Genomic DNA, 72,089 nt, shown 5'->3' on the forward strand with positions numbered 1-72,089 from the left:
CCACTTAATTGAATCATCAACTTGCAAAGCCTCATCATAACTTTCAGTTTCACCTCCATCAGACAACAACAAATAATGTAAAGATGGAGACCAACGTTGTGTAGGTTTAGACTCTCTTTCTAACCGTCTCAACTTAGGAGTAGGCGTATGTGGCTCAGTTTGTGGAATAAGTTTTTCAGGATTACTCTGAATCCTACTATTCAAATCACTCTCACTAATCGCTTCTAACTCAACAAGCTGATGATAAGTAACAGATTCAGATTCAGATTTACATGCAGACTTATCCCTATCTTTATACATTACTTTCTCATTAAATATGAAATCTCTACTTTTGATTATTTTCCGATTTTTATCATCCCAAAATCGATAACCAAATTGAACAATGTCATACCCAATAAAAGTACATTTAGGCTCCGTTTGGTAGAGCTGTGGGAAAGTGATTATAACTTATAGTCTAACAACTTATAGCTTATAGCTGTGAACTTAAGTTGATTTTTGACTTATAAATTAAGTTTTTCCTCCCCCACTCAAAGAATAAGTTGATTTTTGATTTACAAAAAGCTATAAGCTGTATTGTTAAGCTGAACCAAACACATCAAAATGGCTTAAATTAAGCTAAAAGCTGAAATAAGCTGGAAATAAGCCCTACTAAACAGGGCCTTAATAGATTTCGGATCAAGTTTACTCCTCTCAGCAGAAAAATAGAATCCAAAATTTATTTTGATGATTTATTTAATTATATTTAATCAAACTTTATTTTGATGATTTATTTGAAAGAGAAAAATAGAATCAAAATTTATTTTGTCCAATTATTTCTCATATAAACCTTTATCCTAAATATTATTAGAATGTATTTAATATTTGATTAAATCAGGAGTTCAAACAGTACAAAACAAAGGTTCAAACAGCCTAGCACAGCAACAGGCCAAAAGCTTCAAAAGGTTCAAGTGGAAGAAATTTAAATTAGTAATGATGGAAGTACAACGGCTATAAACGGCTATAAAAGTTCAAAAGCCAAAAGGTTCAAAATGTTCAAGTGGAAGATATTCAAATTTGTAATGATGGAGTGGAAAATATTCAAATTAGTAATGATAGAAGTACAACGACTATAAATTCAAATGACTATAACGGCTATAAATTCAAATGAATACAACGGCTATAAACGGCTATAATTTTCATTATATATACCAAAGCCTCTAATGTGAACAAGTTACAAAAAACTTGAAAATATTCTTTGATTTATAATCACTCATATCTATTCTCAGAAATTATACACTGAGCCTTATGGCATTGATCTCATCTTTCCTGTGTGAGATTTACAGAAAAATCAAAGCTTCATTTTATATATCTATCTTTGAGAGATATTTATTGTAAGCTTTCTTTGAAAACAAAAATACCATTTTATCTTGTAAAAGTGTTGCAAACATTGTGTTCTTGAAATCTTGAGAGCGATTATGAATCACCTAAGATTTGCAAGGGTTTGGACTTGTGAAGTCTGTGTAAAATCTGTGGAGGATTGCTCCATTTGTGAAGAGGTTGCTAGCATCCCTGTGAAGCTAGAAGATAGTGGAAAATCTCAAGTGAAGCTTGAGGGGTGGACGTAGGCCGACTTGAAGCCGAACCACTATAAATTTGTTTGCCTCTCTCTCCCTTATCTCTTTATTTTATTTTAAATTGCCATAACTATATTTCACATTTTTACTGTACTAAAATCATTAACCGACATAGTTGTTAAGACACTTGTTTTAATTATTTTTATTTCATTAATTATATTATCTATTGTGCTAGTCATAATTTTTATTAGGGTATTATTAATTTTAATTGTAAAAACCTAATTCACCGCGCTCTTAGGTTGTCTTTTGGGTAACAATTGATATCAGAGCCTAGACTCTTGTTTTAGATTTAACCATCTAGGAGTTTCGATCCATGACAACCTTAGCTGAAGGACAAGTCACAAATAGGCCACCATTGTTTGACGGAAACAACTATAGTCATTGGAAGGATAAGATGACCCTATACCTATAAGCCACTGATTATGCCATGTGGATTATTGTCACCAAAGGTCCAAAAATTCCTACCAAATTAGTAGACAATATTAGTGTACCTAAAACTGAAGATGAATGTGATGAGAGAGATCATAAATTATTATAAGCCAATGCTAAAGCCAAACTCACCATTGTTTGTGGATTAGACTCTAAAGAGTATAATAGAATTTCAAGTTGTCATTCGACAAAAGAAATTTGGGACAAACTTGAGGTAACGTATGAAGGTACAAACCAAGTGAACGAATCTCGTATTGATATTCTTGTTCATAGTTATGAATTATTTAAAATGAATTCTGATGAATCTATTTCAAGTATGTTTACTAGATTTACTGAAATTGTAAACTCTTTGAAATTTCTTGGCAAAACTTATACTAACAGTGAGTTAGTGAGAAAATTTTTTAGGTGTTTACCGAAGAATTAGGAAGCAAAGGTCATGGCCATTATAGAAGCCAAAAATCTCTCCACACTTGGATTGGATGAACTTATGGGTTCCCTTATGACTCATGAGATCATCATGAAAGGACATGAGGATATTGAAAACAAAAAAAAAAGTGGAATTGCATTCAAAGCCTCATCAAATGAAGTATCCAACTTATGTCTCATGGCTCTTGAAGATGAAGACTCTACTCAAGATGAGGTAACTACTCTTTATGAAGAACTTGAAAGTGCATTCCATGAACTATCAAATGAATTTAGAAAAGTTTTGTGCCAAAAATGATGTGTTGAAGAAATCTGTTGCATCTTTATCTATTAATGTTGAAGAATTAAAGAAAGAAAAAATTATTTTGAAAAATGATTTTGATACTATCTCTAATGAGAAAACTACTTTAAAAAACAATGTTGATGATTTAACAAAAACACTTAAAAATTTTGTAAAAGGTAGAGATAATCTCAACATGCTTCTTGGAAATCAAAGATGTGTTTTTGATAAAGCGGGTATTGGATATGACCCTATTAAGAAACAAAAGAATCTCAATACAATTTTTGAAAAGACACCTCTCATGACACACCCTCATATTACTTGTCATTATTGTAGAAAGAAAGACCATTATATATCTTATTGTCTATTCAAAAAGAATATGAACATAAGAATTAAAAAGATTTGGATTATTAAGGGATCTAACAAAACTAACCAAGAAGGACCCAAGAAATTATGGGTACCAAAAACCAACATTTGATTGTCATCTTATAGGTTTGTTTTAAGTCCAAAGCTAAAGAAGGGAAGTGGTACCTTGATAGTAGATGTTTCAAACACATGACCGGAGATAAATCCTTATTTACTAATCTATCATCGAAAGATGGAGGATTTGTTACTTTTGGAGACAACAAGAAAGGAAAAATCATCAGTATTGGTAGCATCGGTATTTCTCCTAACCCTTCTATTGAAAATGTTTTACTTGTTGATGGACTTAAGCATAACCTATTTAGTATTGGTCAATTATGTAATAAAGGTAATCGAGTTATTTTTGATAAATCACATTGCACAATTGAAAGCACATATGATCATAAAACTTTATTTGTTGGTAATCGCTATGATAATGTTTATATTTTTTCATCTTTATGATCTCTATGCTAGTGATGTTAAATGTTTATATGTTACTAATGAAAATAGTTGGTTATGGCATAGAAGACTTGGTCATGTTCATATGTATTTAATTGCTAAACTTTTGAGAAAAGATTTGGTCATTGGACTTCCAAAAATTAAATTTGAAAAAGATCATCTTTGTAGTGCTTGTCAACAAGGAAAACAAACTAAAACATCATTTAAATCAAAATCTCATATTTCCACAACTAGACCTTTACAACTATTACATATGGATTTATTTGATCCCTCAAGGACATCTAGTCTAGGTGGTAAACGTTATTGTCTTGTTATTGTTAATGATTATTCAAGATTTAAATGGGTTATGTTTTTAGCACACAAAGATGAAACCTTTTCTTTTTTCACAAAACTCTGTCGTAGAATTCAAAATGAAAAAGCCTTTCTTATTACTAATATGTTAATTCCTTTTTGAGTCATATCTTTGTAGAATCAATTTTGATGTCATAGCATGTTTTTGAGATGTATATTATCTATTTTTTGAATTGTACATTTATGATCTCAAGAATATGCTCAATATGAAAATTTCATGCTTATATGCTTTACATTGGAATATTTGAATGAGTTATGAAATTCATTGATTATGATCCATCAACAATGTCTAAATGAAAAGAAGTATCATATGTTTGTAAAGACATTGCACCTATCCTTTTGAATATCTATTGAATATGGATTATATTGGCATACATCTCATGAAATGCTTTTGATTGATAAATTGTTGAATTAATTGTTTATAGCATTCATGTTGTGTTCCACATTGAGTAAAATGTTTTATCACATTTGAGTATGTGGATTGAATTGATGAAAATAACTCTTGATAATGTTATGTGATTAAATGAGATTGCTGCATCATTTTTTAATAAAACAAAGAGCATAACACTATTTTTTTATGCATATTATGCTATGTGCTACAACTTAAAAATTCTAAAAAATAACATTCCAAACTCTTATTTGATCATTGAATTATTTTTCATCTTTTGAGTTTGTGATAAGAAGTGATTTGTGCTGTATTTTTATCGAGTAATAGTGATTGTTCTATGAATGCTATATTTACACAAAATCATATTAGAAAAGGGTAATACCAACTTATGAGGAGAAATCATTTTGCTGACATACTTGTTAAACCTTTTTGAGATGAACTCCTCATGAAAGAAAATTGAAGATTGAAAAACTTTTAACTCATGAACTAAAGGTATGCCTCCTAAACTCTCTTAAGCTTTTGAGGTAAAAATTCTATCTTATATCCTTTGAGCTAATACTGTTATTACTTTGATATGAAAATGATTGATTATGCTTCATATGATTTGCAATGTATAATCTTTGATGATGCTCTTGCCTAAAAAACATGCCTATGCTTAAAATGTGTGCTATATATTGAAATTCATGATTTTTCTTGGCATATGGATTGCTATACCTTAAACATGCTTCTTTTTTTGGCATTACATTAGCGCCATGAGATTATATTGAGTTTAACCTATTATGAGCAATATTTGGTATTCTACATAATGCTTGAGCTATGATTGTTAAATCTTTTAGATTGCATATTGATATCCTTGATAGATTGCATGTTGGTATCATTTTGGCATCCTATTTGATATTATTGAGGAGAACATTTTAGTTATGAGCTTTCATTTATCATATCTCCTATTGATTTTGCCAAATGAAACAAGGGGAAGAATTTAAACTAGATTTTTTTTAAAAAAAAAAAAAATCCCCTCAGATTCTATTTATATTTTTGATATTAAGCTTAATTACTTTTATTTTTATTTTTTTTCCCATTATTATTTTTTGTTTGGGCTTAATTTTCTTATTTTTTTTTTTCTGCTTTTTCACTTCATTTTTTCAATACTTACACATCAAAACAAAAACAAATCAAAATACAAACAAAAAAAAAACCCTTCATTTTTTACGGCCATACGCCGATCAAACTAAACATATTTCAAAAAAAAAAAAAAAAAAAACAAAACAACCCTTCATTTTTTTTCTGGCCACACGCCGACCTAACTTCCTCGCCTCTTCCACCGCTCTCTTCTTCTTTTTATCACCTTGGGCGACGCTTGACACCCCTGCCCCTGTGCTTTCGTTGAGAGGGACGACTCCCCGCTGACTATCAAAGGCCAAGAACGACGTTGCTCCAAATCGGGCCATGGAGGTGGTCTTCCGTTTAAGCTTTTTATTTTCGGTCTTCAGTGCGCCTATTTCTGCTCGGGCATCCTTGTACATGTGTTGGAGCAGAGAGAGTTGGGTGTTGACCTGATGGAGCTCATTCGTCTTGTTCTGCAATCGGTGAGCCAATTTTGTGACTGCAGTCACCATCTCCATACAGGACGCCAGTGTGAAATGATTGGCTTCAATGTCTGATTGAGCTGCCATGATTTGCTCAATCGACATCATAGGAAGGTTAGGCAGAGGAATGACAGGAAGAGTGGGAGTAGGGGCACTCGGTCTAGCAGAGCTTATGGGATCGTTCAGGTCCGGAGGTGAGAGGTGTAAAAGAAATGAGTTGCAGAGCAATAGAAGAGAACAGATTGAGGTTTGGCCTCCTCTGTCCAGTTTTTTTTTTTTTTTGTCTCTCGATGAGGAAGAAGAAGATCGAAGAGAGTGATGCAGAAGTGATAGAAGAAGAGATAGAAAAGAATGAGGTGAAGAAGAAGATGCAGGCGAGTGTGATTAAAAAAAAGGCTGAAGAGAAGAGGTTGAAGAGAAGAAGACAAGGAGGGCGAGATAGCTGAGGTGAGCGGCAATCGAGGAGAGCTACTTTGGTCGGCCAATGAAGTAAAAGCCAGGCCATGTGGCAACCGCGTGTTGCGAAAAACGAGAGAGACGCGAGAGAGTTGTATGTGCATGTATGCATGTATATATATGTTTTGAATTGTATAGATGCCATTTATCACTATCATTTTCCTTCTCCTCCTCTAGATTCTGACTCATGATTTCCTTTTGATAATGTCACAGGGAAAGAAAATTATATGATGTTATGTATTATGGATTATTTTGTTATGATGTTATGTATTTATAGTTTGATATCTTAATCTTATATCATGTTGTTGATTAAAACTTATTTATTACACATGTGCTAACCTATGTATTTAGAAATAAATTCAGGGAGCATGACTTGAGGGGGAGCCCTTGTTACTCCCAAATCAAATCAAAATATCATTGTGTGCCATCATAAAAAAAGGGGAGATTGTTAGACTTATTTATTTTGATGATTTATTTAATTATGTTTTAATTTATTTGAAAGAGAAAAATAGAATCCAAAATTTATTTTAATGATTTATTTAATTATATTTTAATCAAACTTTATTTTGATGATTTATTTGAAAGAGAAAAATAGAATCAAAATTTATTTTGTCCCATTATTTCTCACATAAACTTTTGTCCTAAATGTTGTTAGAATGTATTTAACATTTGATTAAATCAGGAGTTCAAACAGCTAAAAACAAAGGTTCAAACAGCCTAGCATAGCAGCAGGCCAAAAGGTTCAAAAGGTTCAAGTGGAAGAAATTCAAATTAGTAATGATGGAAGTACAACAGCTGTAAACGGCTATAAAGGTTCAAAAGGCCAAAATGTTCAAAAGGAAGATATTCAAATTTGTAATAATGGAGTGGAAGATATTCAAATTGGTAATGATGGAAGTACAATGGCTACAAACGGCTATAAATTCAAATGACTATAACGACTATAAACGGCTATAAATTCAAATGAATACAACGGCTATAAACGGTTATAATTTTCATTATATATACCAAAGTCTCTAATGTAAACAAGTTACAAAAAAACCTGAAAATAGTCTTTGATCTATAATCAGTCACATCTATTCTCAGAAATTATACACGGAGCCTTATAGCATTAAGCTCATCTTTCCTGTGTGAGATTTACTGAAAAATCAAAGTTTCATTTTATATATCTATCTTTGAGAGATATTTATTGTAAGCTTTGTTTGAAAGCAAAAATACAGTTTCATCTTGTAAAAGTGTTGCAAGCACTGTGTTCTTGAAATCTTGAGAGTGATTGTGAATCACCTAAGATTTGCAAGGGTTTGGACTTGTGAAGTCTGTGTAAAATCCGTGGAGGATTACTTTATTTGTAAAGAGGTTGCTAGCACCCCTGTGAAGCTAGAAGATAGTGGAAAATCTCAAGTGAAGCTCGAGGAGTGGACGTAGGCCGAGTTGAAGCCGAACCACTATAAATTTGTTTGCCTCTCTCCCTTATCTCTTTATTTTATTTTAAATTGCCATAGCTATATTTCACATTTTTACTGTACTAAAACCATTAACCGACATAGTTGTTAAGACACTTGTTTTAATTATTTTTATTTCATTAATTATATTTATCTATTGTGCTAGTCATAATTTTTATTAGGGTATTATTAATTTTAATAGTAAAAACTTAATTCACCCTTCTCTTAGGTTGTCTTTTGGGTAACAAGATTTCAAATCTGACAGTTTCCCCTTAGATACAAGTACCTTTATCTGTTTTTGACTCATAAGCCTAGGCCTTTGGTGCCACAGATTTGAGTCTTCCTTCTCACCCACAACTACTACTACATCCCTATTGTTTGTAGTCATTAAAGGGTGCCTTCTTTTTGACAACGAGCAACAACCATGGCTCCTTTGGTGATTTTCCACAAACCACCCATGAAGGTTATAACATGACCTTCATCATCAAGTTGTTCAACAGAAATCAAGTTTTTTTTCAAACCAGGCACATGTCTGACATTCTGTATATTCCAAACAGATCCGTTTGGCAACCTAATTGTTACATCACCTTTACCCAAAATCTTCAAAAGTTCATCATCAACCAGATAAACCTTCTCAAAATCACCACCAGTGTAATTTTCCACGATTTTCCTTTGTGAAGTAGAATGGAATGATGCCCCAGAATCTAAAATCCAAGATTCAAGAGGGCTGTCAATACTCAAGATCAAAGCATCATAAATCTCCTCTGTTGCAGCATTAACAGACTTCTGATTTGGATCACCTTTGTTCTTATTCAATGTCGGGCAATCTTCCTTTAGATGTCCATTCTTTCCACAGTTCCAGCAACTTTATCCCTCTCTAGTTCTTAACTTGCTTCTGTGTTTGGATTTTGATTTGTTGCGGTTCAGGTTTTTTCTTGCTAATCTTCCTCTGGCTTCTGTATTCAGGGCAGAACCTGATGTTTTTCCTAATTCCCTCCTGCGAATTTCTTCACTCAGAATTAAATCTCGAATACCATTATAATTCCACTTTTCTTTTCCTGAAGAATTATTTACTGCAGTTACAGTACTATTCCAACTTTCTGGCAAACTAGATAGAAGAATCAAAGCCCTAACCTCATTATCAAATTCGATAGATACAGAATTCAATTGTGTTACCACAATATTGAATTCGTTCAGATGCTCAGCCACCGAAGCACCTTCTGTCATCCTCAGATTAAATAATCCACGCATCAAATAAACTTTATTTGAGGTAGAAGGTTTTTCGTACATGTTTGAGAGTGCCGCTATGAGACCTGTTGTAGTATTCTCCTTCGCTATGTTAAATGCAACATTACGAGACAACGTTAGCCGAATAACACATAGTGCTTGGTGATCGAGAAGAGTCCACTCATCATCCTTCATGTTTTTTGATTTCGTCCCTCAAAGGGGCTCATATAGTTTTTTCTGATACAGATAGTCTTCAATCTGCATCTTTCAAAAGCCAAAATCTGTGCCATTGAATTTATCGATTCTAATCTTTTCGTCTATAGCTATCGCTTCCACTCGAACCAATGCTCTGATATAAGTTGTTAGGAGTCGACCCTTTCTAACCAAGATCGGTGAGATACGAAATAAAAAACAAGAAAGAAATTAACGAATCAAATAAATCACACACACACAAGAACACAAGGATTTACGTGGTTCACCCCAGAATAGGGTTACGTCCACGACTGTTGCAGTTTTCACTATGATCAGAAAAATACAACTCTCTCATAACCTAAAAGCGGTGCCCCTTCATCTATTTGTAAGTATAGAATTAGGGTTATACAAAAACATATGAAAATTACGAAAGTACCCCCCTAGACCCCCTCCCTCTTGGAGGAGGCCCCCCCAAACCCCCTATTGGACCTAGTGTTTGAGTGAACAATAGGGTTGAGTGAACAGTACTTATTAGAGTCCACTGACCCAACATATTAATCAATTCAAGAGTCTTTTTGAAAGATTGCTTGTTTGACCCACTGATTTGCTTAATTGGATCGATCTGCAAGATGTTGAGAATATAAAACTCTAAACCCAGATATAAGAGTAATGTTAAAAATTTTAAAATTTTTATCAAAATTTTTTATCAAATGTCTCACATAAATGTGGGACCCACATAAGACCTACATGGTGTGGGTTTCACAGCATGTGAGACATTTAGTAGAAATTTTAATAGCATTTTTAAGATTTTAAATATTTTTGCACATATAACATAATTGTGCTTTATTTATTTATTTTATATTAGATTGAGTATTTTACACCAAAAAGAGGGCACATAAAAATATTAAAAAAATGTGAATTTGGTTTATTCTCAATGTAGGTCATACCATGCAAAATTTGAATTTAATTGCATCATATATATACATTTTCATTTTTTAGTCATTTTATTGAGCATTTTTTTATTATATAAAATTGTAGCTTTTTGATACTCAATTATGACAACCCCAATTCCTTTTTGAAGTTCTCAATGCCTTAGTTATGTCATTTTTACATAATAATTGGTGTATTGAGCGCCACCTCCTTATTAAACACATATCATAATTATTTGGAAAATATTTTTCGATATGTACTCTAAATAAAAACATCCCAAAATTGTTATTTAGATTCATTTATTATATGGTGGGTTTCACACTTGTAATTAATATGGAACACGTACATATACTAAAACTCTTGATTTGATTTTTAAAATTTATTTTTTAAAATTATAAAAATAAAAATTAATTTAATAAAAAAAATAATAAATTAAAAACACTCATAATTTTTATATAGTGTTACATTTTTTGAGGGTGAAAATAATTTTTAAATGTTCAAAAGTTTCATTTTAATATTTATTTTTATCAAACTAATTTTTATAATAATTTATTTTTTTGAATTCCTAAACTTGTTCGTCATATACCTAAATGCTCAAGCAATTGCACCAAGCCAAAGAAATATTTTTTTTGAAATAAAGTATTGATGGGAACTTAAAATATGAGTACGTTAATATGTTTAAGATTTTGAATTATTGCAAAATAAAAATAATGCATGTGGACGGTTGGCGGATTAAATTGTTTTTCAAGTTTCACCAACACCTAGGACTCTCTGGCTTCACCTAAGCCAATTGCTAAGTGTGATCTTAGTCCAAGGTGCTGTTTGGTAACACTTACGTTTTCAGTTTTCTATTTATATTTATAAAAATTTAAAAAACTCAAATAAAAACTTGTTTGGTAAAATTTTTGATTTATAAATCAGTGGTCTCAGTTTATAAATTTAGCCAAAAAATGAAAACACAAAAAATGTGTTTCCATTTTCAGTTTTCAGTTTTCAGTTTTTTTTTTTTACCACCAAACACTAGCCACCACCCGCCACCATTTTCCACCACCGTCTTCTGCCACCACCACCCACCACCCACCACCATTTTCCACCACCTCCCACCCCCCACCACCACCTCCCACCACCACTCACCACCCACCTGCCATTACCACCCACCGCCCGCCACTACCATCCACCGCCCGCCACCTACTTGCAATCACCACCCACCACCCACCTGCCACCACCAGCCACCCACCACCACCAGCCAGCTGTCACCCACTTACCCGCCATCGCCACCACCTGTCACCCGCCACCACCACCACCACCACCACCACCACCACCACTATCACCCATCGCCACCTACCTACCACTACTCACCACCACCCACTTGCTACCACCTACCACCCGCCACCGTCACCTACCTACCCACCCACCACCACCACCACCCGCCACCGCCCACCACCACCCGCCATCTGCCACCCATTTGCCACCACCACCCACCACCCGCCGCCGCCACCACCACCACTACCCATTCGCTACCACCCACCACCGTCACCCACCCAACCACCATCACCACCCACCACCCACCCGCCACCACCCACCACCACCTGTCATCCGCTACCCACCTGCCACCACCACCCGCCACCACCACCACCACCACCACCCACTCATCACCCGCCACCGTCACCCACTACCACCACCTGCCACCACCACCTACTTGCCACCACCCACCACCACCCGCCATCTGCCATCCGCCACCCACCTGCCACCATCACCACCATCCGCCATCGCCACCGCCACCGCCACCGCTACCACCCACTCGCTACCACCCACCACCCGCCACCGTCACCCACTCACCTGCCACCGTCACCCACCACCAGCTACCCACCACCCACCGTCACCACTTTCTACCACCGTCTTGCGCCGCCACTTGCTACCACTTGCCATTTTTCACTCTTTTTATATTTTTAAAATTTTTTAAACATTTTGTCAATTACCAAACGCGTTTGTGGTTTATGTTTTTCTAAAAATAAACAAAAAATAAACAAAAACCAGTTTATAAAATTTTTGTAAATATAAACTGAAAACGTAAACGTTACCAAACACACCAGTATTTTATTTTGTTTTATTTTTTAAATTAGGGTGAATTACACTATAGTCCCTATAGTTTGGGGCTTATGTTATTTTGATCCCTGACTTTTCAATTGTGACACATTTGACCTTAAATTTTAAATCTTGTTCCAAATAAGGACAATTGAAGATATCATTAGATTTTTCAAGGGTAAAATCATCAATCTGATGAAATATAAACTAATTTGACAAAAATAAATGTCAAACAAATATTTTTGAATTTTTAAAAATTATTTCTACCCACTAAAAATAAAATTATGTAAAATTGATAAATATTTTGGACATTTATTTATTTATTTTACTAAATTAATTTTTATTATGTGTTTGGATGTTGATCATCTAAAATTAATTTTTAAAAATTAATCATGTAATTTTAATCAATTTTACATAATTTTATTATTGGTGGATAAAAATAATTTTTAAAAAATTAAAAATATTTTTTTGATATTTATTTTTGTCAAATTAGTTCATATTTTATTAAATTGACCATTTTGCCCTTGAAATTAAACAATAGTATCTTCAATTGTCTTTATTTGGAACAAGATTCAAAATTCAGGGTTAAATGTGTCACAATTGAAAAGTCAGGGACCAAAGTGACACGAGTCTCAAACTATAGGGACTATTAGTGTAATTTGCTCTTTAAATTAATATTATACAAATTAACTAATAATATATTGTATTGTACAAAATTTTCTTACTCACAAAATTGTTCCTATTAAATTAATTTAACGAGTCCCACTAACATGCTACATCTGTAAATATAAAAAAGGGTAAATTACATTGATCTCTCTTGAGGTTTACTTTAATTATAGGGACTTCCTGCAGTTTCAAAAATAACACTGATCTCCCTTACTTTTGAAAATAATATATAGATTCCCTCATTCCTGTTAAAAAAGCCTTAACGACATTAACTTGACAGTAGAATTGACCATAATACCCCTCTCATTCATTCTTATATATATATATATATATAGAGACATACATATCTTATATTTATATACATATATATCACTGTACCCATTCCATGTCTCTTCTATCTCATTCTCTGTGTGCTCTGCCTCTCTCTCTCTCTCTTGCGATCGTTGTTGCCTCTAAGGTGAGGAAGGTGAAGCTCGCTGACTCAGCTGTTGTAACAAGCGGCACTGCCCCAATTGCTGGAAGTTGAGGGCGTGGAAGAGTCCCAGCCGTTGAGGGAGCCGAGAGGGTCGTGGAGGTTAAGCTTGAAGGAAGTCAGGGCTTCGATCTCGACTAGAGTTTCGGGGCTGGGCTTGAAAGAAGTCAGGGCTTCGATCTCTGTCTCTCTCTATCTCTCTCACTCACACTTCGGTTGTTGGACCAGTTTGGGTCGCACCACCAACAATCGTCGATTGGGTTTCCAGTAAGGCACGATAGCTGGTCTTTGGAGCCGCCATTGTTGGTGGTGGTGGATAGAATTTGTCTTCTGGATATTGATACATTGAAAATGAGAATTTTGTAATGGCAGATGTAGAAAATGGCATATTGAGCAAAACCCATATGAAGAATTTTGTAAATTTTTGTTGGGAACAATATAATAGCAGATGTGTGAAGAACTTAGAAGAACAGAGTGAGTTGGATTATAGAAACCCTAAAATGAGAGAAAAAACAGAGAGGGCCAGATTTGAAAATGCTGCAATGAGGAAAACCTCATTTGGGATTTTTTCTGGAAATAGAGGAAAGTCCTAAATGTAGCAATGAGTAAAACCCAGATGAAGAATTTCGTAAATTTGCCTCCTCTTTAATCTCTATCTCTTTCTAAATCTCTCCCTCTATATATATATTTGTTGTGTTTGTGTTTGTGTTTGGTATTTATATGAGATCTTAGTTTTTGAATCTTGGTTTTTAATCGGTTTGTTCTTTGATATGTTGAATCTGTTTGTTCTTTGTTGATGGTCAACATAAACCTTACAATGGCCAAAGGGTAGTATTGGAATTTGTAAAATAATTATGGATGACATCAGCAGAATTTACTTAATTTTGGACAGATGGGTAACACAAGGGGGAATCTGTATATTATTTTCAAAAGTAGGGGAGGTCAGTATTATTTTTGAAACTGTAAGAGAGGTCCCTGTACTAAAGGTAAACTTTAGGGGAGGTTAGTGTAATTTACCCTACAAAAAAAAAAAGTAAACTTATTAATAATTTATTTTTGTCTTTTTTGGGTCAATGATGATGGGTTATAGAATGTTAGTTAACACTTTCTAAATAGTATACTTAACAACATAAAAAAAAAGGTCCAAAGATATGGTTCATCTGTACCAGTTGTGTTGGATTCTTTTAACAGATTTTATGAGTAAATCTTACTAATTCAAGGACACAACAAATGATATGAATAAATTGCAACTATGTTCTTGGATTGGAATTTCAATTAACTAAGATCAAGGATTTATTTATTATTATTATTTTAAAAAAAGAAAGGAATTTCAAAACAATTTTTTGATGTTTCTTAAAAAGCAAGTTGTTTTCGAAAGTAATTCATCAAACAACTTTTAGTGTTTTGTCAAAAATGAAAAATGAAAAAACAACAAACAAATACGGTACCAAACATGTGCGACAAATGCAAGGTTGTTTTTGTAAAGAGGAATAGATAATACGTAAAAAATTGAGGAGAATGGTAGGTAGGTAACAGATTAATTATATATATGTTGATGGTTGATGAAAACGTCACAACAATATTGTTTTGTATGTACCTAGACCCAAAGATGAATAATAAAATCATTTTATTTCACACATAAAGTTAACTTTATGTTATTTATCATCAAGGCTAGAAAAAACAAAGATTTGGTAAAACTAACCCATGTATTAACTTCACCAAAAGATTGAGCAATATGTCAACAAAGATTTTATGTTGCCTCATTTGGGGAATTCGTTGAACTTGTAATATACGCTAGAGACTTAATTCTGAAACAGAGTTATCTATTGTGGAATATATTAATTTGAGTAATTCTACATGAATAGGAAAAGTATCCAAAAAATGTACATAAAAAATGATATGTGACATTTTATTATGGTATCTTCTCAGGTAAATGATTCATAGCCACTATTTATTTTTGACTCTATTATTTATTTATTTTTAGTTATTACACCAGCACAAACCATAGCCCAGTAGGGTTGGGGGTATGATTTTACATATCGGCCGTTATATATAAGAGATTTTGTATATTATAATTCATCAATATATCGACTGATAACTGTATGATTGTATCACCAATACTGATATATATTTCGATACCAATACATTTCTCGATACCATTACTTAAAATCATGATTGGGAGTCTTGCTAGTTGCAATTTTGCATAAATGTGTATAAGTTTTTAAACTCCTACCTAAGAAACAAAAAAGAGAAAAATAATCTTATAAAAAATTATATGCATAAAACTCCATGAGATGATGCAATAGTGCCATTTTTAACATAAGAAGTCACTTTAATGAGGTCGTTTTTTTTTTAATTTTTATTTGAAATAAATTTGCCACATTACTTTGTACATACTTTTTCTATAAATTTTGTGTTTATCATTATGGAAAAAAAAAAAAAACCAAATCTATGTGTTTTGACTTAGAAAACAAAATTTCTCCACCACTTGGGGTTTGTATTTATTTATTTATTTTGTTAAGTAGTAAAGGATGTTTATAATTCAATTATAGAAATTAAAATGTATATGCACCGATTAGATTTTTCAAAAATTAAACTATCAAAACAAAATTTATAAAATCTTATTATGCTTGTAATTATGTGATTCATTTATATGTTGATATTTTGGTTTTTTAATCTTGTCAACTTGAACAACTATTGGTGTGATGCAGAGAAAATCCCCTAACCCTAGCATTATATAAACAAACATACCTTCATGGTGACACCCCAAACAAGGCTATGGCTTCCATTCTCCCTCCAACCACCACCAAGACCACCACCACCCTCTCTTCTTATCTCATTTTCAAGAACACCTCTCAAATTCCCACAATTAGAAAGCATAACCATTCCTTCAAAGTGTCTTGCAAAGCCAAAGATAGTGACCAAAACCCTACAACCCCCTCAAAAAATACACAAACCTCCCTAGGGAAGTTTGATAGGAGAAACATGCTCATTGGCTTAGGAGGCCTCTACGGCGCTGCCAGCCTCACCACCACCGACCCATCAACCTTGGCCGCTCCGGTCACTGCCCCGGATTTATCGAAATGCGGGGTGGCAGACTTAGCCGCGGGTGCAAAACCAACCAACTGTTGCCCCCCCAAAACCCACAAAATCATAGAATTCAAGCTCCCTCCTCCATCCAACATTTTACGAGTCCGCCCTGCGGCCCATTTTCTAAAGCCCTCCAACTCATGAAATCGCTCCCCGATGACGACCCACGAAGCTTCAAGCAACAATCCAATATTCACTGCCCTTATTGCGACGGCGCTTACCACCAAGTCGGTTTTCCAGGCACAGAACTCCAAGATCACAACTCATGGCTCTTCTTTCCCTTCCATAGATTTTACCTCTACTTCTTCGAAAAGATTTTGGGAATGCTGCTCGATGATCCAGCGTTCGCAATTCTTTTTTGGAATTGGGATTCTCCGGCGGGTATGAAAATGCCCGCCATGTATGCGGACATAAATTTGCCGCTCTATAATCGTCTCCGTGACGCCAAACACCAGCCACCGACATTAATTGACTTCACTACAATTTGACAGATCCGAAAAATGTCGATGAGGAGAAGCAGAAGTCGAGAAATCTGACTATAATGTACCGACAAGTGGTGTCGGGTGGGAAAATGCCTCGGTTTTTCCTTGGAAGCTCGTACTGTGCGGGAGATGACCCGGGCCTAGGTGCCGGGTCCATGGAGAACATCCCGCATGGTCCGGTTCACATATGTTGCGGGGACCGCACCCAGCCGAGTCTAGAAGACATGGGGAAAGAACTTCTACTCTGCGGGATGGGATCCGATCTTCTACGGTCATCACGCGAACGTCGATCGGATCTGGACAGTGTGGAAGACATTAGGAGGAAAACGAAACGATTTCAAGGATCCGGATTGGTTGAATTCCGAGTTCACCTTTTACGATGAAAATGCTCAGCTTGTGTCTGTAAAAGTAGAAGAGAGTTTGGATCATCGAAAACTCGGCTACGTCTACCAAGACGTGCAAATTCCATGGTTAAACACTCGACCCAGTCCTCGTACTTCGAATTTTTTTCGAAAAACAAAGAACAAAGCGGTGGAAAAATGGTTTAAGTTATGATGTTTCGGAAATTTTATATTAAGGCTTAGTTTGGAAAGACTAAATAAGTGTATTTTTTAATTTTTTTTGTATTATGTGTAGAAAAAGTAGAGAGGAGATATTGATTGATGTGACCCAAAAAAGATAAAAAGATGAAATAAGTGCACTTTTTCCTTTGTAGCCAAACTTGGCCTAATTATTATATAAGACTCACAAGTCATTTTTTTGAGAGTTTGAGTAGCAATGTATTCGTTACTATATAGTGAACAAGATTATATAATTAGTGAGTCAAAATCATTTATAGGTGAATGAAAAATTGATTCCTAAGTGAGGTTTATGAACATTAGACATGCTTGTGAAAATTCTCAAAATGGTGTTGCGTATTTTTGTTCCACATTCTTGTTTCACACAGGAAAATCATGAATAATTTGGAAAAGATATATAAGGTCCTAGATAAGTTGGGTTGGGTCAGGCCCTTTACTTATTTTCTTGGGCCCAAATTATTTGAATTGATATTAGTTTGTTTGCTAGAAAGTTTGAATTTCATATTCAAATTGCAACGGACATATTTTCAAATTGCAACATACATGTCTTTTCCGAAACAACGTTTCCATTGCCTATATTAAGGCAGTCCTCCATCCATTTTTTTTTCCAGGAGAGATAAATTTTTTTCCAGATCTTCCATTTCCTTCCTCCTCCTCAGTTCATCTTGCATATTCCATTTTTAGAGGTTAAGTTTGGGAAAGTGCAAAGCACATACTCTGGTTTGCTATACACACAGAGTTAGTGCAAATTCTGTGTGTGGTGATTGTTGTATCCTGGAGACATGATGCCTATTGATCTCGTGCTCCAGTGGAGAAGGCGTTATTCTGTCTTAAAGACACAGTGTCCATACACTGGCCTCAATCACCATTTTCATACCGTTGTTTAATCTGCTATAAGGTTGTAAGTATTTTTTTTATTTGTTTTATTTATTCGTATGTAATTAATTTACCGAAATTATTCTCCAATAATTTTAAGACAGAATAACATCTCGCTTCTATTTACAATTTCGGTTAAATTAATTTTTTGGTTTTAGACAGTTTTTGTGATCATACTGTTTAATATAGCACATTCTGTTTCTGTTTTATATATATATATATATTCTGGATTTGTTTTGTTTAACGTAATGCTTTTCCACATGAGAAGACTCAAAGAAATAAGTAGAAGATGTGGAGTTCTTATTAATAGTAGGAATTACAGTCAGTACATTCATTTTGAATAACCCGTCACACAGGTATCCCTTCCCTACATAAACACTATCCTTACACAGAACAAATTTATCAGAAACAAAGACCAATTTAAAACCATTCTTGCTTAACAATGATCTATACACCAAGTTTTTTCGAATTTATCAAAGAGAACGCTCCTGCCTTGAGCGAGGATGAAACTGATAGGCAAGCAATTGCTGCAGTTGAGGCGTGGAAGCATTTTGTGCCGAAACTATATTTTGAATGGATTGGACAACACGTTGTATAACGTGTATAGTCCATTACAAACGGCTAGAGAATTGTGGAAATCCTTGGACAAGAAGTACAAAATGGAAGATGCGGGAATCAAAAAATATGTGGTCGGCCGTTTTCTTGAGTATATGATGGTGGACTCAAAGACTGTAATTAGCCAAGTGCAAGAGCTTCAGTTGATTTTGCATGAAATTCATGCAGAAGGAATAAGTTTGAGCGAGTCTTTCCAAGTAGCAGTAATCATTGAGAAACTACCACCGTCTTGAAAAGAGTTTAAGAACTATTTGAAGCACAAACGTAAGGAAATAAAGTTAGAGGACTTGATTGTTCGGTTGCGGATTGAGGAAGAAAATCGCGAGGCAGAAAAGAAAAGAAATCCGGGATTTGTTTTCAAAGCCAAGGAAGTGCTTTGTGGTGCATAATGTAGGCTTTAATCCCATTCACAACATTCTAATGGATGTTATTCTTGTTACAGGCGAATAAGTGTCAAAATAATCTATTTCCTCAGTTTGCCTATAACCTTTAACTACAAGTCTAGCCTTGTATTTCTTAATTGATCCATCAGGTTTAATTTTTCTCTTGAATATCCATTTATATCCAAAAGGCTTACATCCTGGTGGAAGATTCACCAATTCCCAGGTATGATTTTGTAAGATGGACTCAATTTCACTATTAATAGCTTTCTTCCATAAAGGAGCTTCAGGCGTAGACATAGCTTCCTTAAATATTTGAGGCTCATTTTCTAGTAGATAAGTCAGGAAATCAGGACCGGAGGATTTACAAGTCCTAGCTCGCTTACTACGTTTAGGTTTTGCCTCATTTGTTCATTCTCGATTTTCTTCAATCTACCCTTGATTATTATCAACTGCACTTTTATAAGAATGTTTAGAAGAACTTGATTCTTGTATAGATTTACAAGGAAATATATGTTCAAAGAAAGATGCATTTCTTGACTCGATTATAGTATTGACATGCACATCTGAATTGTCACTTTTGTATACTAAAAATCGATAAGCACTACTGTTATGTGCATATCCTATGAATATGCAATCAACAGTTTTAGGTCCGATTTTGACCTTTTTAGGATCGAAAATGGCCACCTTAGCTAAACACCCCCACACTTTCAGATACTTGTAAGAAGGATTCCGACCTTTCCATAATTTATATGGAGTTTTAAGAATCTTCTTGTGAGGTATTTTATTCAAAATATAATTAACGGAAAGAATGGCTTCCCCTCATAAGTTCTGGGGTAAACTTAAGCTAATCAACATGGAGATCATCATTTCTTTCAATGTATGATTTTTTCGCTCAGCAATTCCATTTTGCCGTGGTGTATAAGGCGTAGTAGTTTGATGAATGATGCCAAGTTGTGAACATAACGTTCCGAAAGGAGCATCATATTCACCACATCGATCACTTCTTAATGCCTTAATTTTCCTGCCAAGTTGATTCTCAACCTCAGTTTTATATTCAATGAATTTTTCTAAGGCTTCATTCTTGCTTCATAATAAATATACATAGCAATATTTTGTACTATCATCAATAAAAGTGATGAAGTACTTCTTGCCTCCTCGTGTTTGAACAAATATCAAATCACAAATATCACTATGAATTAAGTCCAGAGGCTCAGTACTTCTTTCAACTGAATTAAATGGTGTCTTAGTCAATTTAGCCTCAACACATACTTCACATTTATGATGTGAGTCAACAGAAAAATTAGGTAGATAGTCCAAGTGAATTAATCTACGCAATGAATCATAGTTAACATGTCCTAATCTACCATACTATACTTGAGAAGACTCAAACAAATAAGCTGAAGATATGGAGTTCTCATTAATAGTAGGAATTATAGTCAGTACATTCATTTTGAATAACCCGTCATACAGGTATCCCTTCCCTACATAAACACCATCCTTACACAGAACAAATTTATCAGAAACAAAGACCAATTTAAAACCATTCTTGCTTAACAATGATCCAGACACCAAGTTTTTCCGAATTTCTGGAACATACAAAACATTGTTAAGCGTCAACTCCTTGCCCGAAGTCATTTTGAGCACAATCTTCCCTTGTCCTTCAACTTTTGCAGTAGAGGAGTTTCCCATGAAAAGCTGCTCTTCATCCTTAACTTGTTGATAGGTAGTAAACATTTTCTTATCTGCACACACATGTCGTGTTGCCCCGGTGTCTACCCACCATTCCTTGGAGTTTGACCCCATCAGATTTACCTCAGACATAACTGCTGCCAAGTTTATCTTAGTCACTCCATCAGACAAAGTCTCCAATTCAGTTATGTGTGCTTGTTCATACTTCATCTTTTTTGAAAGACCTTGTTGATCTTTGCGATTCTGACAATCTTTGGCCTGATGTCCGATCTTGTTGCACACAAAGCACTTTCCCTTGAACTTTATAGATCCAATCTTAAAACTCTGACCAGCAGTTTGTTTAGAGTTTTGCTTAGGACGTTGTCTCTTTTTCTCTTTTTGTTCGTGCTCCAATATGTTAGCCTTGGCTTTGAAAACAAATCCCAGATTTCTTTTCTTTTCTGCCTCGTGGTTATCGTCCTCAATCCGTAACCAAACAATCATGTCCTCTAACTTCATTTCCTTACGTTTGTGCTTCTGATTGTTCTTGAACTCTTTCCATGACGGTGGTAGTTTCTCAATGATTGCTGCTACTTAGAAAGACTTGCTCAAACTCATTCCTTTTGCATGAATTTCATGCAAAACCAACTGAAGCTCTTGCACTTGACTAATTACGGTCTTTGAGTCCACCATCATATACTCAAGAAAATGGCCAACTACATATTTCTTGATTTTCGCATCTTCCGTTTTGTACTTCTTGTCCAAGGATTCCCAAAATTCTCTAGCCGTTTCTAATGGACTATACACGTTATACAACGTGTTGTCCAATCCATTCAAAATATAGTTTCGACACAAAAAATCAGAATGGTTCCACGCCTCGACTACAACAATTGCTTGCCTATCAGTTTCATCCTCGCTTAAGGTGGGAGTGTTCTCTTTGATAAATCTTGCCAAATTCAAAGTTGTATGATAAAACAGTATTTTCTGCTGCCATCTTTTAAACTCTATCCCATTGAATTTTTTTGGTTTTTCATTGTGGTTTACGAGGACAGTGGTGGGCAATGAAGTAACCATAGGAGTAACCATTGGTTTTGAAACCATGACAGATGTAGATGTCGGGTTTGTATTCCGAGCACCAATCGCAGTCTCAGTTGCCATTTCAATTTTTAACAAAACTTTTTGATTCAACAAAACAACACAAACAAATCTCTTCACAATAAGTAACTAAGATAAAAGAACCTCAGAATTCGGGAAACCAAAAACTGATAAAATAAAATAAAACAAAAGCAATGCAGAAAACACCTCAAACTATATATATAAAAATAAACTTATTATGTTTTGTTATACTTAACAAACAAACAGATTCAAACAATATATTAATATATGAAATATAAACTAATAAACAACCTGTGATACTTAACAAACAAACAGATTCAAACAATATATTAATATATGAAACATACTTTAATAAACAACCTGAAGCACAATATAAATAAATCACAAAGTAATTGAACTGGGTAAGCCACAAACAAAGTGCACCAACTAAACAAATAAATAATAGTGGTCCACATATGATGTTTCATCAACGGACATTTTTTTTTTTATACGTTTGAAAAGAAAACAGATCAGTATAGTCAAACAAACACGATTATCAGATAGATGTATATCTAATAGAAACCACAACGTTAACAAAAAGTACAACCCAAAAAATACAGAATTACAGTATGAAAAACAAAACAGAAAAACAGTCTAAAAACACACATTAATTTAGAATCGGTATATATATATATATATATATATATAACAGCAAACACAGAATTATACTGCATGTTAAACAACATGGAAAAGCGTTACGTTAAACAGAACAAACCCAGAATTATACTGCATGTTAAATAGCATGGAAAAACATTACGTTAAACAGAACAAACCCAGAATATATATATATATATATATATATAAGACAGAAACAGAATGTGCTATATTAAACAGTATGATCACAAAAACTATATAAAATCAGAAAATTAATTTAACCGAAACTTTAAATAGAAGCGAGATGTTACTCTGTCTTAAAATTGTTGGAGAATAATTTTGGTAAATTAATTGCATACGAATAAATAAAACAAATAAAAAAAAATACTTACAACCTTATAGCAGATTAAACAATGGTATGAAAATGGTGATTGAGGCCAGTGTATGGACACTGTGTCTTTAAGACAGAATAACGCCCTCTCCACTGGAGCACGAGATCAATAGGCATCCTGTCTCCAGGATACAACAATCACCACACACAGAATTTGCACTAACTCTGTGTGTACAACAAACCAGAGTATGTGCTTTGCACTTTCCCAAACTTAACCTCTAAAAATGGAATATGCAAGATGAGCTGAGGAGGAGGAAGGAAATGGAAGATCTGGAAAAAAAATTATCTCTCTTGAAAAAAAAAGGATGGAGGACTGCCTTAATATAGGCAATGGAAACGCTGTTTCGGAAAAGACATGTCTATTGCAATTTGGAAATATGTTCGTCGTAATTTGAATATAAAATTGAAACTTTCCAGCAAACAAACTAATATCAATTCAAATAATTTGGGCCCAAGAAAATAAGTAAAGGGCCTGACCCAACCCAACCCAACCCAACCCAACTTATCTAGGACCTTATATATCTTCTCCAAATTGTTTATAATTTTCCTGTGTGGAACAAGAACACCATTTTGAGAATTTTCACAAGCATGTCTAATGTTCATAAACCTCACTTAGGGGTCAATTTTCCATTCACCTATAAATGGTTTTGACTCACTAATTATATAATCTTGTTTACTATATAGTAACGAATACATTGCTACTCGGACCCTCAAAAAATGACTTGTGGGTCCTATATAATAATTAGCATAAAGTTTTCGAAACATCAGAATTTAAACCATTTTTCTAATAATCCCTCACATGAATGAAATTGACGAAAAGGAAATGCAACAACATGCAACCTGAGAAAGTACAAAACTGAAAACATCCTACATATGATAGGTAGCTTGTGGCCTTGAACCTTCCCTTGTGAGAAACTATCGGGTTTACTAGCTGATTAATGAACATGATGTCTTGAACTGTTTTGCCATTAGTGTAAACTGAGACAACAACTTTCACATAGTTTTGTTTTCATACACAATTTGGTTCTTTCAGTTGTGCCCGTTTTGGCCTTGGGCAACACCTGGTTTTCATGAGTGCTCTAGAGAATGTAACCTTAGCATTCTTATAGAATCAGCCCAATTCACACTTATATAGGTGATGCTCATTAAGAGTATTCTACTATACCCTACTTGGTTTTCCAAGATATGAACTTCATTAAAAGTAAAACTTATCCTAATTCTCGCTGCAGACATCACTTGTTATCATAGAAACGGGTAAGGGATTTTCTCTTTAGTGATGGTCAGGAATCATGCTTAATTTGGTTGTCCCTTTGAACCTAGATTTTGGGATCTCCATTCAGTTAGGTTGGGTTGCCATTAAGTCAGTTCTTAATTGGTAGGCTTTAATCCCATTCCCCTCGATGATCTAATAACTTGCCCTCTAGTCAAACCTTTTGTTAACGAATCCGCAATGTTATCTCTTGACCTTATATATTCAATGGAAATAATTCCATTTGAGAGCAGTTGCTTAATGGTATTATGTCTATGACGTATATGACGAGACTTACTGTTATACATATTATTTAATGGATGCAAATTGCGAGCACAGGTTTGGGCCACATTGGAATATCTTCCAAGAAATGTCGAAGCCATTCTGCTTCTTCTCCTGATTTATTTAATGCAATAAATTCGGATTCCATTGTGGACCTGGTAATGCACGTCTGTTTGGACGATTTCCAAGAGACTGCTGCTGTAGACGTCCTCGAACGCCCCGGGAGGGATGAGTCCCGTTCCCCCGTTCTGTTCATATTGGGGTCACCACAGTTTAGGACTCTCTAATTGTCACGGTTCTAAATCTGAACCAAAGAGTCCAAATCTGGCAAATCGTTTTGAGAAAATAGATTTTGAAAGAAGTGCCCAACATGGACTGCTTCGCTAGATACAGAGTCGCCACCTAAATGTTTTATTTTGGGAAAATTTAGGAAACCCTGACTCGTTGCCTAAGGCCACTTGTCCGTCATCACCAAAGTTGCCTCGGCTTGGGAACTTGGGTACAATTGGGGAAGGTCACTTCGTGAGCACCCTCGCTTGCCCGATCAAAGATCGGCCTCTACTACCCATGATATCTATTTTTGAAAACTTTATGCGTTCTTATTTCGGTTATTAGCCTAGATTTACTATGTGATGCGCACAGCATACAAGTATAGACTGGGTCGCCTGAATTGGAACAAAATATTTCATGTTTGTTTATTTGAAAATAGTTTGATAGTGCTACCCGCAAGTAGGCGAAGACGTGGATTTGCCACCCTCGGGTGGGCTTAGAAAAACATGATTTTGCCACTATCTAGTGGGCTTAAAACTCACAGTGAATGAATTGTTTCAATCCAAATAGCCCAACCTTCACCCACAGGCATTCAGGCAGTTATATCACATAAGCACATAGCCTCATGGTAAGCATGCTATCATGGCAGTCACTCACACACATGCAAGGATGCTGAAACATAAAACTTACCGAGTACTCCAAGCCAAAACAGAAGCTAATTAGAAATCCATGCATGATCCTAATTATACAGAAATGCCTAATGCAACACATGCAAAATGCAACTAAGATAGGCTCGGCTATTCTAAAGATGGCATATGAAATGCTACAGCTAACATGTATTCAACTTGGAATTGAACTACAAATGCAGTTAGTATGATGCGCTGAGCCCGGTGCATGCAAGACAGATGAATGAATGCAAACATGCTATCATACTGTATGCTAATTGAAACATGTCCTAATCTAACCATCATAAGAGGGTAAATAAAAGAGAGAAAGACGTGGGGTTGGAAGACATACATCACACACACGCACACTTATTACAGTTGTGCCCTCACGCAGAGGGTCCGAAAGAATAATACAGTCCCAAATGAATAAATAATACAGTCCTGAATAAATACAAAATCCTAATTAATTAACACATTAAACTAGGAAAGTAGTAAACTAGCATGCAAGCTAAGGACTGCCTCGACTTTGCTTTGGATGATGAATGATGCATGTTCGGGTTGCTTTTGTCGGAAAATCCTTTGTGATGCCCCGATTTGCCTCTGTTTGCAATTGTTCTTGGAATGCGTGCCAAGCTTCGAAAGGCTGCTGATTTCTGATTTGCTGCAACAGAGAGCAACAAAGGGTCATGGCAAAGCATTTTCACATATGTATGCATGACTACTCTTCAGGGAGTGTAATCCTCGATCCTCGTGCCACCAATCACGCATATCGATGCATGATGGCCGAGGAGTCGAATTGCACGACACAATATGAAATGAATGCACATATAAACACAACAAGGCCTAGACTCCATCATGGGTAATCCGGAGTGTCGGCGACTGGGAATTGAGACACGTTCCGTCACTCGAAGTACGAAACGTCCCTCGTTTCCCGTGCTCGGGCTAACTCCTATCCCAAGCACAATGCAATATGCATGACATGCATGAATGCAACTAATATACAACCTAGCATGCACAATGCTATGAAATGACATACACGATGCACGAGGTAACATGGCATACACAATGCGCTAATATACAGCCTAGCATACACAATGCTATGAAATGAAATGGCATACACAATGCACAATGGACTTATACCAACATGAATGGACCTCAGCCACACTCACATCAGTAGCCATTAGATGAAAATGAGACATTCGAAATGCGTGCACACATGCACGCAAACTGAGGACCGATCCTAAGGCACAAATGCCACTCTAACAAGGCATGGCAAGGCACAAAATATGGCATACAAACATGCAAGTTTCAGCACTGAAATGTGATGCAAAACAATCCCGAAACATGGAAACATGGCACCCGATGCATGGAATGAACCTCGAAACACAAAACTAGGCATACGCATTGGCCTATAGCTATACAAAACATGCATTATTTGATCATGAAGCATAAAGACAGATGCAAGACAGTCCCAGAACATACATATTTCTAGTTTATAACAAGTCCCAAAAATGAATGCAAATAGGGCTAATCTATCATACAAAAATGGCCCCAAAAGAGAGATTAGACACAAAGGGACAGCAGCTGGTGCAAAATGGCAAAGAGCCCTTAAACAAAGTTGAAGAGGGGCTCAAAACAAGGCACTTTACAGTTTACATCAATCCACGAAAATAATCACAAATAAGGCCAAGCTATCATGCAAGAAAAGGCCTAAAATAGGGATAAAGAGACAAGTGGCAGCTTCTGTTCTCAAACAGAGGAGAGCCCTTCAACAATGTTGAAGAGGGGCTCAAAATAAGAGGCTTTACAGTTTATGAAAAGATTCAAAACAGCTCACAAATAGGCCTAAAGTACTATGCAAAAATTGGCCTAAAAGAGAGATAGAGAAGCAAGTGATAGAAGGAGGCCTCAAACAGAGGATAGCCCTTCAAAAATATTGAAGAGGGGCTCAAAACAAGCTATTTTACAGTTTATGGAAAAGTCAGAAACAACTCACAAACAGGCCAAAAATACTATGCAAAAATAAGGCCTAAAAGAGAGTTAAAGAAGCAAGTGATAGTTGCTGGCCTCAAACAGAGAAGAGCCCTTCAACAATGTTGAAGAGAGACTCAAAAAAAGATATTTTACAGTTTATGGAAAAGTCAGAAACAACTCACAAATAGGGCAAAAATACTATGCAAAAATAAGGCCTAAAAGAGAGTTAAAGAAGCAAGTGATAGTTGCTGGCCTCAAACAGAGAAAGACCCTTTATCAAACATGAAAAGGGGCTCAAAATATGACTATTTACAGTTAGGGTTGGAGCCCAAAAATGCAAGCAACTAAGGTTTATATAAAAAGCAAAAAAAGACTAGAAAAGGGAAGAAAGTGACTCACCCTTGTAGACCAATGCTCCAACAACTTTTGAGCCAAGTTTGGGAGTTCTTCACCTCTGGAAAGCAGCCTCAAGTTACTGGAATGGAGGATGGAGGCCTTGTGCTATGAGGTCTAGGGTAAATGGTGTAGGGCTAAGGGTGTTTTGATGCTTGGAAGGGAGGGAGAGGGAGAGTTGTATGCAATGGCGTTAAACCAATTTTGTAACCCCTTAAAATGCAGCTGAGGGGCTGGTTATATAGGCAAAGGAGGGGAGGAAAAAAGGGGGGGAAATGAATTCAAATTTCCCCCCAAAAGGGCCCCCCCCGGATACAGGATCTGGGGGGAAAAAGAGGTCACAACTGGAAGGAACAGGGAGTGGGGGTCATGGCCGGCCAGTTTTTGGGGGTTCAGGTGGTCGGCCGACCACCTCCCATGGCCGCCTGACCAAGGGTCAAAGGGGTCAAGCAAAATTACTGGTCGGCCACCACATATTGGTGGTCTCCCATGTGTGCACAACACAACTATGTGATTGAAACCCAAAAAAAGTGAACCAGGAGAGAGAAAAGACCATTTTTTAGAGGGGGTCAAAAGGGTCAGGAACAATTACTGGTCGGCCACCTCATTTTGGTGGCCTCCCAGGTGTGTACATCACAAATATGGGGTCTAGGGTTCAAGAAAGTGGCCCCGGGGTGGTCAACATTGGCTTTTAAGTGAGGAAAACCGGCGTCGGAGAGTGATGAAGGAATAAAGCTGGCTTTTCGGGACAATTGCTGAACTTCCACCCTCCTACAAGCTTCCTAACTATGAAAATAAGGTCTCCACCAAAAATGAACCAAAACGGATGCAAAACGGAGGTTTAGGGACCGAAACGCGCGGCCCGAGGCCCCGAAAATGGGCTGTTAAGCACCGGAGGTGGCGTTTGACCATGAAGTTGGTCTCTCGGGCCTTAGTGTCCCCCAAAAGTGAGTAAATAAGGTGTGTACCAAAAACCAGAGCAAACGGAGATGGTTAGGGGGTCCCGAACCGAGGCACACGGCCGTTGGCTCCGAAAAACCAAAAACCGGGCTCCAAACGGGAAAAATGGCCTACGACCACAAAACGTAGCCTACGGCCACTGAGAGATGATCTTTGAGACCTCTCCCTCCCTTCGGGAAGAGAAAACAGAGAAAACAGAGCCTGGTTCGCAAACCGAGGCAAGGCATGAAAGAGTCTGGAAGTCCAGAGGCAAGGCTCGCGGCCGAGACTCTGAAACTTCTGAACGAGCACAATATGCAATATCACCGAGTGCTCAACTGGTGACGTCTGAGTCTTAAGGTCGGTCGAAAATGGGGTGTCTACAATTGCCCCTCTTTGACAAAACTCGGAAGTCATAAGTGACGGGAGTGAATGTCAAAGCCTAGAGACGACCCATTTTTGACAAGGCCGAAGACTTAGACAAACAGGTGAGATAAGCAGAGATGTGCCCACAGGCAGGGGCAAAATGCAACTGACAATGCAAGATGCCGGAGGTAACTCAAGGATCATGCGAATGCAGTAAGCTGTAATGAAGCACATATTCACAATAGATGCAACAGTTTTAAGCAAGAATGCAAAGTAACAACTACATTTCATGCAGTTAAGAATGTAGAGAATTATTCAATTCTCGCCACGTCTCACACGGAGAAGATACAATACCTACGCAGTTCGTCTGGTCGCACCAGCCTCAAATGAACCGTACATACAATATCGTGCCTTGAAAAGAGAGAGACTCAACAAGCACAACATAGTTAACAACATGTTTTCAAAACGCTATTGAATGTAGACAATCGCGGCGTTGATAGAAAAGTGCATCGCAATGCGAGGAGTAACGCGCGTGACAACGTGGGTTAAGCATGAGGGTATGACAACACCCGTGAAACGTGCATGATAGTATGAGTGGTGTTCATGAGAATGCAAGTGACGTGTGTAACAATGCAAAGCAAGTGCAAACTAGAATGCATGTTTGTCATGAAACGACGAGCGAAGAAATGCAAGTTTTTGATGAGGGCAACTCAATTGTGACCTCTGGTTTACCTCCCGGAGGGGTCGCAACGTGTTCAAAAAGGATACATCTCACTTTTGACGAGCAATGATGACAGACGCATTGAAAGTTGGAGTTGAAGTTCCGGTAGGGCGATTTCGCGACAGAAAGTGCACTTCTTTTGTACTTTTTCAGGTCCCGAGGACTCCAATCCTTCCCAAAATTTGCAGAGAGCTTGGTGGACACTTGGGGAACACCACCGACCAGGTCTTGTCCCAGGGAGAGGCCACCGACCAGCTTTTTGCAAAGGGGGTGGTCGGCCGACCACTTAGCCTAAATCCGGGGCAGTTTAGTCTTTTCACTCTCATTTCTTTAAATACACTCGGCTAAACACTTTTTCCTCACAACTCTAACTCCGAAATCAGTCCCTCTCCCTTCCTAGAGCATTCTTCCTCTCGGATCTGCGCTCTATACGCGTTTTCCAACGCTCCACGCAAGTTGTTTTCGCGAAATCTTTCAGTTTTCATCATTTTGGACGGATTAAATTTCGATTTCGGTGCTTCTTTTCTCATTTTCACCACTTGAGGTAAGTTTGTCTCAACATTTGGAAGATTTCCTCGGGGGTTGACTTTTGTTGACTTTTTCATTTCCCGAGAGTTGACTTTTGTTGACTTTTTCCAATTTTGGCTCATTTTGCTCATTTTTGCTCATTTTTGCAGATTTCTTGGAATGGCGGGTCACTTTCCCCACGGCGGAGGTTCTCCAGGCGCCGGAGGTGAGCCTGACACCATGTCTTTACATCCGAGGGTTCGCCCCTTTATCCTCGAGAGGTACAATCCTTCGACTCATGTCCTCCCTCGGGCTATTTTTTATCACTTCACTGATTTCGATGATCGAGCGCCTGGGGATCTGCTTTTGCGAGAGCCAGAGTCTCACCTCTCTCATGAGGCACGAGAGGTATTTATTTCGCCATTTTTTACATTTCTGCAACGTATTCCGCATTTTTGTATGTTTCATGCCTTTTGCTATGCATACCTGCTCCCTTTAGCACGTAGCTTGTTCTGACGTTTAGCCCATGATAGAGTATTCTGTTTGCGTTTTGTACGCTTGAATTTCTGATCACGTAGCCTATGACCTGATGGTGAACACACAGCACACACATATATGTTGACAGTTGAACACACAGCCCAAACTCTGAATTCCTGAACACGCAGCCCGATTTGAAGGTGAGCACACAGCACACACTGATTTGTTGAGAGTAGGACACACAGCCCAAACTTTGAATTTCTGAACACGCAGCCCAATTTGAGGTGAACACACAGCACACACTTGTTGAGAGTAAAACACACAGCCCAAACTCTAAATTTCTGAACATGCAGCCCATTGTTGAGGTGAACACATAGCCCACTGATTTTGAGAGTAGAACACACAACCCAAACTCTGGATTTCTGAACACGCAGCCCAAGTTAAGGTGAACACACAGCACACTGATTTTGAGAGTAGAACACACAGCCCAAACTCTGAATTTCTGAACACGCAGCCCAAGTTAAGGTGAACACACAGCACACTGATTTTGAGAGTAGAACACACAGCCTAAACTCTGAATTTCTGAACACGCAGCCCATTGTTGAGGTGAACACACAACCCACTGATTTTGATGTTTGAACACTCGGCTCGAACTTTGAGGTGAACACACGGTCCACTGGTTTTGAAATCTGAACACACAGCCCATTGTTGAGGTGAACACTCGGCTCAAACTTTGAGGTGAACACACAGTCCACTGGTTTTGAAATCTGAACACACAGCCCAAATATTTGAATTCTGATTTGACTTTGCATATAGCTTATACATTTCATTTGCACGCAGCTTGTATATCCCATTTGCGCGCAGCTTGTTTATTTCATTTGTACGCAGCTAGTTTATTTCATTTGCACGCAGCTTGTTTATTTCATTCTGAAACTGAATATATGTATTCACCGTGAATGTAGGTGTCCTCCCGTGTTACACGGGGATACAGCTCCATCGTTGCGCGAGAGTGGTACGCGGAGCTCCCAGAGGCCGTCCGCGATTGGGTTGACCTAGTAGGATTCGGCCCCTTTTGTGCCGGGATATCTCGTTATCCAGCTAGCAGGATGTTGATGGGCGCCCTGGTAGAGAGGTGGTGGGACACCACCAACTCCTTTCATTTCTCATCCGCCGGGGATATGACCATGACCTCGTTCGACTTTGCCGTATTGACAGGCCTTGACGTGGGAGGCTGAGCGATCCCATATGAAGAGGATATGGGCCAGTGGGAGGCCGCTTGGATCTTCTTACTGGGAGCTCGTCCACCGGTCGACCGATCCTCGGGTCGAGTCCGGTATACTTGGTTTTCTTCACATTTTAGGCATACTGCGCCCGAGACTCTGGAGGAGATTACGCAGTACGCCCGCGGGTTTCTGATGTTCCTCTTCGGGACTACTCTGTTCTCTGACAGGGGGAACACCGTTGGGCTATATCTGCTTGGTGCCCTGGCAGACCTCACACAGGTTAGTCAGTATGATTGAGGTGGCGCCAGCTTGGCTACCCTTTATTGCTATATGAGCGCAACCTCCCGCGGACGGGGGAACACAGTCGGCGGCTATTGGAGAGCCTGGGAGGTACCTTCTGCCCTCTTGATTTTTATTTTTGCTTTTCAATGTATGTATATTGTACACACGGCGCACTTTATACTCTGTCCTGACATCCAGCACTCAACATTCTGTATTCTGATGGCTTCTGCCCCGTTTTCCGCAGTTATGGGTTTTTGCATATTTTTCCGTACTAGCGCCAGAGTTGGAGGTGGAGGCGCCCCTTGTGACCCCTTACTCTCTTGTTTTCGAGGGCCAATACCGGCCGCGGCCCCGGGAGACTCTTCTCTTCCTACGGCAGTACTTCGATACGGTGCAGCCATCAGAGGTAATCCAAAACTCCCAATTCCCAATTTTTTCATCTTTGGTTTATTCCGTGTATCTATCATTTCTGATCAGCCCATGCATTGGTTACCCGCAGATTACCTGGCAGCCTTGGTTGCCTCTGGGTGGGGACCTTCGATTCCAGTTTGCCGGAGGATAGGGCTCTTCCCGGTACAGGATCTTGTTCGAGGGGCTAGTTGGTAGGGCTTGGTTCCTGGGGGAACGCTTCCTTCGTCAGACTATGGGCTTTCCTGAGCCGAGTGTTCCTTCAGCACCTTTAGACGATATGCGGCTCGCTGATGGGCTTACTCCTCAGGGTGTCATTGACGCTAGGCTGGGCACTGATGCACTGCTGCATATAGAGGACGGGGAGTACGCGACCTACCGTCACACCTACTTGATACCCCCGTTGACAGGTGCCCGTATTCCCTCGAGGAGGTCTACTGACATGCCGTCTTTGGGTCGAGCTCGGGCTGTAGGCGCCTCTTCTACTAGCAGGGCTGGCACATCGAGAGGAAGGGTTGGACTGGTCCCCCCGATTCCTCCGACTCATTATCATGCTGGATGGCCAGACATGCCGACCGAGTTGACAGGATGGCAATACAGGACCTCCTACCCGATTCCGATAGAGCCTCCCATGCCTGATCATCGATATGTCATTGATCCCGACTCACCGCCGGTATGCCCCACTGCCTTCTATCATTCAAATACTTAGACATTCCTTTATTCATTGATGATTTGAGCTTGTATCTGCAGCCATCCAGAGAGTACATGGAGGGGGTGATCAGATTGGTGGCCTCACTTGAGGGCATGGTCTTGCGGAGAGAGGCGCAGTTGTCCGTCATGGGTTTCCAGGTACTCTTTAGTTTTCTCGCATTTATCATACTTCCGATGACATGCTGCACTTGATCATTTCACTGCATTAGTAGGTTGCCTGTGTAGAACACATCTGATACACACCACTTTCATATACTGTATCTGCATGCACCCTCATTTCATGTAGTTTGCTTGCATCTGTATCTGATACACACATTTTGAGCTGATGTATTCAAATTGTACTTTTCATTTTCAGATGCCTCTAGTATATCCGCCACAGACCGGGCCCTCTCGACCTTCTCAGGGAGCCGGGCCATCTCAGCCTTTTCGCGGGGTCGGGAAAGGGGAGTCGTCCCGCAGACGCAGGGCACACATCGTAGAGGAGGAGCCCGATGAGGAGGAGGAGGAGGAGGAGGAGGAGGAGGAGGAGGCTACAGATCGTCAGTCAGAGACTTCTGCTGACAGAGAGGAGGGTTCCGACCCTGGTTCTAGGAGTGGAGAGGAAGCTGAGGAGGATCCTGAGGATGACAGCTCTGACTCAGATGGTGCCGGTGGTGCACAGCCTGTTCCGCAGAAGAGGACGAAGAGGGCCTCTTATTCCTGCTCTTGAGAGCATTGATGCAGCTGTTTCCTGCTTTATTTATCTTTTTTACTAGTAGTTGTTAGCACATTGTACATTATTAGGTAGTTTTATTTTCTGTAAAACTTGTACCTTTGCTGTAAAATGTTGTAACAAAGGAAGCATGATGGAATGAAACAACTTTTTTTTGAAAAAAAGTGTTGTACTTTATGTTCTCAGCATCGCATCGCGTCATTTTGCACAAAAATGAGATTTGAACGGTAAATGTGCATTGTGTATGTGCCAAGTTAGGTAGCGAACCGACACGATAAACAAAATAACCCAATCTTACTGAGAAACAACAAAAACCTCAGCAAGTTTACAACTCGATAAGTAAAACACAACAGAATTGACAAACAAAGAGTAACAACTCAAATGCACAAGACTCGGTAAACAAAACAGCTCGACCAACAAAACAACAACTCGATAAGCAAAACAACAACTCGATAAACAAAACAACAACTTTATAAACAAAACAACAGCTCTATAAATAAAGTGTATTTCGGACGATTTGGGCGACAGGATGCATCCAAAACTGAGGAAAACTCGCGCTTTCAATACTCCCGGTATATGGAAACGCTAGGGACTTTCTTCTAAAAGGGTAGAACAGGACCAAATACACAAATTGCAGTATGGCCGGCCATTTTTGGGAGCTGGCCAACCAGCTTTTGCATTTGAGAGGGGGAGAGGTGGCCGGCCTACCAGAAAAGGTGGCCGGCCGGCCATTTTGCTCAGGCACCACCAGTTTTTCGACACGTGTCCCTTCGAACAGTGCTTTATCCCCTTTAAAAGCCCCAGCTCCGTGGCTCATTCATTTCATCTCAGTTTTGCACCAAAATGGAAGCGTTTCTTGTCGAAAGTCTCACAGCTTGGATTGCTTTTCTAGACGGTTCGGAAAAGTTGAACTTCCGGGGTTTTGGCTTGAATGCATTATTCACGCTGAGCCGTACTCCGCTACACCTTCCCTTTCTTCATGCCGCGGCAAGGTTTTGGAACCCGGTAACTCATGTCTTTAGCTTCGGCGGGTAAGAGGTATGTCCAACTTTCGAAGATTTTCAAGCTTTGATGGAATCCGAAAGTTGCAAAGAGATCTTGCCTCAGTTTCGCTTTGACCACGTCCAAGCTTTAGGGCAGATGTGTGGACTCACCACGCATGATGCTCAGTCTCTGACCTGTAATGGGGAACTGGACATCCTCGGGTTGATTTATCGCTTTTCTGACGCCGGTGACCGTAGCGACCATCATTAGCAAGGTTTCCGACAACATGCCCTTTGCTTATGTATGCTATCTCACTTTCTGCTTGTGTCAGGCTTTGGTGGACCTAGCGTTCGCTTGATTGAAGTTGCTCGAGGCTTGAAGGATGGAAAGAGTTGTATTGCGATGACACTGGCTGAGACGCTGATGGGCTTGGATGCTTTCCATCGCCGGGAGACGATCAGATTTGCGGGGAGTCCACTACCGCTGTAGGTAATGTTTCCCACCCAATCTCACATTTGTAATGCTCACATCACTTGGCCCTCAGGCTCGATTTTTCTCACAAAACCCTTGTCTTACTTTTCTCTCATCGTACATCTCTCTATTCTTTATTCTCTCATTTTTCATTCCTTCCCAGGTATGGTTGATGGATAAATTGCAAGTTGTGGACTCTTGCCCAGCCTACTCAGCTCGCGGCTACATCTTCCGGCAACGCCTAGTCGATGCCTTTGATGAGGGATGGTGGTTCGACTTGATGTGCAATTTGTCTGCAGATCGCATCGCCTGGCGCTGCCCTTGGCTTAATCTCCCGGCAATGAGCTATAGTATGTTCCGGCAGACCGGGATCCAGTTGGTTGGTCTGACTCACTGTGTATTCTACTTTCCGTTCTGGTTCCAACGCCAGTTTGGTCATGATCAGACTTGCTCGCCAAAGGGGATAGAGTATCCGGCTGCCTTCCCAGTTCGAGGTGCACAGCTTGCCCGATATGCCACAGCATGGAGGACGAGAGAACTCCTGGCCCCCGCTCCTACTTTCAGTTGCACTTTGTCTGACGAGTGCTTGGATTGGCTCAATAAAGAGGCACAGATCGGGTCCAGCTTGGCATCAGAGGCTTCGACCAGCTCTGGGAGGAGGCGCAGGGACACCTGACTTGACTATGCCCTGGACTTATTGTTTTATTAGTACTTTCAAGTTTTCTTTATGAATGTAATAAAAAGCAACTTTAATTGTATGAAAGAGCAAGAGAACTCTGTATTGAAATCAATGAAATTGAAGGTTGTGGTATTGAAAATTTTCCGCTTTAGTCCAAAAATGGTCTTAGTTGTAGAAAGATTAATTTGGACAAAGTCAACTTTTATTAAAACTTTTCAAAGCCGTTTTCGATATGGATTAGAACTGGACACGCCTGAGATCTGTCATTGAGATGCACAACCCCGGATCCCTACAACTGGAAAGTTGCCCCTAGTCTGAAGAGCACTGCGGCACTGCATGGCAACGGAAAGTTGCCCCTAGTCTGAATAGCATTGCACCGGAGATTCCAATGGAAGCCCTTAAATGCTGATGGACAAAGATGACTGAGATGATCAAATGGACAAAGTTGATCGGGGAAAAGTTTATGGCTGAATTTCAGGATGAAGTTGCCTACGTATCCCGAATATGGGAATCAAGCCTTATGTAGTTCTGGCTTAGGTTCACTCGAGTATTTTCTCTCTCCTTTTACGCTCTAACTTTTGCCAAGGTCGCCCTTTGCGGGTTTTCAACCTTGCGAGCTCAGTTTTTATGTTTTCTAATTTTTCAATGCTCTAACTTTTGCCTAGATCGCCCTTTCGGGTTTTCGGCCTAGCGAGCCTCTCAGGGGTAATATTTCTTCAACTTGTCCATGTTGATCGGTTTTGAAAATTCTAGGCCATCTAGGTCCATCAGAACCACAGCTCCACCTGACCAGATAGCTTTAATGATGTAGGGACCAGTTCAATTGGGTCTGAACTTGCCCCTTGGGTCGTGGATGGGAGCTCGGTTGTCCTTGAGCACCAAATCTCATTCCTTTAGATTCCTGGACTTAACTTTCTTGTTGAAAGCCCGGCAATTCTGCGCTGATAACCTTGAACATGGTACAGTGCTTTCAGTCTTCTCTCATCGAAGAGCATGAGTTCCTCAAACCTGCTCTGCTGCCAATCTGCTTCGGCTATTTGACATTCAGCCAACACTCGCAACGACGGAACCTCAATCTCGATAGGTAGAACGACCTCCATCCCATAAACCAATGAATACGGAGTCGCTCCGGTAGAAGTTCTAATTGAAGTCCTGTAGCCCCACAGAGCAAATGGCAGCTTATTTGGCCAATCCCGGTAGGTTTCCACCATCTTCTGCAGTATGTGTTTGATATTCTTGTTGGCGGCCTCGACCGCTCCGTTGGTTTGCGGCCGGTATGTGGATGACTTATGAAAAGCCATGTTATATTTCTCCAACAAGTCAATCGCTTCCTTCTTAAAGTGGGAACCATTATCTGAAATGACCTCGTTTGGGACCCCGTAGCGATAGATGATGTTGTTTCTGATAAATTTTGCAACGTGCGACGCTTTCAACATTGCATACGATTGGGCCTCGACCCACTTTGTAAAGTAATCTATCGCGACCAGGATGAACTCATGCCCATTCGACCCTTTTGGAGTGACAGCCCCGATCACATCAATTCCCCAAACTGAAAATGGCCATGGCGAAGTCATGTTGTACAGCTTTGACGGCGGGATGTTCATGCGGTTTACATGAATCTGACATTTGTGGCATCGCCGAACAAAACCGATACAATCCTCCTCCATGGTGGACCAGTAGTAACCCTGTCTGAGGATCTTCCATGCTGGCATTACTCCGTTCATATGTGCACCGCATTCTCCTCCATGGATGGCCTCCATCAAGGGCTTCGATTCCTCGGCTCAACACACAGCTTATGCATTCCCAGGTGACCTTTCTTATACAACTTAACCCCACAGATGATGAACTGAACGGCCATTCTCCTGATCGCCCTCTTATCCTTGGCATTTACCCCTAGCGGATATGCTTCCTTCTCCAAGAAGTTCCAAATGTCGTAATACCAGGGGTTTTCGTCCTGAACCTCATCTATAGCAGCAATCGACTCATAGGCTGGCGCAAATTTATGGTCAATGACGACTGGATGCATCCGGACTCCAAACGGGATGTCTATCATGGAAGATAGAGTTGTTAAAGAATTTGCGAACCAGTTGTTCTCTCTTGGAAAATGAGCAAAGTTTAGCTTTTCAAACTGAGGAATTAACAAGTCCAAGGTCTGGTGATACATCATCATCTTTTTTTCTTTGACTTTCCAGTCTCCTTTTGCTTGAGACACAACAAGGTTCGAGTCCCTGATGACGTCCAACCGTCTTGCCCCTAGTTCTAGGGCTGCTTCTAGATCGGAAATGCATGCCTCATATTCAGCTTCGTTGTTCGAGACTTTGAACCGGAGTTTGAAGGCTAGAGGGATACGAGAATTGTCGGGTGCTATCAGCAACACTCCTATCCCATACCCGTATTGATTTGATGCTCTGTCAAAGTACATCGTCCAATACTCGTCGTCGATGTGAAAAATGGCTTCATCTGGGAATAAGTATTCAATTGCTTCACCTCCTTCCACTGGATGATCGGCTACGAACTCTGCCACTGCTCTTCCCTTGACTGACTTGCGTGTCACGTATTTCAGGTCGAATTCGGAGAGCAACAACAACCAACGAGCTAGCCTACCCGTAAGTGCCGGTTTCTCGAAAAGATATTTGATGGGATCAAGTCGTGAAACCAACATTACGGAGTGAGCTAACAGGTAGTGCCGCAGCTTCCTGGTAGCCCATACCAAAGCTAAGCAAGCCTTCTCCAATGGCGTATAGCGAGTCTCATACTCTAGCATCTTCTTGCTCAGATAGTAGATGGCTCTCTCCACCTTGTCCTCTGACTCTTGCGCGAGCATACAGCCCATTGTGGTCTCGGTTACTGAAAGGTATAATATCAACGGTTTCCCCGGCTCTGGCGGTGACAATACGGGCGGGTTCTGTAAATACTCCTTGATCTGTTCGAAAGCAGCTTGGCACCGGCCGTCCCATTGGAATTTCTAGCCTTTCTTTAGGAGACCAAAAAGTGGTTCACAAGTCAAGGTTAATTTTGAGATAAACCGTCTTATGAATTGCACTTTACCTAGAAAGCCTCGCACCTCCTTTTCAGTCCTTGGTGGTGGCATTTCTAAGATGGCCTTCAACTTTGAAAGGTCGACCTCAAAGCCCCTTTGTGTAATAAGAAATCCCAGCATTTTTCCCGCTGTAACACCGAACGTACACTTCTGAGGATTTAGCCGCAACCGAAATTCTCTGATCCTTCGAAAGAACTTTTGCAAGGCGGTGTAGTGGCCTCCTCTTTCTTTGGACTTGACAATCATGTCGTCCACATACACCTCGACCTCTTTGTGGATCATATCATGCAATATTGTAGTCGCGGCCCGTTGATATGTAGTTCCAGCATTCTTTAACCCAAACGGCATCACTCTGTAGCAGTAAGTCCCCCACGAGGTGGTGAAAGTAGTCCCCTGTCTTCTGGTGCCATCACTATCTGATTGTAACCTGAAAAGCCATCCATGAATGAAAGCAAAGCATGCCCCGCTGTGAAATCCACCAACTCATCAATATGCGACAAGGGAAAGTCATCCTTCGGACTAGCTCTGTTCAAATCCCTGAAATCCACACACACTCGGATCCTGCCATCCTTCTTTGGCACTGGGACGATGTTGGCCAACCAAGTCGGGTATTCGGATACCAGCAGGAAGCCTGCGTCGATTTGCTTGGTGACCTCTTCCTTAATCTTGAGAGCCCAGTCGGGGTAGATCCTCCTGAGTTTCTGTTTGACGGGTCGGGCCTCGGGGTCAAGAGGGATCCGGTGCTGTACAATCTCAGGATCGATTCCAGGCATGTCTTCGTAGGACCACGCAAAAACATCTTTGAAATCTTTTAATAAAGCGACTAAGCGCTCGCGTTCCTCTGAAGACAACGTGGACCCGATGTGGACCAGCCGCGGGTCCTCCTCAGTACCAATATTTACTGTAGTGATTTCATTAACCAGGGGTTTAACAAATCTTTCCTGCTCTTGTTCAATTAAGCGTTGCAAAACCGGAAGAACTTCGTCCTCGTCGTTTTCATCAAAATTTTGAAAGTCTGAATTAATGCAATAAATCAAGGGCACAGAAAAGTACTCAGAAATCACAACTATTTTATTCTCATTAAGCACATCCAAATCGTCCGATTCCTCGGTTACAACAGACTCAAAAGAGAAAGAAAAAGATGACCTGGACAAGATTGTGGCATCAGGGTTATCATCCCCAGGATTACCAGACTCAGACTCAGTCGAGCTGGAACCTGATTCCGACTCACAAGACTCGGTGGAATCAGATTCCAGCTCACTACCTGACTCGGTACTGCTGGACAAAAATCCCTCTTCATACTGCCAAATGAGAGAGGGTGCGATAGATGCATCCAAAATAGTTGCTGGCGGGCCCGCAACCGTTCCATTCCTGATCACGCATACCGAGAAGTTATCCCCCAAGCACTCCTGGTTGATCGGAGGATCTGAAAGTAGACATGCCAGTGCTACCCCCATTTCAAGTTCGGTGTCCTCAGACTGTACTTTCTTATACTACTCAACCTCAGCTAATGGGTCTGTCTGCTCTTCGGCAACGTTATCCCCGGATAACTGCAGGTCAAAGAAAATTTCAAACCCCGGCACGCGTTTCCTCTCCGTGTTCAGCCACGGCTCTGGGAAGCCGCAAAATGGAAAGTCTTCCCCCTCCCGGACGAAGCGTCCGTTTAGGGTACCTTGAATGGGGCTATGCATCAGCTCAAAAGGCTTCCCGGCCTGCTTTGCTCTGGCTCTTCCAGCCATGTCCTTTCCCTTCCTCACCCAGTCCTCTTTGGTGGGCAAATATCCCAAGCCAAAGGTATGAGGGTTGTGTGGCACTTCGGCCAATGCTGTGATGCCCTTCCGGCCGCTCCTTCCTAATCCCATCCCGGGGATGTGTTGAAGCTTGTTCATGAGGTATACAGATTGAACACTGACATATACTCCCTCATTAACGTCCATGATATTCTGTACAACCCGGGCTTCAGCCAAAGTAAACCCTGATAAGAACAAATCTTCCATGCCGTGCTCGATTTCCAAGACTGGTGTAGACACTTCCGGCGGTGGATGGATTGATGAATTCTCGAAAACAATAGCTACCCCTTTCCCATGAGGGTACTTCAACATTTGATGCAAAGTGGAAGAGACTGCCTTGACCTGGTGCAACAACGGTTGCCCCAAAAGTAGGTTAAAGGTTACGGGAACGTCCAAGACATGGAATTCAATGTTGTGTTGTCCTGAGTCTGAATTTTGACAGTCCCCATCACCTCCCTACTTGTGTTATCGTAGGCTCTGATCACTTGAGTAGTCGGCACGAAGTCTGCGGGCTTCAACCCGATCGCATACGCTATCCTTGACGGGCACACGTTAATGGCGGATCCCGTGTCGATAAGAACCACTGGCACTCATTTGTCTCTACATTCCACGGAAATGTAAAGGGGTTTGTTATGATTTTGGCCCTCAGGCGGTAGTTCTTTGTCAGAAAAGGTCAACATCGGGGAATCTTCTCCCGGAAAAACCAATCCAACTAACTGCTCTGGTGTGGTATCTATAGAAAGCTTGGCCTTGTCCATGGCTGAAAGGACAGCCTGCCTGTGCACTCGTGATTCCATAAGCAGTCCCCAGATAGAGATGTCTGCTTGTATTTTCTTTAACTGTTTCAGTACAGCCTCCTCTTTAAGCTGCTTCTCCTTCTGTTTCTCAGCTTCTTTATCCTTCCTAGATGCCTCTGGCTGGTCCAGGTGCGGGGGCTTGAAATACCGCCCGCTTCTCGTCATATGGTCGACCTCTTCGACATACCAGGTGTCATCTGGCTGGTTACCTCCCCAATCCTCATCTGTGTGGGCAAGACATAAATCATCGTCTTCCCACCATATTCCGTCGGCGGCCGACAGACACCTGTCCGGTCCCGATATGTTTGTACTCTCTGTACTTTCAGTCCACATGCCCGCAGCATCTTCTATTCTTGTGCCTACAGCACCCTCGGCCTCTTCATGGGCTTTTGCTTTCCTGATTCTCTCGGAATCCCAAAACTTTTCTTGTTCCGCCTGTGTTAGTGTGGTTTGTTGTTCAACTTTCTGTGCATCCACAATGCTCAAGTCCCGAGCAAAATTCTTCGTACCGGCGCTCTCCGGCAATGTAATCTGACTTCCGGCCCTTCCGGCCACAATTGATACTCTTGCCCCTGCTGGGTCCTGTTCTGGTTGGGCCTCTTCCACCACATCTGGTTGATCATCCAGCCATCCAGTGGTCTCTGCCGATTCCTCATAATCAAACCAGTTGACCGTCGCGCCCCCTGATTCTTGGTCATCGAAAAACTGTAGGTTAGCAAAGTCCTCCTCCATAGCCGTTAGATCATTTGCCCCTTGCTCAAATCCATTCCCCTGGATCACACACAGCTCTTCCTTCTTTGGCAATTCTATACCCAGCCCAATCTGTCCTGTTGACAAGATGTACTCGCTTGGATCGTAGGCTTCCCTAGCAAAACTCTCAGACTGTTCAATTCCAGACTCAACAATTCCATTCTTTTCTGAAGTCTGCCTTGCCCCATCTTCGATGGTCACCACCGTCGGCTCTGGTTGGGTTGTGGAGATGTCCAACATGCACAAAGAGTTAGTGCAGTCAGGAAGGAACACCTCCGGCTTGGGCAGGTGGGATGGGGTGATATAGATACTAGGATCGTAAGATGCGACCCCAGTTTGGATGAAATTGATTCTATTGGGAGGGGGAGCTTGGTTATGCGGTGGGAGAGGATTGTTTGTGACATTGGGTTTATTGGGAGGCGCAATCACCTGCTTGTTAATAAGATCCTGGATCTCGTGACGCAATCTAAAACAACGTTCGGTGTCGTGACCGTGTTGTTGGTGATACGCGCAGTATTTTGCTGGGTCATGAGAGGGAGGGAGTGGATTTGGTAGTGGCCTCGGCTCCAGGGGCTTCAAATGCTTTTTCCTAATTAATACCCCTAGAGCTTTGGACAGGGGCATGTATAAGGGTGTGAAGGTTCTTTGGCCTCTAGGTTGGTATTTGGTGGTTTGTGTGTTGCTTCCGGATGCACCGGAGAAGGGCGTGGCTGCCATGGGTCTTGGAAGGAGAGGGGGAATGGTGGTGACCATGCTCACCTCTGAAGCTCTTGCAGTTGCAGCGCCACTCGGGCCTGCATTGTTGTTACGGTTGAAACTCCTCCTTGGTTGCTCCCTATCTTGGTCGATCAGACCTTGTTTCATTGCATCTTCAATCTGTACCCCCATCTCGTGCAAATCTGAAAAAGTGGGGAAGGGGAGTACAATCATCTTTTGCCTCAATTTTGGCTGGAGATTGCGCACAATCATCCTGACCTGGTCTTTATCGGTGGGCCTTAAAGTCATCATCGAGGCCTTCACCCTCCACTGGGTTACGAAATCTGAGAAACTCTCCTTGGGCTCCTACCTTGTTGTTTCGAGATCACGAGTTGTAATCTCAATTTGGGTGTTGTAAGAATATTGCGCAACAAAGGCTTCAGCCATTTCATCCCAACTCTGCTTGACGTCATCCTCTAACTTTGCATACCAGATGGCGGCTACACCCGACAGGGTCCGGCCAAATAGTGAAAGCTTTTAGGGTCTGGTGAGGCCCATTGGTCGTAATATATCTGAGAATAACCGGAGGTGGACCATGGGATCACTAGATCCGTCAAAGCGATCGATCTGCGGCATTTTGAATCTATCCGGTAGCGTCACGGCCACATCGGTATATCCGTCCTCGATATCCGGGATAGCCTTTACCCCTTGGGATTTTTTGAATAGCTTCTCGAGCTTGCTCAATTTCAGTGCTGTATGGTCTACCTCGAACTCGAAGGGAGAGTCCGGTTGATTGACAGGCGTAGGTGCCTTAGATAGCTGGGGCAGAATTGGGGCAGAGCTGGCCCTGTTGGTATGTCCGTATCTGCCTGGACATTTGGAGCCTCTTCGGGTGCTGGGATTCCTGGTGGGGGAGGAACCGGGTGTGAAGCAGATGCTCCGGCTTGTTGTTGCAGCCTGGCAATTAATTCTGCTTGCTAGGCCATGATCTCAGCCTGTTGTTTAGCAAACTCATCCCGGCGAACAGCGTCCTGCTGCATGGCTCTTATGGTCTTTTGTATCTGACGCATCATTTCCTCAACTCCTGTCGGTACCGCCATACTGCCCTGATTTGTCTGAACTATTGGCATGTCTATTTCTATAGCAACAATCGGGATCTCAATCTGACTGTCTACTGATGGGGTAATTCACTGCTCTGGCAACCTCTGCTTGGATACACTGCGTTTTCTTGACCTCCGTCTGATAACTGGGGGTAGAGAGTGAAACACTGGCTGTCTGTCAACCAGATCCTCGGATCGATTGAGTTGGCGACCTCTGGTCCAGGGTGCTTGGGGAATATCTACTAGGTCGGAAGCAATTGTGCTAAAACTGCCCTAGTAAAAAGATAAATAATGCAATAAGGAAATAAATAAACAGATAAACGGACAGCATAACAGCTTAAAGTAAATGCACAACACACAGCCGGGCATAACAACACATGGTCGGTAAGCTGAACACACACTGTCCTCAATCACTGATCATTATCCCTGAATCACTGTCCCCATAGACTGAATCTGATACCCGCAGATAACTGATTCTCAAACACTGACTGATGCCCGCAGAGTCGCCAAAACTCATAAATTGATACATGCATTTCCCTGTAGAGACGCACTCTAAAAGCACATAGCAGATAAGTGAGAGCCAAAACACCCCTATGTTAGGGTAGGGTTTTCCCTGTCCTATTTTGTCAGGAGCTAGGGTTTCACTACGCACGCAGCGGTTTCAAACAACCTATAAACGGGTAAGCAACCTGTCCTAGTTTGGAATGGTCACTATGGATCCGAATATGCACTAGGTCGAATGGTCGAAAAGGGTGCCCCGGTAAAACCGGAGTTTGTGTTCCCATACTGGCAGAGCCCATAACCGGTCAGCCTTATGGTCATGCCTTGACAAGGCAAGCCTCCGGCAAACCGTTCAGGAATAGCAGATGGCAAACACGGTGTCCTAGGTGCACCAATGCACATGCAATGCAAAAAAACACATAGTGTAGTCAAAAACAGATATCATGAGTTCGAGTCAAGTTCTCTAACTCCCCAGCAGAGTCGCCAGAAACTGTAGACGTCCCCGAACGCCCCGGGAGGGATGAGTCCCGTTCTCCCGTTCTGTTCATATTGGGGTCACCACAGTTCAGGACTCTCTAATTGTCACGGTTCTAAATCTGAACCAAAGAGTCTAAATCTGGCAAATCGTTTTAAGAAAATAGATTTTGAAAGAAGTGCCAAACATGGACTGCTTTGCCAGATATAGAGTCGCCACCTAAAGGTTTTATTTTGGGAAAATTTAGAAAACCCTGACTCGTTGCCTAAGGCCACGTGTCCGTCATCACCAAAGTTGCCTCAACTCGGGAACTTGGGTACGATTGGTGAAGGTCACTTCGTGAGCACCCCCGCTCGCCCGATCAAAGATCGGCCTCTACTAACCATGATATCTATTTTTGAAAACTTTATGCGTTCTTATTCCGGTTATTAGCCTAGATTTACTATGTGATGCCCACAGCATACAAGTATAGACTGGGTCGCCTGAATTGGAACAAAATATTTCATTTTTGTTTATTTGAAAATGGTTTGATGGTGCTACCCGCAAGTAGGCTAAGACGTGGATTTGCCACCCTCGGGTGGGCTTAGAAAAACATGATTTTGCCACTATCTAGTGGGCTTAAAACTCACAGTGAATGAATTGTTTCAATCCAAATAACCCAACCTTCACCCACAGGCATTCAGGCAGTTATATCACATAAGCACATAGCCTCATGGTAAGCATGCTATCATGGCAGTCACTCACACACATGCAAGGATGCTAAAGCATAAAACTTACCGAGTACTCCAAGCTAAAACAGAAGCTAATTAGAAATCCATGCATGATCCTAATTATACAGAAATGCCTAATGCAACACATGCAAAATGCAACTAAGATAGGCTCGGCTATTCTAAAGATAGCATATGAAATGCTACAGCTAACATGTATTCAACTTGGAATTGAACTACAAATGCAGTTAGTATGATGCGCCGAGCCCGGTGCATGCAAGACAGATGAATGAATGCAAACATGCTATCATACTGTATGCTAATTGAAACATGCCCTAATCTAACCATCATAAGCGGGTAAATAAAAGAGAGAAAGACGTGGGGTTGGAAGACATACATCACACACACGCACACTTATTACAGTTGTGCCCTCACGCTGAGGGTCCGAAAGAATAATACAGTCCCGAATGAATAAATAATACAGTCCTGAATAAATACAAAATCCTAATTAATTAACACATTAAACTAGGAAAGTAGTAAACTAGCATGCAAGCTAGGAACTGCCTCGACTTTGCTCTGGATGATGAATGATGAATGCTCGGGTTGCTTTTGTCGAAAAATCCTTTGTGATGCCCTGATTTGCCTCTGTTTGCAATTGTTCTTGGAATGCGTGCCAAGCTTCGAAAGGCTGCTGATTTCTGATTTGCTGCAACAGAGAGCAACAAAGGGGCATGGCAAAGCATTTTCACATATGTATGCATGACTACTCTTCAGGGAGTGTAATCCTCGATCCTCGTGCCACCAATCACGCATATCGATGCATGATGGCCGAGGAGTCGAATTGCACGACTCAATATGAAATGAATGCACATATAAACACAATAAGGCCTAGACTCCATCATGGGTAATCCGGAGTGTTGGCGACTGGGAATTGAGACACGTTCCGTCACTCGAAGTACGAAACGTCCCTCGTTTCCCGTGCTCGGGCTAACTCCTATCCCAAGCACAATGCAATATGCATGACATGCATGAATGCAACTAATATACAACCTAGCATGCACAATGCTATGAAATGGCATACACGATGCACGAGGTAACGTGGCATACACAATGCGCTAATATACAGCCTAGCATACACAATGCTATGAAATGAAATGGCATACACAATGCACAATGGACTTATACCAACATGAATGGACCTCAGCCACACTCACATCAGTAGCCATTAGATGAAAATGAGACACTCGAAATGCGTGCACACATGCACGCAAACTGAGGACCGATCCTAAGGCACAAATGCCACTCTAACAAGGCATGGCAAGGCACGAAATATGGCATACAAACATGCAAGTTTCAGCACTGAAATGTGATGCAAAACAATCCCGAAACATGGAAACATGGCACCCGATGCATGGAATGAACCCCGAAACAAAAAACTAGGCATACGCATTGGCCTATGGCTATACAAAACATGCATTATTTGATCATGAAGCATGAAGACAGATGCAAGACAGTCCCAGAACATGCATATTTCTAGTTTATAACAAGTCCCAAAAATGAATGCAAATAGGGCTAATCTATCATACAAAAATGGCCCCAAAAGAGAGATTAGACACAAAGGGACAGCAGCTGGCCCAAAATGGAAAAGAGCCCTTCAACAACGTTGAAGAGGGGCTCAAAACAAGGCACTTTACAGTTTACATCAATCCACGAAAATAATCACAAATAAGGCCAAACTATCATGCAAGAAAAGGCCTAAAATAGGGATAAAGAGACAAGTGGCAGCTTCTGTTCTCAAACAGAGGAGAGCCCTTCAACAATATTGAAGAGGGATTCAAAACAAGAGGTTTTATAGCTTATGGAAAGATTCAAAACAGCTCACAAATAGGCCTAAAGTACTATGCAAAAATTGGCCTAAAAGAGAGATAGAGAAGCAAGTGATAGCAGGAGGTCTCAAACAGAGGAGAGCCCTTCAACAATGTTAAATAGGGGCTCAAAATAAGCTATTTTACAGTTTATGTAAAAGTCAGAAACAACTCACAAACAGGCCAAAAATACTATGCAAAAATAAGGCCTAAAAAAGAGTTAAAGAAGCAAGTGATAGTTGCTGGCCTCAAACAGAGAAGATCCCTTCAACAATGTTGAAGAGGGGCTCAAAAAAAGCTATTTTATAGTTTATGGAAAAGTCAGAAACAACTCACAAACAGGCCAAAAATACTATGCAAAAAAAAGGCCTAAAAGAGAGTTAAAGAAGCAAGTGATAGTTTCTGGCCTCAAACAGAGAAAGACCCTTAATCAAACATGAAAAAGGGCTCAAAATATGACTATTTACAGTTAGGGTCGGAGCCCAAAAATGCAAGCAACTAAGGCTTATATACAAAGAAAAAAAAGATTAGAAAAGGGAAGAAAGTGACTCACCCTTGTAGACCAATGCTCCAACAACTTTTGAGCCAAGTTTGGGAGTTCTTCAAGTCTGTAAAGCAGCCTAAAGTTTCTGGAATGGAGGATGGAGGCCTTGTGCTATGAGGTGTAGGGTAAATGGTGTAGGGCTAAGGGTGTTTTGAGGCTTGGAAGAGAGGGAGAGGGAGAGTTGTATGCAATGGCCTTAAACCAATTTTGTAACCCCTCAAAATGCAGCTGAGGGGCTGGTTATATAGGCAAATGAGGGGAGAAAAAAGGGGGGAGAAATGAATTCAAATTTCCCCCCAAAAGGGCACCCCCCCGGATACAGGATCCGGGGGGAAAAAGAGGTCACAGCTGGAAGGAACAGGGAGTGGGGGTCATGGCTGGCCAGTTTTTGGGGGTTCAAGTGGTCGGCCGACCACCTCCCATGGCCGGCCGACCAAGGGTCAAATGGGTCAAGCAAAATTACTGGTCGGCCACCTCATATTGGTGGTCTCCCATGTGTGCACAACACAACTATGTGATTGAAACCCAAAAAAAGTGAACCAGGAGAGAGAAAAGACCATTTTTTAGAGGGGGTCAAAAGGGTCAGGAACAATTACTGGTCGGTCCCCTCATTTTGGTGGCCTTCCAGGTGTGTACATCACAAATATGGGGTCTAGGGTTTAAGAAAGTGGCCCTAGGGTGGTCAACTTTGGCTTTTAAGTGAGGAAAACGAGCGTCGGAGAGCGATGAAGGAATAAAGCTGGATTTTCGGAACAATTGTTGGCCTCCCAGCCTCCTACAAGCTTCCTAACTATGAAAATAAGGTCTCCACCAAAAATGAACCAAAATGGATGCAAAATGGAGGTTCGGGGACCGAAACGCGCAGCCCGAGGCCCTGAAAATGGGCTGTTAAGCACCGGAAGTGGCGTTTGACCACGAAGTTGGTCTCTCGGGCCACAGTGTCCCCCAAAAGGGAGTAAATAAGGTGTGTACCAAAAACCAGAGCAAACGGAGATGGTTAAGCGGTCCCGAACCGAGGCACACGGCCGTCGGCTCTGAAAAACCGAAAATCGGGCTGCAAATGGGAAAAATGGCCTACGACCACAAAACGTAGCCTACGGCCACTGAGAGATGATCTTTGAGACCTCTCCCTCCCTTCGGGAAGAGAAAACAGAGAAAACAGAGCCTGGTTCGCAAATCGAGGCAAGGCACGAAAGAGTCTGGAAGTCCGGAGGCAAGGCTCGCAGCCGAGACTCTGAAACTTCTGAACAAGCACAATATGCAATATCACCGAGCGCTCAACTGGTGACGTCTGAGTCTTAAGGTCGGTCGAAAATGGGGTGTCTACAGCAGCACTTCCCAAGGTAAAGACATAGCCACAAGTAGACTTAGAGTCTTTAGTGTCAGATATTCAATTAGTGTCACTGTACCCTTCCAATACTACTGGATATCTTGTATAATTTAATCCATAATTACAAGTATATCTTAGATATCTACGTACTCTTATTATGGTTGTTCAATGATCTTTCCCTGGATTACTTGTGTACCTGCTCAATTTACTGACATCATATGCTATGTCAGGACGTGTGCAATTCATGAGGTACATTAAACTTCCAATTATTCGGGGGTACTCTAGTTGTGATACACCTTTACCCATGTTCTTCATTAAATGAAGACTAACATCCACAGGGGTTTTTGAAAGACGGTCATCATGTTTATTAAATTTCTCGAGGATTTTTTCCACATAATGACCTTGAGACAAAGCATATCCATCAGATGTTCTAGTAATTTTAATTCCTAAGATTACATCTGCTACTCCCATGTCTTTCATGTCAAACTTAGTGTTCAACATTTTCATTGTTGTTTTTATAATTTCATTATTATTACCAATAATAAGCAAATCATCTACATATAGGCAAACAATGACATATCCATTTTCTGTGTCTTTCACATAAACATATTTGTCACATTCATTTATTTTGAATCCACTTGACGTCATAACATTGTCAAATTTTTCATGCCTTTGTTTTGGAGCTTGCTTTAAACCATAAAGAGATTTTACAAGCTTGCACACTTTCTTTTCTTGCCCTAGAACTACAAAACCTTATGGCTGTTCCATGTAGATTTCTTCATTAAGATCTCCATTTAAAAATGCAGTCTTAATTTTCTGGTTTTATACAGTTTTTGTGATCATACTGTTTAATATAGCACATTCTGTTTCTGTTTTTTTTATATATATATATATATATTCTGGGTTTGTTCTGTTTAACGTAACGCTTTTCTATGCTGTCTAAAATTAAGTATAATTTTGTGTTTGCTGTTATATATATACAGATTCTAAATTAAAGTGTGTTTTTAGACTGTTTTTCTGTTCTATTTTTCATATTGTAATTCTGTATTTTTTGGGTTGTACTTTTTGTTAATGTTGTGGTTTCTATTAGATATACATCTATATGATAATCGTGTTTGTTTGACTATGCTGATCTGTTTTCTTTTCAAACGTTTAAAAAAAAAAAAAAATGTCCGTTGGTGAAACATCATATGTGGACGACTATTATTTATTTGTTTAGTTGGTGCACTTTGTTTGTAGCTTGCCCAGTTCAACTACTTTATGGTTTATTTATATTGTGCTTCAGGTTGTTTATTAGATTATATTTCATATATTAATATATTGTTTGAATTTGTTAAGTATCATAGGTTGTTTATTAGATTATATTTCATATATTAATATATTGTTTGAATTTGTTTGTTTGTTAAGTATAACAAAACATAATAAGTTTATTTTTATATATATAGTTTGTGGTGTTGTCTGCATCGCTTTTGTTTTATTTTATTTTATCAGTTTTTGGTTTCCTGAATTCTAAGGTTCTTTTATCTTAGTTACTTATTGTGAAGAGATTTGTTTGTGTTGTTTTGTTGAATCAAAAAGATTTGTTGAAAATTGAAATGGCAACTGAGACTGCGATTGGTGCTGGGAATACAAACCCGACATCTACATCTATCAGGGTTCCAACACCAGTGGTTACTTATATGGTTACTTCATTGCCCACCACTGTCCCTGTAAACCACAATGAAAAGCTGAAAAAATTCAATAGGACAGAGTTTAAGAGATGGCAGCAGAAAATGCTGTTTTATCTTACAACTCTGAATTTGGCAAGATTTATCAAAAAGAACGTTCCCGCCTTGAGCGAGGATGAAACTGATAGGCAAGCAATTGCTGCAGTTGAGGCGTGGAAGCATTCTAATTTTTTGTGCTGAAACTATATTTTGAATGGATTGGATAACACGTTGTATAACGTGTATAGTCCATTACAAGCAGCTAGAGAATTGTGGGAATCCTTGGACAAAAAGTACAAAACGGAAGATGCGGGAATCAAGAAATATGTGGTTGGCCATTTTCTTGAGTATATGATGGTGGACTCAAAGACCGTAATTAGTCAAGTGCAAGAGCTTCAGTTGGTTTTGCATGAAATTCATGCAGAAGGAATGAGTTTGAGCGAGTCTTTCCAAGTAGCAGCAATCATTGAGAAACTACCACTGTCTTGGAAAGAGTTTAAGAACTATCTGAAGCACAAACGTAAGGAAATGAAGTTAGAGGACTTGATTGTTTGGTTACGGATTGAGGAAGATAACCGCGAGGCAGAAAAGAAAGGAAAAGAAAAGAAATTTGAGATTTGTTTTCAAAGCCAAGGCTAACATATTGGAGCACGGACAACAAGAGAAAAAGAGACAGCGTACTAAGCAAAACTCTAAACAAACTGCTGGTCAGAGTTTTAAGATTGGATCTATAAAGTTCAACAGAAAGTGCTTTGTGTGCAACAAGATAGGACATCGAGCCAAAGATTGTCGGAATGTAGGCTTTAATCCCGATCCCCTTGATGATCTCATAACTTGGTCTCTAGTCAAACCTTTTGTTAACGGATCCGCAATGTTATCTTTTGACCTTAAGAACCGACTTAATGGCAACCCAACCTAGCTGACTGGAGATCCCAAGATCTAGGTTCAAAGGGACAACCGAATTAAGTATGATTCTTGGCCATCACTAAAGGGAAAATCTTTTACCCATTTCTATGATAACAAGTGATGTCTGCAGTGAGAATTAGGATAAGTTTTACTTTTAATGAAGTTCATATCTTGAAAAACCAAGTAGGGTATAGCAGAATACTTTTATTGAGGATCACCTATATGAGTGTGAATTGGGCCGATTCTATGAGAATGCTAAGGCTACATTCTCTAGAGCACTCATGAAAACTAGGTATTGCCCAGGGCCAAAACGTGCACAACCGAAAGAACCAAGTTGTGTATGAAAACAAAACTATGTGAAAGCTGTTGTCTTGGTTTACACTAATGGCAGAACAGTTCAAGACATCATGTTCACTAATCAGCCAGTAAACCCGATAGTTTCTCACAAGGGAAGGTTCAAGGCCACAAGCTAGTTATCCTATGCAGGATGTTTTTAGTTTTGTACTTTCTCAGGTTGCATGTTGTTGCATTTCCTTTTCGTCAATTTCATTCATGTGGGGGATTGTTGGAAAAATGGTTTAAATTATGATGTTTCGGAAACTTTATGCTAATTATTATATAGGACCCACAAGTCATTTTTTGAGGGTCCGAGTAGCAATGTATTCATTACTATATGGTGAACAAGATTATATAATTAGTGAGTCAAAACTATTTATAGGTGAATGGAAAATTGACTCCCAAGTGAGGTTTATGAACATTAGACATGCTTGTGAAAATTCTCAAAATGGTGTTGCGTATTTTTGTTCCACATTTTTGTTCCACACAAGAAAATTATGAACAATTTGGAGAAGATATATAAGGTCCTAGATAAGTTGGGTTGGGTTAGGCCCATTACTTATTTTCTTGGGCCCAAATTATTTGAATTGATATTAGTTTGTTTGCTGGAAAGTTTGAATTTCGTATTCAAATTGCAAAGGACATATTTCCAAATTGCAACAGACATGTCTTTTTCGAAACAACATTTCCATTGCCTATATTAAGGCTGTCCTCTATCCTTTTTTTTTTTTTTCAAGAGAGATAAATTTTTTTTTTCCAGATCTTCCCATTTCCTTCCTCCTCCTCAGTTCATCTTGCATATTTCATTTTTAGAGGTTAAGTTTGGGAAAGTGCAAAGCACATACTCTGGTTTGCTGTACACACAGAGTTAGTGCAAATTCTGTGTGTGGTGATTGTTGTATCCTGGAGACAGGACACCCATTGATCTCATGCTCCAGTGGAGAGGGCGTTATTCTGTCTTAAAGACACAGTGTTCATACACTGGCCTCAATCACATTTTCATACCATTGTTTAATCTGCTATAAGGTTGTAAGTATTTTTTTTATTTGTTTTATTTATTCGTATGTAATTAATTTACCGAAATTATTCTCCAACACAAGGCCGATTTAGCAATGGTGATAGAGACACTAGATTCTGCTGCCATTGTATTCCCAAGAAAGCTTGATGAGGTGGTGAAGGTGGGGGTGAAGCGGCCGAAAAAGTTGCGGAGTAAGAGAAAGAAGGAAGAGGAGGAAGAGGTGGTGGTGGTGGAGGGGATAGAGGTGAAGAGAGATGTGTCTGTGAAGTTTGATGTGTTTATTAACGACGAAGACAAGGCGGAGAGTGGGCCGGAGAAGACAGAGTTCGCCAGAAGCTTTGTGAATGTGCCACGTAAACATAAGCATGGGAAGAAGATAAGGACTGGGTTGAGGTTGGGGATAACTGAGCTGTTGGAGGACTTGGGAGCTGAAGATGATAAGAGTGTGCTGGTGACTTCGGTCCCTAGATATGGGTCTGATGCTATCACTATTGGTGGTGTCAAGATTGAGTTTGATTCTTAAATCAAATTCTTGAATAAAAGTGTTCTATGTGTTTTTGTATATATATTTTTTATTATTATAAAAAAATTAAAATAGACCAAGAATATAATCAGAAATGCTATTGTCCCAGACATATCATCTAAGATTTTTTTGGGTGATATGTTTGTACAGTAAAGATTAAATTGGTGTAATATGTGTTCAAATAAGAATGAATTTGAGTAATAAATTGATACTTTTGAGGTAAAATTTATGATTTTGTAATATTATTGAAATATAAGTGGAAAAATTACAACTTAGTTTCTTTTCAAAAAAAAAAATAAATAAATAAAAAAAAATCAAATTAATAGTAAATTTTATAAACATTAATATTAAATTCATAAACTTTTTCACTATAAATATTTTGTAAATATCTCACTGATATTTAATTTTTTCAATATAATTTGGTGGTGAATCACAAATTCATAAAAGAACACTTAAATTTGGGATCACCCAACTGGGTGATGTCGAATAAAATGGTATTCCATGTTTAAATTTATAATTGTCGTATATTTAAAATATATATATATATATATATATTATTCTACTATCTAATAATATATGATGAAATTGATTTTTACTGGGTGATGTCGATGTAGACACCCCATTTTTGACCGACCTTAAGACTCAGACGTCACCAATTGAGCGCTTGGTGATGTTACATGATGTGCTCGTTCAGAAGTTTCGGAGTTGCGGCCGTGAGCCCTGCCTCCGGACTCCCGAACCCTTTTCTGTGCCTTGTCTCGGTTTGCGAACCAGACTCGGTTTTCTCTGTTTCTTTTCCTGAGGGGAGGGAGAGGTCCTGTAGACCATCTCTCAATGTCCGTAGGCTATATTTGGTGGCCGTAGGCCATTTTTCCCATTTCGGAGTCCGGTTCCCGGTTTTCGGAGCCGTCAGGCCGTGTGCCTCGATTCGGGACCGCTTAACCATCTCCTATTGCTCTGATTTTTGGCATACTTCCTATTTGCTCCCTTTTGAGGGACACTGGGGGCTGAGAAACCCACTTCGAGGTCGAATGCCACTTTCGGTGCTTAACAGCCCATTTTCGGGACCTCGAACTGCGTGTTTTGGCCCCGGAACATTCGTTTTGCAATGGTTTTCGTTCATTTTTGGCAGGTACCTCTGTTTTATCACAGGGAAGGTCACTGAAGGGTGGGAGGCCAGCAATTGTTGCAGCAACCAGTTATCTCTCCTCCGGAGCCTCCCGGCGCCCGTTTTCCCAACTTCCGGGCTAATGTTGAACACCTTGGAGTTAGTGTTGCCAACTTTCGACCACATATCTGTGATCTACACACTTGGGAGGACCCTAAAAGTTCATGGCCGGCCACTATTTTTGATCAATCGGCCACTTCTCCTAACCGAGACCTTTTCTTGAGGGAGCTTGACCCTTTTGGACCTTTTTTTTAGCTTCTCCAAGAAGCTTGACCTCTTTTAGCTTCTCCAAGAAGCTTGACCCCTTTTTTAGCTTCTCCAAGAAGCTTGACCTTTTTGTTTAGCTTCTCCAAGAAGCTTGAACCTTTTGACCCCTTTTTAAAACTTCTCCAAGAAGCTTGGCCCTTTTGAACCTTTTTGTTTAGCTTCTCCAAGAAGCTTGAACCTTTTGACCCTTTTGGCTAGCTTCTCCAAGAAGCTTGAACCTCTTGACCCTTTTTGCCTAGCTTCTCCAAGAAGCTTGGCCCTTTTGCTCCAAGCTTCTAAGAGAAGCTTGGCCCTTTTGGTCAAAGCTTCCAAGAGAAGCTTTGCCCCTTTGGTTTCTCTATATAAAGAGAACCTCTCCTCCCCTTTAGGAGGTTAGAAAATTGGTTCTTCAAGCCTCAAGAGACAAATCCTCCTCCATCTCTCTCATTTTCCTAAAAGGCTTCAAGTACTACACCACCATTTACACTACAACACCAAGCTCTACCACCACCACTCCATTCCAAGAGCAAGGAGAGGAATTCCAGAAGCTAAGAGGCAACAAAGTTGGCCCAAGAAGCAACAAAAGAATTGATCTTCAAGGGTAAGTCCACTTTCCCTCTTTTGAGCTCATTTTTTGCAACATTTCTTAGCCTTTCTTTCTTGTACATTTGAGCTCCGACCAAAACTGGAAAGATCATTATTTTGAGCTCATTTTCATGTCTCATTAAGGGCTCAACCCTGTTTGAGCCCTCCATGTTGCACTTGCTTCAATGTCCTCCTTAAATACCGTTTTCTTGCATGCTTTGGCAGCCCATTATGCTTCCATTTTTGGACGATTTGCAGGCCTAGAGATAGTCTTATTTTGACCTTCTTAACATGTTTCATTAAGGGTCTTTGGCCATTTGTGGAATATTTTGCATACCTCATGTTATAGCCTCTTTTGAGCCTTATTTTGCATTGCATTTCTAGCATGTTTTTATACTGTTTTGGCCATTTTACAGTTCTGGAAATATGCTTATTTTTGGTCCCTCTTCAATGTTGTAGAAGGGAATTTTTCAGTTTGAGCATTGTATATACCACTTGCCTCTTTGGCCACCTTTTGGTCCGTTTTCTTGCATAAAAGCTTAGCCTTATCTATGTTTGTTTTTGAGGATTTTACAGTTCTGTAAATGTGCATATTTTTGGCCCCTCTTCAATATTGTAGAAGGGCCCGAACCTGTTCGAGGACAGTAGCTATGAGTTACTTCTTAATCTCATGTTTATTCCCCATTTTTGCATGCTTGTTTTGCCCTGTTTTTGTCCACTGTTTGGACATGCTATAAACTAGTAAAATGCTAATTTTGGGGCTGCCTTGCTTCTGTCTTTACATTCCATGTCCATATTGTGCACGCATTGCATAGCTATAGGCCATTTCGGGTGCCTAAATTCGTATTTCGGGACCATTTCCTTGCATTTCATGTCATTTCGCTTCATTTCGGGACTGTTTTCCCCCATATTTTGTTGCTGAAATTCCATTAGCATGCTTGCGTATCATTTTTGCCATGTTTCATCGCATTTTATCATTGCCTCGGTTTGCGTGCCCGTGTGCACGCATTTCGAGGCACTTCATTTTTATCCGCCGGCATCCTATGTGAGTGTGGCTGAGGCTCATTCATGTTGGTATAAGCCCATTTGTCATTTTCATGTCATTTCATCGCATTTTATCATTGCCTCGGTTTGCGTGCCCGTGTGCACGCATTTCAAGGCACCTCATTTTTATCCGCCGGCATCCTATGTGAGTGTGGCTGAGGCTCATTCATGTTGGTATAAGCCCATTTGTCATTTTCATGTCATTTCATCACATTTTATCATCGCCTCGGTTTGCGTGCCCGTGTGCACGCATTTCGAGGCACTTCATTTTCATCAACCGGCATCTTATATGAGTGTGGCTGAGGCTCACTCATGTTGGTATAAGTCCATATCATGTTTCCATGTCATTTCATAGCATTCTGTCATTGCCTCGGTTCGCGTGCCCGTGTGCACGCATTTCGAGGCATCTCATTTTCATCACATCATATCATCGCCTCGGTTTGCGTGCCCGCGTGCACGCATTTCGAGACACATATCATCGCCTCGGTTTGCGTGCCCACGTGCACGCATTTCGAGACACATATCATCGCCTCGGTTTGCGTGCCCGCGTGCACGCATTTCAAGGCATCTCATTTTCATAGCATTGTGTATGTTAGGATTGCATCTTAGTTGCATTTCATGCATATCATGCATATTGCATTGTGCTCGGAATAGGAGTTAGCCCGGGCGCGGGAAACGAGGTACATTTCGTACTCTGAGTGACGGAATGTGTCTCAATTCCCCAGTCACCGACACTCCAGATTACCCATGATGGAGTTAGGTTTTAGCTGTAGTTTCATGTGCATTCATCCTATATTGAGTTGTGCATTTCGACTCCTCGGCCATCATGCCTCGGTATGCGTGATTGGTGGCACGAGGATCGAGACATGCATATATTTGTGCAAATACATTGCTATGTCCCTTTTCTGCTCTCTGTTGCAGCAAAACGAGGAATCAGCAACTTTTTGGAACTTGGCACGTATTTCAAGAACAGGTGTAAACAGAGGCTAATCGGGGCATTCCGGTGGATTTCCGCGCAAGACAATCCGGACATGCATCATCCATCAGAAGCAAGGCAGTCCCTAGCTTGCACGCCAGTTTTACTTGCTTTCTTAGTTAATTCATTAATTAATTAAGAATCTTGTAATATTTTCGGGACTGTAATATTTGGACTGTATTATTTATTTGGACCCTCCGAGTGAGGGCACAACTGTAATAAGTGTGGGTGAGTGTGATGTATGTCTTCCAACCCCACGCCTTTCTCCCTTTTATTTATCCGCTTTTGATGGTTAGATTAGGGCATATTTCAATTAGCATACAGTATGACAGCATGTTTGTATCATTCATCTGTATTGCATGCATCGGGCTCGGCGTATCATACTAACTGCATTGTACTTTCAATTCCAAATTGAATACATGGTAGTTATAGCATTCCATATGCCATCTTAGAATAACCGAGCCTGCTATAGTTGCATTTTGCATGTGTTGCATTAGGCATTTCTGTACACTTAGGATCATGCATGATTTCTAATATAGTTTCTATTTTGGCTTGGAGTACTCGGTGAGTTTTATGCTTTAGCATCCTTGCATGCGTGTGAATGAATGCCATGATAGCATGCTTACCATGAGGCTATGTGCTTATATGATATAACTGCCTGAATGCCTGTGGGTGAAGGTCGGGTTATCTGAATTGGAGTAAATCATCAAATGTTTCAAGCCTACCTGCGGGTAGCAAAACCTCTTTCAAAAAAAGGCAAACATGAAATGTTTTGTTCCAATTCGGGCGACCCGGTCTATACTTATATGCTGTGCGCATCACATAGTAACCTAGGCTAATAACCGGTATAAGAACTCACAATGTTTTCAAAAATTGATATCATGGTTAGTAGAGGCCGGTCTATGACCGGGCGAGCGGGGGTGCTCACGAAGTGACCTTCCCCAATCGTACCCAAGTTCCCGAGCCGAGGCAACTTTGGTGATGACGGACACGTGGCCTTTTGGCACCGAGTCAGGGTTTCCTAAATTTCCCAAAATAAAATATTTAGGTGGCGACTCTGTATCTGGCAAAGCAGTCCATGTTTGGCACTTCTTTCAAAAATCAGTTTTCCTAAAACGATTTGCCGGATTTGGACTCTTTGGTTCAGATTTAGAACCGTGACTGCGAAAGTCGAGTCCGAGCTGTAGCGAGGTCCCCCCGCGGGCTTGTTACAGTTTCTGGCGACTTTGCTGGTCATCGAGAAACCTCTGGCTCATAGAATAGCAAAGCTCGAGAGCAGGCAAAGTGTTACAGAGTTCAGGGATTTCATCGTAGCTGAACCCAAACCCTAGATCCAAACAGCCCTTGAGCTCCTCCAAATCCTCATCAGTCAAGCTCTTCGTCCTCCAAATCCTCCCCGTGCCGTTCTCCACATCTGTGCAAAACAAGATTCGTTCTTTCATAAAACCGCAGGGTTCAACCCAGGTCATGCGAGAACAGTAGAACTAGGACCTATTTGAAGCTATATGGGTTCCAAACTACAAAGCAAAAGCAAAAGAGGAAATGTCGAGCATCTGAGTTTGTTTCAACTTCAGTAAGTTCCGAGACTACATTCCGTGATGTATACCTCTTTAAGTCTTGCCAAAGCTCCGAAGTATGAGTGTGCCTCTACCTCAAACTCAAGATCAAGTCTGCTTCATGCCAGAATGGCAATCGAAGTGCTCTCCATGAGTACCATTCCCTGCCAGAGGCATCTTGGCTGTGTTCGCAATGAGTTCCTAGGAGACCAACTGCGACGGTGGAAACTAGAGTTCGAATGGCTGATGCCTAGAACGTAAAGGTTCGGGATTTCCGAGACTAAAGTCTGGTTTAAATACCCAGAGGCATGTCCTCGGCTTGAAACCTGTATGGAAGCCCCATAGGTTGAGATAGCATGTATGCACCTCAATTCTGGATACTGAACCAACCTAGTCTGTCACCCCGTTGGAGAATAGGGAAAGTTGTGAATGTGATCAGGAAGAAAGGCAACATCCAAAGTGTTCTACATTAAAAACCCTTGTCAGTATTTCAGAGCCTTTGTACTGTAGGTTGAAGGTAAGTGTTCGAAGAGCACAAGGGAAGATCCCTATCGGAGCAGAGCGGTTCACCGCCACTCACCTCTTGAGGTGCTTTCTAAAGTGTTGTTTTGTCCATTTATTGCTTTCCTTAAGCATCATGCATTGTAATGCATTGTACCTATCAAGTTTCTTTCTTATTTCATGCACAATATTGTATGTACGGTTCATTCAAAGAAGTTCCGTTTTAAGATCATTTATTTAGTGTATCAATCACACTTCATTCATTTAGTATATCAATCATACTTTGTTCACTTAGTGCATCTATCACACTTTGTGCTCACCTTTTTGTGTATCAATCACATGTTCGCTCTGTGTATCTATCACACATGCACACTGTATTCGCAGTGAGAATTCCATAATTTTCTTACATCCTTTCTGCACGAGGTGTAGTTTGGCTCGAGTTTACTTGCTTGCCTAGCATTCACTTAAAATGTTGCATTTATTTCGCATATCGGCTTCATTACAGCTCTCTTTGCATGATCATGAGTGATGCCCGGCTTCGCGTAGCGTATAAGTCCACTCTTCAATTTGGCTTCGCGTAGCGTATAAGTCCACTCTTCAAACCGGCTTCGCGTAGCGTATAAGTCCAACTTTCAATTTGGCTTCGCGTAGCGTATAAGTCCACTCTTCAATTTGGCTTCGCGTAGCGTATAAGTCCACTCTTCAATTTGGCTTCGCGTAGCGTATAAGTCCACTCGTCAAATCGGCTTCGCGTAGCGTATAAGTCCAACTTTCAATTTGGCTTCGCGTAGCGTATAAGTCCACTCTTCAATTTGGCTTCGCGTAGCGTATAAGTCCACTCTTCAAACTGGCTTCGCGTAGCGTATAAGTCCACTCTTCAACTTGGCTTCGCGTAGCGTATAAGTCCACTCTTCAACTTGGCTTCGCGTAGCGTATAAGTCCACTCTTCAATTTGGCTTCGCGTAGCGTATAAGTCCACTCTTCAACTTGGCTTCGCGTAGCGTATAAGTCCACTCGTCAAATCGGCTTCGCGTAGCGTATAAGTCCAACTTTCAAACTGGCTTCGCGTAGCGTATAAGTCCACTCTTCAACTTGGCTTCGCGTAGCGTATAAGTCCACTCTTCAACTTGGCTTCGCGTAGCGTATAAGTCCACTCTTCAACTTGGCTTCGCGTAGCATATAAGTCCACTCTTTAAATTGGCTTCGCGTAGCGTATAAGTCCACTCTTCAACTTGGCTTCGCGTAGCGTATAAGTCCACTCTTCAACTTGGCTTCGCGTAGCGTATAAGTCCACTCTTCAACTTGGCTTCACGTAGCGTATAAGTCCACTCTTCAACTTGGCTTCGCGTAGCGTATAAGTCCACTCTTCAACTTGGCTTCGCGTAGCGTATAAGTCCACTCTTCAATTTGGCTTCGCGTAGCGTATAAGTCCACTCTTCAATTTGGCTTCGCGTAGCGTATAAGTCCACTCTTCAAATCGGCTTCGCGTAGCGTATAAGTCCAACTTTCAAACCGGCTTCGCGTAGCGTATAAGTCCAATCTTCAAACCGGCTTCGCGTAGCGTATAAGTCCAACTTTCAAAACCGGCTTCGCGTAGCGTATAAGTCCAATCTTCAAAATCTTCTTGCATATCATTTGCATTTTTGCCCCCTGCCTGCGGGCACGTCTCTGTTTATCTTGTATGTTTGTCTAAGTCTTCGGCCTTGTCAAAAATGGGTCGTCTCTGGCCTTTGACATTCACTCCCGTCACTTGTGACTTCCGAGTTCTGTCAAAGAGGGGCAACTGTAGACACCCCATTTTTGACCGACCTTGAGACTCAGACGTCACCAGTTGAGTACTTGGTGATATTGCATAATGTGCTCGTTCAGAAGTTTCAGAGTCGTGGCTGCGAGCCCCGCCTCCGGACTTCCGGACCTTCTTCGGTGCCTTGCCTCGGTTTGCGAACCAGACTCGGTTTTCTCTATTTCTTTTCCTAAGGGGAGGGAGAGGTCCCGTAGACCATCTCTCAATGTCCGTAGGCTACATTTGGTGGCCGTAGGCCATTTTGCCCATTTCGGAGTCCGGTTCCCGGTTTTCGGAGCCGTCAGGCCGTGTGCCTCGGTTCGGGACCGCCTAACCATCTCCGTTTGCTCTGATTTTTGGCATACATCTTATTTTCTCCCTTTTGAGGGACACTGGGGTCTGAGAAACCCACTTCGTGGCCGAACGCCACTTTCGGTGTTTAACGGGCAGTTTCCGGGGCCCCGAACTGCGTGTTTTGGCCCCCGAACATTCGTTTTGCATCGGTTTTCGTTCATTTTTGGCAGGTACCTCTGTTTTATCATCAGGAAGGTCACTGGAGGGTGGGAGGCTAGTAATTGTTGCAGCAACCAGTTATCTCTCCTCCGGAGCCTCCCGGCGCCCGTTTTTCCAACTTCCGGGCTAATGTTGAACACCCTAGGGGTAGTGTTGCCAACTTTCAACCACATAACTGTAATCTACACACCTTGGAGGACCCAAAAAAGTCATGGCCGGCCATTAATTGTTATTTCCATTTTTGCCCCTCCTCTTCCGGGCCAATGTTGAACACCTTGGGCCCACTTTCTTGAACTTTGAACCACATATCTGTGATGTACACACTTGGGAGGACCCTAAAAGTTTATGGCCGGCCATTAATTTTTCTTTCCATTTTTGCCCCTCCTCTTCAAATGCAATGTTGAACACCCTGGAGTCACTGTTGCCAACCCCAAACCACATATATGTGATCTACACACATGAGAGGACACCAAAAGTTGGTGGGAGGCTAGTAATTTTGCCGAAAAGCCAACTTCTTTTTGGTCAAAAGTGTTTCAGCATGAATCCGGGAAGGAGAAAAAGCTGCGCGGCTTCACCGAAACGGGCGTAACTCTTTGCACAAGAGGAATTAAGATATGAGGCCACCACCATTGGAAAGCTTACTTCCGGGGCTTCATTTTGCACTCAAGAATATCCCAAGTCCAAGTCCGGGGGGGAGAGATGTGGTTGGTTGAAGTCCGCTTGGACTGAATCTGCGCGGCTTCACGGAAAGGGGCATAACTTTTTCTACAGGAGGAATTTTAATGCAAGGTTTGCGCCATTGGAAAGCTAACTTCTGGGGCTTCATCCTAGGGGGTGACCGGCCATTTTTTCTGTCCGGCCGGCCATTTTTTTCTTTGACCTAGCCGGCCGGCTATGTTAAGTGGCCGGCCGGCCACCTGCAACAAAAGTGATAGGCCGGCCTGCTTCTTCAGGTTGAGTGCATTCCAGCTGTGCCTTGGTTTTCTCCCAAAAATATCTACATCCGGGGGGACCCTTTTGGGGGAGTTTTACCCTCCTTTTCCCCCACCTTTACACCCCTTCTTTGGCCTATATAGCAAGCAAACCTTGTTCTTTGTTGGGGTTAGAAAAACTCTCCTTCAAGCTTCCATAGCCAACTCCATCTTCTTCCTTCTCAATTCTTCAAAAAACCCTAAGCCCCTAACCATCATTCCTTCTACACCACCAAGCTCTACCACCACCATCTCATTTCCAGCAACAAGGAAGGATTCTTGAAGGCTAAAGAAGCTGCAAATCCATCCAAGAAGCAACAAAAGTTTGAATCTTCAAGGGTAAGTAACACTTTTACCCTTTTGACCCTTTTTCTTGATCTATTTCTAAGCCCCATTTGATTTTTGTTTCAAGCTCCGGCCCTAACTGAAAAGGGCCCTCTTTTGAGCTCATCTTCACTTTTCATGAAGGGCTCAACCCTGTTTGAGTCCTCCATAATACACTTGCTTCATTGATCCTCTTATGTGTCATGATTTTGCATGCTATTTTTTGCCCATGAGAAATCTGTTTTTGAGCATGTTATAAACTGATATGAGGCTTATTTTGAGCCCCTCTTCAACATTGGAGAAGGGCTCAACATTGTTTGGTGTCTCCATGTGTCACTTGTAGTTATATCCCTTATTTGGCCCCATTTTTGCATAAATTGGAAACCCTCTTTGCTTCTGTTTTTGGACCTTGATCCGAACTGAAAGTGGTCTTATTTTGGCCTATACTTCATGTTTCATTCACACTTTTTTTCTTTTTGGTGAATATTTTGTATACTTCATGTTATAGCCATTGTTGAGCCTTATTTTGCATCACATTTCTATCATGTTTGTATACTGATTTTGAGGCTGCCATATACTGTGAATGTTCATATTTTTGGTCCATATTCAGTGTTGTAGAAGGAAATTTTTCAGTTTGGGTTTTGCTTATACCACTTGCTTCATTACCCCTCTTTTGGCCCCTATTCTTGCATGCTATTTTTGCCATACCTATACTTGCTGTTTGGCCATGTTCATAACTGTGAAAGTGCATCTTTTGGGACTTTCTAGCTTCTGTCTTTGCATTGCATGTCCATATTGTGCATGTTTGGCATAGCTATAGGCCATTTCGGGTGCCTTATGTTGCATTTCGGGGCATTTCCTTGCATTTCATGTCATTTCGCTTCATTTCGGGACTGTTTTCCCCCGTATTTTGTTGCTGAAATTCCATTAGCATGCTTGCATATCATTTTTGCCATATTTCATTGCATTTCATCATTGCCTCAGTTTGCGTGCCCGTGTGCACGCATTTCGAGGCACTTCTTTTTATCCGACGGCATCCTATGTGAGTGTGGCTGAGGCTCACTCATGTTGGTATAAGCCCAATTGTCATTTCCATGCCATTTCATTGCATTTTATCATTGCCTCGGTTTGCGTGCCCGTGTGCACGCATTTCGAGGCACTCCATTTTTATCCGACGGCATCCTATGTGAGTGTGGCTGAGGCTCACTCATGTTGGTATAAGCCCATTTGTCATTTCCATGCCATTTCATTGCATTTTATCATTGCCTCGGTTTGCGTGCCCGTGTGCACGCATTTCGAGGCACTCCATTTTTATCCGCCGGCATCCTATGTGAGTGTGGCTGAGGCTCACTCATGTTGGTATAAGCCCATTTGTCATTTCCATATCATTTCATCATATTCTGTCATTGCCTCGGTTTGCGTGCCCGTGTGCACGTATTTCGAGACACATAGCATTGTCTCGGTTTGCGTGCCCGCGTGCACGTATTTCGAGACACATATCATTGCCTCGGTTTGCGTGCCCGTGTGCACGCATTTTGAGACACTTCATTTACACAGCATTTTACCATTGCCTTGGTTTGCGTGCCCGCGTGCATGCATTTCGAGGCACCTCATTTTCATTGGATTCTGTCATTTTCTCGGTTTGCGTGCCCGGGTACACGCATTTCGAGGCATTTCACTTTCATAGCATTGTGTATGTTAGGATTGTATATTAGTTGCATTTCATGCATATCATGCATATTGCATCATGTCCGGAATAGGAGTTAGCCCGGGCACGGGAAACGAAGTACATTTCGTACTTCGAGTGACGGAATGTGTCTCAATTCCCAGTCACCGACACTCCGGATTATCCATGATGGAGTTAGGTTTTAGCTGTAGTTTCATGTGCATTCATCCTATATTGAGTAGTACATTTCGACTCCTCGGCCATCATGCCTCGGTATGCGTGATTGGTGGCACAAGGATCGAGACATGCATATATTTGTGCAAATACATTGCTATGCCCCTTTCCCGCTCTCTGTTGCAGCAAAATCAGGAATCAGCAACTTTCCGGGACTCGGCACGCTTTTCAAGAATAACAGGTGTAAACAGAGGCTAATTGGGGCATTCCGGTGGATTTCCGCGCAAGACAGTCCGGACATGCATCATCCACCAGAAGCAAGGCAGTCCCTGGCTTGCACGCCAGTTTAGTTGCTTTCTAGTTAATTCATTAATTAATTAGAATTCTGTAATATTTTGGACTGTAATATTCTTTTATTTTGGGGACTGTAATATTTGGACTGTATTATTTATTCGGACCCTCCGAGTGAGGGCACAACTGTAATAAGTGTGCGTGAGTGTGATGTATGTCTTCCAACCCCACGTCTTTCTCCCTTTTATTTATCCGCTTATGATGGTTAGATTAGGGCATGTTTAAATTAGCATACAGTATGACAGCATGTTTGCATCATTCATCTGTTTTGCATGCACCGGGCTCGGCGCATCATACTAACTGCATTGTATTTTCAATTCCAAGTTGAATACATGTTAGTTGTAGCATTTCATATGCCATCTTAGAATAGCCGAGCCTACTATAGTTGCATTTTGCATGTGTTGCATTAAGCATTTTTGTATACTTAGGATCATGTATGATATCTAATGTAGTTCCTATTTTGGCTTGGAGTACTCGGTAAGTTCTATGCTTTAGCATCCTCGCATGCGTGTGAGTGACTGCCATGAATAGCATGCTTACCATGAGGCTATGTGCTTATGTGATATATCTGCCTGAATGCCTGTGGGTGAAGGTTGAGTTGTTTAGATTGGAATAAATCATCGACTGTTTGTTTTAAGCCCACTAGATAGTGGCAAAACCATCTTTTCTAAACCCACCTGCGGGTGGTAAAATCTGCATTTTAAGCCTACTTGCGAGTAGCAAATCATCTTTCAAATAAACAAGCATGAAATGTTTTGTTCCAATTCGGGCGATCCAGTCTATACTTATATGCTGTGTGCATCACATAGTAACCTAGGCTAATAACCGGAATAAGAACTCACAATGTTTTCAAAAATTGATATCATGGTTAGTAGAGGCCGGTCTATGACCGGGCGAGCGGGGGTGCTCACGAAGTGACCTTCCCCAATCGTACCCAAGTTCCCGAGCCGAGGCAACTTTGGTGATGACGGACACGTGGCCTTTTGGCACCGAGTCAGGGTTTCCTAAATTTCCCAAAATAAAATATTTAGGTGGCGACTCTGTATCTGGCAAAGCAGTCCATGTTTGGCACTTCTTTCAAAAATCTGTTTTCTCAAAACGATTTGCCGGATTTGGACTCTTTGGTTCAGACTTAGAACCGTGACTACGAAAAGTCGAGTCCAAGCTGTAGCGAGGTCCCCCCGCGGGCTTGTCTACAGTTTCTGGCGACTCTGCTGGGGATTTAGAGAACTTGACTCGAACTCATGATATCTGTTTTTGAATACACTTGTGTGTTTCTTTGCATTGCATTTGCATTGGTGCGCCTAGGACACCGTGTTTGCCATCTGCTATTACTGAACGGTTTGCCGGAGGCTTGTCTTGTCAAGGCATGACCATAAGGCTGACCGGTTGTGGGCTCTGCCAGTATGGGAACACAAACCCCGGTTTTACCGGGGCACCCTCTTTGACCATTCGACCTAGTGCATATTCGGATCCATAGTGACCATTCCAAATTAGGACAGGTTGCTTACCCGTTTATAGGTTGTTTGAAGCCGCTGTGTGCGTAATGAAACCCTAGCTCCTGACAAAATAGGACAGGGAAACCCTACCCCAACATAGGGGTGTTTTGGCTCTCACTTATCTGTTATGTGCTTTAGAGTGCGTCTCTACAGGAATGCATGTATCAGTATATGAGTTTGGGCATCAGGCCTGCGGGCACCAGTTTGCGAATTTTGGCATCAGGCCTGCGGGCATTACTATCAGTGTTTGGGAGTCAGCTTTACCCGTGGGTTTCAGACTCAGATTTTGAGGCCGAATTTTGGGCAGAATTCAGTAGAGGGCACACTCATTCAACTATGCTCGTATCTGTTCAGGTGAAATCAGGCTGAGGTGCTGTCTGTTTTCTCTTTTGCTAGGTAGTCTTGGAACTGTCGCTTCAGAAGGCTCCGATATCCCCCGAGGTTCATCGAACTTGTGCTTATAGACTTTGTCAGGTCAGAGATTCAGTTCAAGGGTAATCAGTGTTCTTTCGCTGAGGCAAGGTAAAGAAAAGCCGGTCAGGGCTCATATGTTCATCTAATCCGTCAGTCGCCAGTCACATCACCTTTGTTCAGACTCAACAGGCCATGATGGCACAAGGTTCAGAGGAGTTTGCGGCTATGACAGCAGCGCTAAGTCAGGGAACTGCCATGCAGGCTGAGACCAGTATTGAAACGCAGCGCCCATCTGGGGCATCTGCCTCACATCCAGCTTTGGGACCCCAGCCGAACTTTGACCCAATTCCGCTAGTTGAAGATTTGCAGTGTCTGAATCCTCGAGAAGGGTCGACTCAAGCTCAGGTGCTCAGACCCCTGGTGCAGCCTAATGAGAGAACTCAACCCTTTCATGTTGATGAGTTCAATCCGACTGCAGTGAAAATTGCAAACCTTGAGAAGCAATTCAAAAAGGCACAGGGCCTTAATTCCATTCCTGGCATTGAGGATGGGCACACCGAGGCTGCCATCCGGCTCCCAGACAGATTCAAAATGCCATATATCGACCGTTTCGACGGGTCTGGAGATCCAATGGTACATATCCGACTCTTCTTAGATGTCCTGAAGCCGATGGGTCTGACTAAGCCACAGAAACTCTCTTTGTATGGAAGAACCCTGTCGGGTGTGGCAGCTACTTGGTATACCAAATTGGAGGATACAGTGAAGCAAAACTGGGAAGAACTGGCTGAGGCCTTTGTCGATCAGTATTCCTACAATACCCAAGTTGAAATGACCATCCAAGAGCTTGAAGCAACTCGCCAAAACCCAACAGAGCCTTTTGTGGAATTCATTGCAAGGTGGAGAGCCAAGGCAGCACAAATGATAGATCGTCGCCCTTCTGAGAAGGATCAAGTGCAGATGATGATCCGAAACCTCGAGCATGATATGTTGCAAAAGTTGATAGTTGCTCCACTATTCACTTTCAAAAGTTTGCATGAACTGGGGGTTCAAGTCGAGAATGCGTTCAACAGCGGGATCATTCCCAAGACAAGGGAACTGACAAGGAAGGTGATTTCAGGGAGAACCAACGCTGGTAGTAGTGCTATTCCCAAACCCACCGAAATCAATACAATCGCCACAGCCGACCCTTTTGCCAAACCAAGCCTACAAACAGCTGGCCCAGCCCGAGCTCAGGGTAGAACTTTCACCCCCCTCTATATGAGCCTGACTAGCACACTGAAAGCCTTGATGGAAAAAGGGCATCTCAAACCCCTCGATCCTCAACCTCTTCCCAACCCACTCCCAGCCAGACATAACCCCGCCAAGTACTGTGTGTACCATCAGCAACGCGGTCATGGCACCGACCGTTGCTACCGCCTTCGTCATGAGGTCCAAAATCTCATCGACAACCGGACGATAGCTCCACCTTCAGACCCCAATGACCAAACATCTCCTGCTTACCTTAATCTCATCTACATGCTGCCATCCACCTTTGACCCCAGCATATACATCACCCCGGCCCATCTACCCAAGCCTGAGGTGTTTATCCCAGAAAGCATGGACTTATGCATGATGGGTACACCCGAACCTCAACCATTTCAAACCCGTGAACCCACTACTTCTGAGTTGATGGGAATGATTAAAGACCTCCAAAAAACCGTGACAAATCTGGCCTCCGGGACATTGGCTCCATCATCGACCACACCACATACCGGGAACTTCATGTCAAGAGACTCCCCGATGTTGGGACGAGCTGCATTTGAGGAAAGCCAATCCCTTGGCAGAATGGAGGTGAGTGGGAGGAACAAGATAGGGGTGGACATGGATCCCAATGAACATCTTCTGTTGGTTGTTGAGGCTTTGAAAGCCGAGGGACTGAACAAAGAGCAAGTCCTCGCAGTTGTTGCAAAAGCTGTGGATGACACTTTCGCTACTCAGGTTGGGGGCAGTCCGAATCAAAGGGAACATCGGGAAAAGGGCTGTCATACCAGAGACGATCCTGTTATCTCTAATCCTCCACTTGGAAGTGATCGGCAAACCAGGCCAGCACCTGCCAATCCCTTTGCTGGTGCGCCCAGTAAAAATCCACAAGCCTTGAAGTACCAACCCCGAGGTCGGAGGGTCTTCCATGCCCTCTATATGCCTTTATCCAAAGCTCTCCAAATCCTTGTTGGACAAGGCCATCTCAAACCCCTTGAGCCTCGGCCTCTCCCGAACCCTCTTCCGGCTACACATGATACTACCCAGTACTGCGCGTACCATCAACAAACTGGCCATACTACCAACGCCTGCTTCCGTCTTCGCCATGAAGTACAGGATCTATTTGACAATGGAGTCATCCCCGCACCAGGTCCTGCAAAATCTATCGGCACTTGATCAGTGAACTTGTAGGGGATAATGTGATGTGATTGGAGGGATGAACCACCTGCGGGCAGCGCTCAGTTTACTCCAGATATGGTGGATGGCATGCACTGTTTTGAGCATTGGCGAATGCCGGTTTCCGACTCGGGTATTGAGTCGGTCTTGTTGTTTTGTTTCTGAGTCTGTCTTTTTGCTTTGAGTCAGTCTCTTTTTTATTTTGGATCTGTCTTGTTGTATCGAGTCAGTCCTGTTGTACAGGAGTCGGGTGATTCCGGGGGGTGTTACCTCGGGCGTCACCATTTTGTTTTGTGTTTGTCTTTTTCGTTTTGTTTTGAGTCTGTTTCTGCCAGGGAGCCAGTTGTACCAACAGATTTGAATGAAACAGCAGTAATTTTTGCACTTCTATGTTCGCTTCTGCCGTGCGCCAGTTGTGCCAGAAAGTTTGAATGAAATGGCAGTACTTTTCGCCTACTCTTCTGCACCCCAAAATCATTGTATCGACCTAAGTTTTTCAAAACTTTTTTTTTGAACACTGCGGTGAAAACGAAGAGGAAGGAATTCCTCGGGATTTGCAAAACTTTGATCATTTGAGAGAAATAGAGGCGTGCTAAGCCCTTAATGAATGAAATCATGCTTGTTAGCGTGAGTACTGAGAAGGACCCTGGCTTGATCCAGACTGGTTTCACACTATTTTCAGCGCGAGCGATTTGTCGCTTCCTTAAAAAACTTTCAAAAAAAAAAAAAATGTTTTGAGCGGTCCTGCGAAGACCTGTGTGGAATCGCTCTTGAGATTGTGCAGCTTAGGATCGCTCTCAGCCTCGAGACTCAACCCCTCCGCTTTCAAACCTTGAACTTGAATTCAGAAGGTTCGACAGTCAACTACGATGTGAGGCCTGTGTGGCCGGATTTGAAACAGCCTTCGAACAAGAGGCACCAAAGTTAGATAAGGAAGATCAGACCTCATCAGAAGAAGCTTGCGAAGCTAGAACAGAAACACCCCTCGAACTAGGAGTGAAAATGTCCGATGTGCTTGAAGAGCCGAAGATGGATCCTTCTGCAAATCAATACAGCAGCCACTCTCTTGGATACGGATGGCTTCGAGATCCTAAAACCATTTGGCATGGACTTGTTACACTTTTACCCTTTGAGAGGCTCGCTGGGCCGAAAACCCGGAAGGGCGACCCAGGCAAAAGTTAGAGCAAGAGAAAAATACAAAAAAGAAGAAAAGAAGCAAAAAATGTAAAAGAAAAAAAAAGAAAACAAAAAAAGAAAGAAAAGTGAAGAAAAA

The 72,089-nt window shown here is 41.2% G+C and overlaps 1 pseudogene; it reads left to right on the forward strand.

Annotated features, from left to right (window-relative positions):
* Window positions 1-16,174: 16,174 nt before the first annotated feature.
* Window positions 16,175-54,630, forward strand: LOC114277114 (polyphenol oxidase, chloroplastic-like; annotated as a pseudogene).
* The last annotated feature ends 17,459 nt before the right edge of the window (window positions 54,631-72,089 follow it).

This window comes from Camellia sinensis, chromosome 9 (genome assembly GCF_055761805.1).
Source record: "Camellia sinensis isolate YWXY chromosome 9, ASM5576180v1, whole genome shotgun sequence".
Lineage (NCBI taxonomy): Eukaryota > Viridiplantae > Streptophyta > Magnoliopsida > Ericales > Theaceae > Camellia > Camellia sinensis.